Consider the following 71,885-nt stretch of genomic DNA (forward strand, 5'->3'; position numbering starts at 1 on the left):
AAATCAAAAAGACTCAGGAAAACAATCTATAAGCTTTTTGCAAAGCAAGCCCCCCAACAGGGCATCAAACACTAGGAATTCCACTGCACTTAGAAAACAGTCTGTAGGGACTAGGTGGCCTCTGTGATTTGGGTATTGCTTCCACTTACAGGTAGCTCAGAATCCTACAAGCAAATCCCTCTGCCTCAAACACATACCAGAAGAGCAAAGGAGTGATCCAAGCATGGATATTAGACACTTTCAGCTCCACTGGGAACGCTTTTGGTCTTAAAAATATTTCTCATTATATTTGTGTGAGCGTACACTAATGTGGAAATCAGAGGGAACTCTGCAGGACTTGGTTCTCTCTTCTACCATGTTGGTTCTGAGAACTGAACTTAGGTCACCAGGCTTTGTGGCAAGTGTTTTTCCCTACTTTTTGGCCATGTTTATTCTCGAGTCATTATTTTGTAGATGAATCCTCAGAGGTTTGCTGGATTGTGGGCTCTGGAATGGGCTCACTGCTCACTTACCTCCAAGAATGACCCCCTGCCTGCCTACACTCATAAAGAAATTCCCAACACTTGGCTTTGAGCTTCTCCACCTAACTGCCACAAAAAGCTTCTGAATTTTGTTTGATGGAAAATCCTGGAAATCCTATTAAGCATACAAGCTACCTGAGCTCCTCTCCTGAAGACTAATTTTAAAAGTCTAAATAAGGCCTCCCAGAATCTAGATTTGGAAAATGGGGTCAGGGCAAGTGTACTTATTGGACAAGCATGACTTGAGTTCAAAGCCTAGCACACATGTGGACAGGAATTTTAATTCAGCAGCATAGCAGCTCTGGCACGGGATCACATCCAAAGAGATGATAATGGCTTGGACCATGGTCATTGCAACCATAGCCCCAGTAGGTGAGAAAAGATGCTGAGGTTATACCTATGGCAACCCAGGAGTGGAGAGGCCTAGGCTGGCCATGAGAAAAGACACAGCATTCTGAACAGGTGGAGAGGGGAGGTTTTGCTGGACTATTCTGTGTGTTGGAGTTTATAGCCCATCCTTGGATAATACTTCTGAAATAACGTGGGGCTGATGTTGATGGAATGAATCCCGAAGTGAGCACCCACATGGCAGTTCACAACTCTATGTCACTCTAGATCAAGAAGATCAGACAGCCTAACACAGACATTCATGCAGGTGAAATACCATTGCACTAGAATGAAAACGAATATTTTCTTTAAAAAAAAAAAAGAAAACTATTGTGGAAAAATGAAGAAAAAAGATAGACATGAGCTCTGGACTGCTGGTCATGGTTTGGGTTTTTTCTCACCAATAGGAAGTAACTAATATGACTGCTGTCCTTATGAAAGGAGAAATGTGGAATGCTTGCCCAGTTCCAACTAGGCTGTCCTCTCATTCTGTGGTCTAACAATTCCCATGCTCCCTTACCAGACCTTCCCTTATATTTGTTTTATCTTCATCTACTTCTCCAGCTAATCTTATCTTCTAGTATCTGTCTCTATTAACTACAGATCTCCTGTATGACAATCAATCTCTGTGATATCTTCTTCTATGATCTAGACCTGTCATCTATTTCATTTGCATTTTGGTTTTCTTTTATTTTTAGTTTTTCAAGACAAGCTTTCTCTGAATAGCCCTACCTATCCTAGCACTCAGTATTTAGATCAGGCTGCTTTGAACTCACAAACATCGTATTGACTCTGCCCCCTGAGTACTGTGGTTAAAGAATCAGGCTATCATGCTGGGCTACTTTATTCATCTATTGTCTTTGTTATCTACCTAGCTCTGTCTTCTCTTTTCTTACCTCTTCATCTGCTGATCATGTACCTTATTATTCCCAATCATCTATAGATAGTATCATATCTGTCATCCATCTCTCTTCTATTGTCTTTTACCTATCACCTGAATCATTGTTTTCTATCATCTTCTCTATCTATCTATCTATCTGTCTGTCTGTCTGTCTGTCTATCTATCTATCTATCTATCTATAATTTATCTATCAATCTATCTGCTCATCTGTCTTCTATTAACCACCACTATCATCTATAATCTATATTTGTCAACCATTGTCTACTTTCCTATTTTGTGGTATTGGGGATGAAACCAGGGTTTCCTGGGTAAATTTATTTATTTATTCATCTATCTCTTTTCATATATGAACTTGACGCAAGCTGGAAGAGTGAACCATAATTTTTAAGAAATGCCTCCACAAAACTGACCTGTAGGCAAGACTGTAGGGCATTTTCTTAATTAGTCACTATTAGGGTTAGGTTCTACCCATTTGGGCACCTCTGGGCAGGTGGTCCTGGAATGTATAAGCAGGCCGAGCAAGTCATGAAGAAGAAGCCAGTAAGTAGCCCTTCTCACTGGCCTCTGCTTCAGTACCTGCCCTGAGTTCCTGCCCCTACTTCCTTTAACAAGGAACAGTGATGTGGAAGCAAAAGATGGAATTAACCCTTTCCTTTCCTTCCCTATTTGCTTTTGTTCTTTGGTTTGTTCAGGGTTGTTTTGTTTGGTTTTGGAGACAGAGACCAGTTTCTCCATGTAGGCCCAGCAGCCCCAGAACTCCCTCTTTAAACAAAGCTGACCTCAATCTCAGAAATCTGCCTGCCTCTGCCTCCCATGTGCTGGATGAAAGGTGTGTACCATCACCGGCTTTGGTCATGGTGTTTTGTCTCAGCAACAGGAACCCTAACTAAGACACAGGGTTTGTTGCATGCTAAATAGTCTACTGTTTCCACTGAGCTTTAATTTGAATTTTCAGTCATTCCTAAATTTTTTTAGGCTATACCCCAACCCATTTGATTTACGATTTTGATTGTGATAATATTTGTAGATGGGTATACACACATATTCATATCTGTGTATATGTATATCTCCAGATATGTATTCTCTAGCTATGCAAATCATATACTTTATATAACCTGTAGGCAAGTTTGTAGGACATTTTCTTAATTAGTAAGTAATTAATTAGTGATTAATTAATTAGTCAGTGATTAACATACTGTTGACTGTGCCAGCTACTTTTCCGCAAAGCTTTTAGGAAGTCCCAGATTGGTCTTGGAGGACACACATGATGAGAATTAAGAATCCAATGAAAAGATAGTGCTTGGTCAGGAGGGACTCTTCCAGAGCTCTCATAGGCTCCTAAAACCCATCATCCAACAAAAGCTTCTAATTCTTGCATTCTGGGGCCTGTAGCTCATCACAATGCCCAACTCCATAGTTGCTTGCTTGGCAGCAGGCAGCAAGGCCAGTACTGCCTGATGCCCCCTTTATCTGGAGCCCACTGTGGCTCCTACCTTTACTTCCTTAATGTGTGCTGCCAAAGCACACCCATGTATAATTTGATAATGAACCCTGTCATTTTGTACAAATAACATAAGCTAATTAATTTAAAAGGTGGATGTAATCCAACTTTCTATTACTAGTAACTGCTTTACCATCTGTTTTGACTCCACCCTTAACCCATGAAATCATTTTTCTATGAGCAGTAAAGGAATATTAGTGTGTGTGTGTGTGTGTGTGTGTGTGTGTGTGTGTGTGTGTGTAGTGTGTGGTGTATGTATGTGTGTGAGTATCTGGAGTACTGTTAACATTGGATTGTTGGATATCCCCTTTCATTGCTCCCCTGCCCTCTTGTCTTGTTAAGCTTAGACAGGGTCTCTTGCTCAACCTGACGCTAACCAATTGGCTACAGTGCTGGGCAGTGTGTCCCTGGGATTCTCCTGCCTCTGTCTATCAACACCAGGATGAAAAGCTGCCACACTCAGTTTGTACCCGAGTGTTAGGTGTCCCCATGCTGGAGCAGTGACCACTTTACCTGCTGAGCCATCTCCCTAGAGTCAAGTCTTCTTTATTTTTAAAGTAAAGGACAGTTGTATTAGTTGCAGACATGAAAACCCACACTCTAGAAGGTTCTATGGCCCTGTGCAATCAGTGCCTGCCCATGTCTGCAGCACCGGCTTTCTTTTCCTTTGTCCGCAGGACTCTAACCCATGTAAGGCCTTCTTTCTCACAGCTAACAAGTTCCCACCTCAGGGCCTTGGCTCTCTACATTCCTTTGAAGGACTCTCCCCAGCCCCTTAGGCTCAGCTGTTTCTTCTCTTCATCTCAGACTTAGCTCGAAAGTTGCTTCCTCTAGGAAGCCTTTTCTGACTGCCACTGCTGATGTCCTGCCCCTGCCCCAGTTACTATTACGTCACCTCATTTTGTTTCTCTCAATAGGACTCACAGGAGGACTGTAGATGTAGCTCAGTGATAGAGTCCTTCTCTAGCATGCACAAAACTCTGAGTTGTAACTCCTCGCCCCCGCTGCCCCTGCCCCGACCCCAGAACAAAATAAACTGTGTATAGACTGTATTGCCACATATGAGAGGTAGAGCAGGAGGCTCAGGAGTTCAAAGTTATCCTTAGCCATGTATCAATTTAGAGGATAACCTGGGGGACACATATGATAGAGACCCAAACCTTTGATTTTTCTTAGATTAAATCCCAATAGTACAATAGATTTTGCATGCTTTGAATAAGAGCCTTCTGACAAGATGAGAAAACAAAGTCCTTGTTTTCGGTGTTATCCCTGTGTAAGCTAGAAAAACATCTCTCAAAGTTGAAGTGCAAAGGAGTTAGCTCGAGGTCTCCCTAAGTCTTGGTAGGAGTGAGTTCTGCATTTCTACCAGGCTCCCAGATAGCTGCTGCTTTCCAGACCACAACTGGCACACCACAGATTGAGGCAGGAGTTCCTTTATTCATATGGAACTGTGTTCATGGCTGTCATCTTGAGCCTTAGGCTTCCAACACAGAGGAGGAGGAGGCTTGAAAGTTACTGTGTCTGATTGGGGACAGTGTGGGGAAACATAAGGCGGTCCAATCACCACCCTCCCAAACAGCATGTTTATTCCTCTGTAAATAAGTTTCCCAGACTACTTGAGCAGCTTGCTTAACCTATCATGGGTGAAGACCCCATTCAGTCTTGGCAGATGGCAGACTAATGGCTTTCTCAGTAAGGATTTCATGTCGCCTCTCATTCTGCCTTCCAAAAGCTAAGTGGTGCCATGCAATTAGTTTTTTAGTAATGGTTAGGGAATCCATAGAAAGACCCAGTCTCAAAAAGACAAATGAAATTTATGGTGGTCCTACTCTGTGTCTGTCCCATTTTAGAGCTTCCCAGAAGCTGAGTGAAAGAGGTGAGCATCAAGAAGCAGATGCTGGGGCTGGTGAGTGGTTAAGAGTGCTGACTGCTCTTCCAAAGTTCCTGAGTTCAAATCCAGGCAACCACAAGGTGGCTCACAACCACCCTTAACAAAATCTGAGCCCCTCTTCTGGAGTGTTTGAAGACAACTACAGTGTACTTACATATGATAAATAAATAAATAAATAAATAAATAAATAAATAAATAAATAAATAAATATTAAGAAGCAGATGCTTTAGCGATAAGTGCAAATCGTTCTGTAATGCAAGCTTCTAGAACAGATTGGGGTTGAGATGTATTGTAAGTTCAGTGAAATGAGTGCTCTCACCTTGTCTGACTCAATATTTGGCCAAAAACCAATCACTTCACATATCAGTTAGGATGGAGACAGGCAGAGAAAAGGGTGGCAGGCGTCTCACTGTGCACCAATATCTATTATTATTATGATTATTAATTATTTTTTCTACAGTCCAGTCATTACCCCCCTCCTGGTCTAACCTCGGACAGTTTCTCATCCCATTCCTCTTCCCAGTCTTCAAGACAATGTCCCTTCTCAATGCCCCCATGCACCAAGATCTTAGTGCTGTGCTCTGCTCTGTTTCTTTTTGCTGCCTTACAGATTCTCTGTCTAATGCTTCAAGGAAGGAGAGTAGCCAAGACCACGAATTTTGCCCAGACAGGCTGAGAAAGAATTGAAAAGAGCTGGACCCTCAGGCTCAGGTTTGGGGTTGACTCTGAAAGATGACCAAGACACTTCCCAAGCAGTCAAGAAAAAGAAAGTGTTCCAGGCCAAGGATTTTGTGTGAGGGTATGAAGGTGTGTGAAGATGAGGAAGCTCACAATGTTCCAGGGTCAAAAGCTAGCTAGCCTGTCCTACAGGAAGCCAATGAGGAGCAGAGCTGCTCTCAGTGGGGAAACACAGAGGGGCGCTGTGAGCTCTGGGGAAGGGCAGCTTGAAGTCTCAAGGATGTGGCTGACACTCTGCTGAGCAGGACTAGTGTACTGCAGATGCTTTAGTGTGGGGCTCTTGGGTGAGTGTTGCAACTTCTCAACTCTCTACAGGTGAATGAATGGTGTATTCAAGAAAGTTTCTCAGGGGAAGAGAGATAAAGCTGGGTCACCTCTGAGGAGCCAGTGATGGGTTGGAGTGTGAGTAATGGTGTGGAGTTGTGGTTCTACATTCTCCCTGGTCTCGCCATTATGGGAGTGTGCTTGATCATCCTTGGGGTGTCCACTGCATACATCCACAATTTCACCAACAGGGGCAAGGAAACAGCTGCTCATGTTCAGTCCCAAGGGCCTGGAGAACATTGACTAAGGAAGTGTTTTCCTGGCTGATGAGAAAAATCACTCAGCTGTGGTCATCTGTTCCTGTTAGAAGGTTATGCATCATATTATATACTATGTGCATGTTATGAAATGCATAATATAAAAAAAGTTTCCCAGTCATTCATGGCTGAGTCCCACAGAACCTGTCAAAGTTATTCTTAGTGGAAGGCCCCTACACAGGCAGGCAGGGTTTGGAGGTGCTTAGAGGTCAGAGGGTAGCTGGGAGAAGGATTGGGGGAAGGGCTAGAGTAGAATCAAGAGCTTCACTTTTATTTCATAGACAATAGGAAAACACAGGAGAAATGGCTGCCCCATCTAAAGGAGAGGGAGGGAAATCTATGAATTCATCCACACGCTGAAGGAAGAGGGATTTTTTGTTTGTTTGTTTTGTTGTCTAGAAACAGGATCTTACTATGTCTGGCTTCTAATCGGCTCTGCTGCCCAGAATTTGTAGCTTCAAATTCCTAAGCTTCCCACTCGGCCTCACCAGTGCTGGGATCACAGGCATGCACCACCACACCCAGCTATGAAGAGAGTGCTGTGATCTAAGAAAAAAATAAAGTATGCAAGCACTCTTTAAAAGCTTTAGCAAAAGCTATCTGCATATGGAGTGCTAATTAAACTCTTATTTTTTTGGTTTGTTTTGCTTTCCCATGAAAACAAACCCCGCCCTTCTCTGGCACTTGTTTGTATTATTCTTAGTGCTTGAAAACAACTAATGGCATTCCCTTAATTGCTGAAAGACAAATAATATTTTTTAACACTAGTTGCCTTTGCTTGCATTTCAGTGTATCAGGGCTTTAATCCTATATGTATTTAATTCCAGGACCATGAATCAGAGTTGGGAGGGCCACTGCTCTGCCTGTTGGCAGGAGAGATAGAATTGTATTCAAATTGGGCTGGTAAATACTGAAAGCCTAGTCTCTGAAAATAGATGTGTGTGTATATCCATAAATACACTTATTTTATGTTTGCTGACTTACAGACTGGACAGTACACAGCCTGCAAAGGATTCAGAGATATCCGCTACTCTATAGTGAAGCCCGTGTAGCTAATTGATTCTCATACATGCTTCCATTGATTTTTGCCAAGTGCTTGCATCAATACCAAATCTGCAGTTTAACCATGCCTGGACAAAATAAGACGTAGAAGAAATGCTTATTATCCAACTCAGTCAGCAAAGAAGTAGCTGCTGTCATTGACAGATGAGTCTCTTTCCAACATCAATGTCAGTTGGCATTTGTTTATATTAATGAGCAAGCAAGGCTGGTAAAGATGTCTGGTGTACCTTCATCTGCCCATAACACCTGTGGCTTCCTTGCTATAACATAGATGATTGGCAGCGTTTTTCCACAAACATCTTTGCTACTCACAATGCGGTGGCTCAGATGTGCCTGCCTGTGAATATAATCCTCAACAAAGTCATGACACTCAGCTGCCTTGTTTGGCTTAGACAATCAGTTAAGCATCTTCTTTTCTCGATGCATTAAAAATATGTAAATGAGGGCTGGGGTAGTAACTCTGTGTTCGAGCACTTGCCTGTAGGTTCAAGGCCTTGGATTCAATCCTCAGAACCACATACAAAGGAGTGGGTAGTGTTCTCTTGATTCCTGTTCAACATTTAAACCTTAAATTATGTTCATGTCTGTGTGAGTGTGTGTCTCTGTGTCTCTGTTTGTGTGTGTATCCCTTTGTGTTTGTCTCCATGTGTGTGTGTCTCTGTGTATGTGTGTGTCTGTGTCTATGTGTGTGTCTCTGTGTGTGTGTGTGTATTTGTGTGTCCCTGTGTTTGTATGTGTGTGTATATATCTATGTGTATGTCCGTGTGTGTGTATGTGTCTGTGTGTGTGTGTGTCTGTGTGTGTGTGTCTATGTGTGTGTCTCTGTGTGTGTCTCTGTATGTGTGTGTCTGTGTGTCTGTGTGTCTATGTGTTTGTGTGTGTGTTAGGCACATTCATTCGCTTGACTGGTACTATATTATGTCAAGGAAAAACACTACTTTCTTTTTACTTCCCAAGGTATCACAGAGACCATGTCTCCAAAACTAAAACCTTGAAAAGTCACAGGGAATATTCTTCAATTTCAGAGAAGAACAAAAGAACTTATAGGTGGGAAGAGAGGCAGAGGGAACAGAAAATTGCCTTGTGGAGGAGAGCCTGTACTATAACACAATACCCTCAAGTTATAAATGCTGAGATAGGTGTGACCCTGAGACACTAAATGGAAGGATGTTCACAGGCAGTGCTGGTAAAATACCAGAAGCCATACATAATGTCTGACCTCAGCTGCTACCTCATACAGCATATTTGTACATGGGAGCCTTAAAAAGATGGATTGGTCTACTGTCCTATGGCAGTAGGAGACCACTTTTATTTCCCATGTTGAGTTTACAATGTCCCTCACATTCCCTTCTTTTCAGACCCACAAAAGGTTTTTGTAAGTTTCTCTAGGCTGTATTGTTGGCAGCAGCAGTAACCATGCCTCTTGCCTCGGGGAGTTAGAGGGTGTGATTTTTGACTAGTGTCTTCAGAACCTCTGGGTTTTTAAAATACAGCTGAGAATTTCTGCATGAGATATAGATGAAAATGTCCTAATTCAGATGATTTATTGGCCCAGTTGTGTCTGTGATCAGTCAGCTGTGGGTTGGAGTACTCTCTGAGAATCATCTCTACCTCTGGTTCTCTTGGGTATCCCCCACTTCCCACAGCACATCAGTGCATTCTACGATTTTCTTAGGGTAAAGCCTGGACTAGCACCCTAAAACTGTCTTCAGGTAACTGGGAGTGTCCCTAATTGTACAAGCTTAGGGAACAGGATGCTTACTAGGGGTTGGAGTATTCTTCCAAGTCGAAGGTCATGGGTTTGAATTCCCATTCGGCTTGTACCATGGTCAACTCCCTATGCAAAACACCCGCCTTTACCCCTGGCTTCTTAAGGCTGTGAGAAGGAGCACAGACACAACATGGTCCCTATCATTGCATCCCCAACTAACTGTCTACATCTTGTCCTGCTAAAGTGCCCTGGAGGATTTCACTGTCTTGTAGGGGGCGAGCTACCCACACTGTCTCACTGGCACTTTCCTGAGGTTCTGGTGTGGAATTCAGGGGGTTCTGAGGCTAACGGTGGGATTGGGGAGTAAAAGGGTGGGCTCCCTTCCAGTCTGGAAGCCAGTATCCCTGGTTCCACTCCACGCCCTCTGGGCAATGTTGCTAGAGGTCATGGCGGGTGCAGGGTGGGAGCCGGGCACCGCAGCTCAAGAGAGGGCGCGCCCTCGAACCCCAGACGTCGGAAGGCAGACGCAACGCAGCAACCCACAGCTGCTGAAGGGCCCTGAGCCCACATAGCCCTCCTTGCTGAGGCCTCCGCTTCCTGGCGACACAGTAGCGGCGGGCGACCCGATTGGCGGCCAGGTCTGGGTCCCGCCCCTCCAGGCGGGCCTCCGCGCCCTCCCCAGCCGGGCCCTCCCCTTTTCGCGGGAGGCATCACGGACAGCGGCTTGGTGGCGCGCAGTTCCCGCTGACTGTGCGCGCCCGCGTCTGGGCTCCTTTGCAGAGGACTCGGAAGCTGCGTCTCCCGGAGCACAGCGAGCAGAGCTGAGGGCTGCGCGCGCCCCTGCTGCCACCGGGCCTCCCGCGGAGGCTCCCGCGCCCCGCGGCGACTTCCGCGCCCGCGCTCCCCTCTGTCCGAGTCCCCGAGCGGCGGCAGCGGCGGGGTCGGAGCCCGCGCCCTGGGCGACTGAGGCGGCCGCAGTCCACGCCCCTGTGCCCCGGCGATGCCGGGCCAGATCTCCGTGTCGGAATTCGTGGCCGAGACCCATGAGGACTACAAGGCGCCCACGGCCTCTAGCTTCACCACGCGCACGGCCCAGTGCCGGAACACCGTGGCGGCCATCGAGGAGGTGAGCGGTAGCTTTGCCCGCGCGGGGCGGGAGGCAAGGGTCGCGGGGATCCCGCTGCGCCCTGGGCACCCGGTAGGATTCCGCGCCTGGTGCCCGAAACCCAGTGCCCTCCGCCTGCGCCCACACCCGGGAAAAGTTTCTGGTCCCCCAAAGCCGGACGCAGCCGGACCAGCAGTGCCCGACACAGAAGCCCTTTGTTCCCTGCTCTAGGGAGAGGCCTCTTGGCCACCTTGGGCCTTTTTTTTTTGGGGGGGGGGGAACGCTCCTGTCTGTTCTCATTTCCCTCGCAGGGTTTCAGGTTCTTTGCTCCCATCCTCGGAGAGGTCAACTTCGGCTGCAGAGTCTGTGGCGGCTTCGAGCCGGGGACCCCTGCGAGCTCTGCGGCCCCGGAGTGATGGCTCTCCCTGCGTGGACCTCTCCAACTTGTTCTGGAAGTAGCCCGGCGGGAGCAGCTGTGGCTTCAGAGCCAACACCTAGAGCAGATCCAGGGACCCCAAGCTGCTTAGGCAAGGGTGCCCATCCCATCTTGGGAGGCCTGGCAGTGCCCACTACTTGCCACAGAGTAGCGCTGTAGAGGGATGTGGAGAATGGTCTCTTTGAGGTCCAAAAGGTCTTTGGTGGCCGCTTGTGGGATACCTGTGTGGTGCCTGTTGACAGTATGATCAGCTCCTGTGCCCTTAACCTGGAAAGGGCCTGCATAGTCATTGTATTGAGTGGCTAAGCAGCGAGCTCTCCAGATCCTGGGGAAGAGGGACTGCAAGAAGGAAGCAGTTTGGGTTGAAAATTGAAGCAGGCTTGGAAGAGGCTGTGTGAGTCCAGGGACCGCGGCTGTCCGCGGTTTGGGAAAGCCTCACTTACATCATTTTCTTTACCTCCCCAACAGAATTTAGAGTTTCGTGTTTTCGGCTCTGTAGGCTTTGTGCGTCCAGCTGGACTCACAATAGGTAGCTGGAGAATGAGACACACATGTGTAGCAGTAGTGAACCGATGACTACATTTCCTTTGCTCAGAATTTTAACATCAAGGTACATATTTTAAAATACTTGTGTCAGAGGCTGGTGTTCAGAGAGCTTTTAAATTAAGCTATGTCATTACATCCTTTCCCCTTGCTTGACCAAAGCATTCGGTATTAGGCTTTGCCTGGGCGGGGGATGGGGTGGGGGACTAGACTATTATTCCTTCGTGTAAAATATTTGTCTTTGTAGACCTACACAGTCAGGACTAGACTCAATGAAAAATACTAGGTTCAGCATCCTGCTCTTGGAAGTGAGCTAGGGTATCCATTCATCTCCTTCACCCTAGTCCCCTTTCTTTTCTCTCTCCTGTCTTCCCAAAGATCTGCTTGTAAATCTTTTGCAGCAAATTCAGTGAGAGCAGATTGCTTTAGTCCACTTTTGTCAGCCTGGCCTTTAGGTGCCACTGATGCCTTTAATGAGACAGGTGGGGGATGATGGGGATGAGAGCCCCTCCCCCATGAGGGCTCTTGAAAAGCACTAGGAAGATAGTCACAGTGTTTTGAAAATACATCATTAATGCTTATGAAAATAATTACATCCAAAAAGGTAGGATTCCCTCTGTGGAAAGGACACTTGTGTGTGATGTCCTTAAAAGACAGCTCATGTTTATAAAGTTAGGACGCGTCTCTCATTGTATTGAATCAGTTAGGTATCAGTAATACTGGCAGATGTTGGAAAGCCTGGCAAATAGGAGTTGCAATTAAAGTAGGCGTGGCCTCTCTCTGATTAATTTTAGTTTATAGTGGATGAACCCAAAGCTGCTTTTCCATGCAGTGCAGGAGATTACCCAAGAGCTCAGTTACTGGGTAGATTAAAGAGAGACTGGATTTGGTCATTCTGTTAAATTGCAGGCTGGCTTCACTCAGCCTCCTAAGCAGAAAATGGATTTGAGTTGGAAACAGGGAAAACCTGAACTCTTTGCAGGCTCATCTCATTTTAAGTAAAGCCAGCACCCGCTCTAAGATAATAGTGTGTATGAACTAATTTGAAGGGTGAAAGGACTCAGTGTGGATTACTTAAAATAATGCTTTCTTTCTCCTCCTACATTATTTAATGTTCACTTCCAAAACAAAAAGTTGTTCTCTGTCTAGTGTAATAACACACCATGTTTACAATACTTAGACTTTAAGCAAATGTCTTTTTATGGTCAGATGAGACATTAGGGTAGGTTTTGTGACATACAAACAGTTACGCATTTCATAGAAATACAACTAAAAAAATAAGTCCCTGGCCTTCTACTTAAATGAGTTATGGAATTAGTAAACTTATCTGATTAACTTTGGCAAACCTGATTGCTCCCAATGGAGAATATGTCTAGCTTTTGTCATTTTCTGACTGAAATGGGCTTTCTTTTTTTTTTTTTTAAAGATTTATTTATTTTTATTATATGTAAGTACACTGTAGTTGTCTTCAGACACTCCAAAAGAGGGAGTCAGATCTCATTACAGATGTTTGTGAGCCACCATGTGGTTGCTGGAATTTGAACTTCAGACCTTTAGAAGAGCAGTGGGGTGCTCTTACCCACTGAGCCATCTCACCAGCCCCTGAAATAGGCTTTCTTGGCTTGCACACCTGTAGCTAGAATGGCAGTAGTTCGCCAGTGCGTGGCCTGTATTACAGGTATCAAACTGTGAGTGTTCTCTAATTCGCCCGCGAATAAGGACACCACACACAATAGGGTTCTTCTGCAGCAAGCTTTATGCGTCTTGAGAGGGAGAGCATAAGCTTCACAACCGGAGACCCCAGGCAGTCCGAGCCCCTCCCTTTTATAAGAAATTCTCCCCGCCTCGGACGTGGCAAGCCATGATTGGCTCAACACTGATTGCCCCATCCCTGAGGCGGAGCTGCCCGGGGCGGGGATTTCCAGCACAGGATGTTTACGAGTTGTTATTGAGGAAATGACTCAGCACAGGATGTTTACGAGATAGTACTGAGGAAATGGCTCAGCACAGGATGTTTACGAGATAGCACTGAGGAAATGGCTCAGCACAGGATGTTTACGAGATAGCGGCGCTCCACATCTCCCCCTTTTTTGTCTAATAAAACCAACTGGACACCCAGTATGAGAGGACGGGAACATTGGCCGAATCCTCTTACTCAGAGATGTAAGAACTATGTCCGCAAGCAACAACTAGGCTTGAGTGGGACCCGAAGTTGCTCCGACCTGTCCCTCTGCCATTTTTTCGAGGAGGGGAAGACTAGGGCAGGAAACCCCCACTAGACGGCATATTCCCCAGGTGGGACGGGGGGACCACCTGTGCGATGCATTGCTCTACAATCCTCTAGGGCTGCTGAAGCTCACCCGCTAAAGCGCGGGCAGCCAGCGACCAGTGGTACAAATCAATTTTGTTTAAGCGCCGCCAACCATACCTGTGCAGATTGCCCCTGCTCCAGAGCAGCAAGCGCCTGGGATATCATGATTTTGTCTCTATTATTTTTCTTATATAATTTGCAAATTAACCATAAGCTAGATACCGATCCGAAGCAAAGGAGAATTCCAAACAAACCCACCCCCACCCATTCCTTAAAATAAGAAACAGCAGAAGAAATCCATGACGATAAGCCTTCGGTCAAGGAGAGGTCAAGTCTGGTGGAATTGATTTGGACGATGGCCAATCTAAGTTTCTGGAGGGTTTGATCAAAATCAGACGTCCAATTATATAGCAGCTGTTGGGACAAACTCTTAGAAAGATTAGCGGCATATGTGAAATTATAGCATCATGTTTTTTGCCTTGTTCAACCCTTCCTCCGACACGATTTTTTCATTGGACAGGGTTAGGCCCAAATGTTGCATAATGTCTCTCCCCCAAAGGTTTACTGGGAGCGGGAGCACATAAGGTTCGAATTTACCCTTTTGTCCCTCAGGAGCCTTCCAAGTCAAACTCATTGAGCTTATTGCAGGGCATGAATGATATCCCAGGCCTTGTAGAGAGTGGGACGATTTTGTAGTGGGCCAAGCTTTTGGCCACCAGTGCGTGGATATAATGCTTTTGTCTGCCCCGGTATCAAGAATACCTTCAAACCTTTTCCCATTTACTTCGAGGCAGAGTTTGGGCCTTTCATTCAGGGATACAACAAGGTAGGCTGAATCAGTTCCTGACGACCCCATCGTTTTGGGACTGGGGTCTGGGGAGCCCTCCCAGAGGGTGTCGGGGAGGAGCAGCAATTGAGCTATCCTATCTCCTGCACTGATGGAAAACACACCCCTGGGGCTGGAACATAAGACCTGTATTTCGGGGGAGTGTAGGTGGTCAACAACCCCAGGATGGACCACTAGGCCCCGTAAGGTGAGTGACCCTCGTCCGAGAATAAGGCCCATGGTCCCAGGGGGCAAAGGTAACATTGGCTCTATAGGTACTGGTTGGATACTCATTTGGGGCATTAGTAGGAGGTCGGAGGCGGTACGCAGGTCCACCCTTGTGGGTCTTCCTGGGTCGCTTCTTCCGCCATCCCGGATGTTCTGACAAACCGGTTCCCATATCTTTGAGGGCCCTGGGACCGTGGGCCCAATGACCCGTTTTTTGACACATTGGGAGCAGGAACATTTAATGGAGGCAAAAGCCTTCCCTGTATATCTCGCACTGAGCGACATTGATCTGCTCTGTGGTACCCTTTACCACACCTCGTGCAGAGGGTCAAGACCCCCCCTTTCTTGTCTGGGGCTTTGCAATCTCTTTTGAAATGTCCAGGCTTACCACATTTAAAACAAGTCCGTTCACCGGTCTTCTTTTGTGGAGGATGCTTTTGTGCTAACATGATGGCGGCCGCGAGGCCAGTATTGCTAAGTGGACCTCCAAGCTCTCTACACACTCTTAGCCATTCTTGCAGCCCTTTTGATTTTCTAGGAGCAATGGCATTCCTGCATTCCTGGGTGGCTTGTTCAAAGATCAGCTGTTCAATAAAGGGTCCTATCCCCTCTGGGTCCCCAAAGATTTTTCCTGCCGCCTCCATCATGCGTGCGACGAAGTCGGCAAAGGGCTCCTGGGGCCCTTGAACAATTTTTGTAAGCTGATTGGTGGTTTCTCCCTTGCGATTAAGTGACTTCCAGGCCCGTATGGCTGTGCTGGAAATCTGGGCGTACGCCCCCCAATGGTAATTAATTTGATCTGCGGCCCACGGGCCTTGGCCTGTTAAAAGGTCAAATGTCCAATCCCGCTGCTCTTGCGTAAGGGCTATTGCGTTGGCCCTGGCCTGGGACTGGGCTGCCTCATGCCACAAGGCTTTCCATTCTATGTATTGTCCCATGGTAGGCAAGGCGGCCTTAACCACCATTTGCCAATCACTAGGTGTCATGGCAGTTTGTGCCATTCTTTCAAGAATCATAATAGTAAAATTAGCATTGGGACCATATTTTCTTACTGATTCTGCAAGATCTTTTATCTGACTATAGTCTACAGGAGCGTAGATTCTCCCCCCTTCCTGTTCATAAACAGGAAACGCTAAGTGTAGCTTGCGGAGGATCCTTTGGGGAAAAAAGGAAGTTGTGGATGACCGGGCCTCATAAGGTGGGGGAGCGGAGGGAATGGCGGCAGCCAACAATCTCCTATCCTTAGAGAAGACACCGGACGCGGGCTTACTTGACTTAGGTCGCCCGCCTTCATCTGGGTGATACCTTTCTCCTTTATATCTAACTGCTTCTTCTTCTAATTCGCCCTCTTCCTCCGAGGTCAGCTTACTATCCTCGGTTTCAGAAGAATCCGAGGTATCTCTTAGGTGGAGGGCAGCCAGTTCTCGGGTCGGATATAACCCGGGCCTGCTGCTCCCCTTCTCTCCCTTTCTATTTCTCCCGGGAGGTCCTTTTTCACTTCCCTTTTTTGCCTTTTTTACGGTTTTTGTGCGCACACCCATCCTCTCACTACGCTCGGATTCTGACATACCTTCCTGCATAGCTTCTAAAACCTTTTGCCCTTTCTTTCGGGCTAGGAACCATACAACCAAAGCCACGAAGACGATAATTAAAGCCTCGGGCAATCCCTCCCACGGCCCAGTTAGTTGAAGGGAGTGCGAAAGGGTCAGGTAAAATTCAGGCATACCTTTCCGAGATGTAGTTCCTGCAGTTCTGGACCCTCCCCGTCGCCGAGGGATCTCCGACGGTGCTCACGATGTTCTTCGTTTTCCCGGGTTTCGGCACCAGATGTGAGTGTTCTCTAATTCGCCCGCGAATAAGGACACCACACACAATAGGGTTCTTCTGCAGCAAGCTTTATGCGTCTTGAGAGGGAGAGCATAAGCTTCACAACCGGAGACCCCAGGCAGTCCGAGCCCCTCCCTTTTATAAGAAATTCTCCCCGCCTCGGACGTGGCAAGCCATGATTGGCTCAACACTGATTGCCCCATCCCTGAGGCGGAGCTGCCCGGGGCGGGGATTTCCAGCACAGGATGTTTACGAGTTGTTATTGAGGAAATGACTCAGCACAGGATGTTTACGAGATAGTACTGAGGAAATGGCTCAGCACAGGATGTTTACGAGATAGCACTGAGGAAATGGCTCAGCACAGGATGTTTACGAGATAGCGGCGCTCCACATCAAACTGTTGTGTTTAATAACTATCCCTGCTGTGCAGATAAGGAATTTGAGGCTAGGAGATTAGTTCAGGTTATAGACACATCAAGTGGAGTTTGAACTTGGCTGGATGCTTCGTTCTCAAACTGCATGGCTTTTTCTTATGCTTAGTGATGGTGCATTCTAAAAAACTAACCATATCTAGATCAGCCACCTCCAAGTCAGGCTCCATCACTTTCCAGTTGTATGAATTGGGATGAGACCCTTCCTGCCCACACACTCTTTTACCGTTTTCAGTCCAGTTCACAGTCTAGATAATCATGTCTATTACTGAAGGTTCTGGTACAGTACACAGTAGACTTAGTAAATGGTAGCTGCTTTACCAGATTTCACTGTAGTTAATATATAGTCCCTGGAATTAGAATGGAGCAGGGGAGAAGAAAATGGATGAATGGATGAAGGTGTGCATATAAATGGAAATTGTTGTCCTTCCCCCTAGGTGTGCCTGTGTGTGGATGGGTGTGTGTGTGTGTGTGTGTGTGTGTGTGTGTGTGTGTGTGTTTGTGTGTTTGTGTTGGCTCCTGTGCTGAACGAGCACAGAGGCTGAACTTGCGAAGCTTTCCTGAATCAGTTCCCCACGGCCTGTCTCTGCTTCCCCTGAATCCTGGGGATCCCCATGCAGGTTCACAAGCTTGTGCAGCAAGCACCTGACTCCCTAAGCTGCCTTCCCAGCCCCCATGTATTCTCTCTAAGGAACTTATTGTCTTGGTAACAGGTGAGAGTGTAGGTGGTTTGAAACTTTTCACTTCCTGATGACTTTCTCTGGGTGATTTACTTTGCCCAGTTTGCAAAGTGCAGAAGCGCAACTGGTGTCAGCTTTGTGCTTTGGAAATAAGGGAGAAAATAAGTAGTTGTGGCATAAATCTGAAAACTGAGCTGGGCCACCCCCCACCCCCTTCCCAGCTTTGATTTTTGTATCTTAGTTTATTTAAGCCTCTGGTTACTTCAGAATAATCTGGAAATAGAGAAACATTGTGTGCATTCTTGGGACACTCCTGTTGTTTGTTAGGGCTTCTTCATAGCTCCATTCATTCCTACCCTGCTTATTTGGCATTGATGTAGTTTTTTTGTTTTTTGTTTTTTTTTTTGGTTTTTCGGGACAGGGTTTCTCTGTGTAGCCCTGGCTGTCCTGGCACTCACTTTGTAGACCAGCCTGGCCTCGAACTCAGAAATCCGCCTGCCTCTGCCTCCTGAGTGCTGGGATTAAAGGAGTGCGCCACCACGCCCGGCTGATGTAGTTTTAAAAATAAATTTGATATTGACTCTTAAGTATTAAAATTTAACTTTTTCCTTCCATGGCCATGAGTCTCTTGTTCTGTTGTCCTTGGTTACCTTAGAAATCGCTTTGCTTTTCTAACTGCAAAAGGAGAATGAACATCTAGACTGTCCAGACTCCTAGGGGGATGCTGTTCATGGTGCCAGGCTCCGCCCAGCAGTTCCAGTGGGAACTGGCCTTGCATTTGATTCTGAGTTGTAGTCCTTTGTGACTTGTTTGTAAACCAGCTCCTTCAGAATCCCAGGTAACAGATTTTGAATCTATGGTCAGAAGGATGCCCCCTTTTTCTCAGTGTATCCTTGGAAGGGAGTAGGTTAACAGATGATCATTTTATGCTGCCCTGAAATCTGAATTGGTGTCTCTGGAACGTGTTGAATCACTTAGGGTGGAATTGGTTTCCCTCCAGGTGAATTCAATTTCTCTTTTATGATTAGTAGTGCAGTTACTATGATACCACTCCTTGTGCATCCCAGCTCTTGCTGTGGTGCATTTGGGACCTGCTGCTGTGTGTTAGGTGAAGGGATTAGACATCTCTTCTCTTTGAAAGAATCTGTGGTTCCGTGGGGAGAAACCGATTCTCCAGGCAGATCAGTGATGTGAGGTCATGTCTGCCAGAGCATCCCTGGCGATGATGTAGAGAACAGGAAGACTGGGACCACTTACATGTGATCAGAGCATCTATGGTGATGATATAGAGAACAGGAAGACTGGGACTGCTTACATGTGATCAGAGCATCTATGGCGATGATATAGAGAACAGGAAGACTGGGACTACTTACATGTGATCAGGGATGTGAATGAAAGCCTTGAATGGAAGCCTGGTGTAAGAGGCTCCAAGGTGGTTTCATCCAGTCTTCCATATCTGTGTCCCTACCTTAGGGAAATATTTATCCACTCTTGGGTTGGTGATCAACTAGGCCTTTTGTGGAATTTTCCTATCCATCCAGGATGTAGAAGGCTGCTTAGGCCAAGAATTTACAGAGGCCTTTCATGGTGGGGGACTGTGCTTTTGGCTTTTGGTCAGCATTGTAGCCCAAGAATGAAGTCAGCTCTTTGCTAACATTACTCTGTCTCAGATGCTTGGTGGCCATATGGGTTGGTGACCACTCTGTTGTGTGATGTAGATTCAGGACTTTGTTCTACATACTTGCAGGAAGTCCTGTTGATGAGCATAGGCCCTTGCAACTGCAAAATGCTTCACCTGACAGCACCAGTCAGTGTGGTGTGCAACTTGCAGAGCCTCAGGTTCCATGGCAGAGCTGTGGAAATAGTGTGTGCATTTTAACAGCACTCTCGGGAGCAGTGTGTGCACTAGGGTTTGAAAGTACTGTTGTAGACTGCCCTGAGTCCTGGCTGTGTTCAGAGTTGCAGGGTCGGGGAGGGGGTGTTTGTGGCCTGGAAGAACCTGGTTCTGTCTCCTGAATTCTGATTTCATATGATTTGGGTGAGGCCTGGAGCTTTTATATTTGTAAAAGGCTCCTCCCTAGTTGATAATCACTGATAGACAGTTGATTATGTCATGTTGTGTGCCAGGTAGTGATGAATCAAGGTTATGCATAACTTGGGGATAGGATGTGGTTTTGGAGGGGAGGAAACTGAAGTCAAGGCAGGCATCTCTGCAGAGGTGACCTTTGAGCAGTCTGGAATGTAGAGGCTGCCTGCTTGCAAAGACCTAGGCATAGATGAATCCTGGAAAAGGGCTGAGATGTATCAGGGCAGACAGAAGGCCTGTGATCAGAGGTGAGGGAGAGCAATGGGGCCTGTGTGGAGGGGTGGCTTAGGTCCAGATAGCACTGGGCTTTACCTTGGGGAGAGAATTTGCAAGTTGGCTGTGGAATAGCATGAAGCTGTTAGAGGGTTTGGGGCTCAGACTCCCATGGTCTGATTTCCTCTTTAGGATTTACTTTTTATTGATTTGTATCTGTGTGTGACACTCGGAGTGCCGATGCCCTTAGAGCTTATGTAGCCAGAGTTGTACGCAGCTGTGAATTGCTTGGTTGTGGGTGCTGGGAATGAAACTTGGAACCTCCAGAAGAGCAGGAAGTTCTCTTACAATAAACCATTTCTCCAGTCACTGCTTCACAGTTTAAAGACATTTCAGTGCTTGTTCCTAGGCCTAGGAGAAAAGTGGGGAGACCAGCAAAGGAGTAGGGGTTCATTTCTGTCTGCAGTAGTGGCACTGTAGAAATGTCCTTTGAAGTGGGCGTCTTTCCCTGATTCTTGAGGCATGGGTCTCCTATCATCTCCAAGGTAAAAGTGGCAATGTCCAGCATGCCTTAGTGGTCTACACCAGCTCTACTGTGAAGATTGGCTGGCTGGAGGACTTGTATTGAAAACAGTCCTTTTTTGCTTGTTTGTTTTTGGTTTTGGTTTTTTATTTTTGTTTTTTGTTTTTTTTTTTTTTTTTTTTTTTTTGAGACAGGGTTTCTCTGTATAGCCCTGTGTGTCCTGGAACTCACTCAGACCAGGCTGGCCTCGTACCCAGAAAATCTGCCTGCCTCTGCCTCCCGAGTGCTGGGACTGAAGACATGTACCACCACGCCTGGCTATGACCAGTATTTTTATGTGCTTTAATCCTATGTTAAGAAAATGTGCTTTTGCCAGTTGGTTGCCAGCCAGACATATAAATAATATTATACAGAGTGTGCAGGCTGTGTTTATATATTTAGGGAATATACATGTATGTATAAAATAACAAATGAAAAGAGAGGTAATGAGTTTGAAAGAGAGCAAGCAGGGATATATGGGTTGGTTTAGAGAATAGAAACGATGAGATTATATTACACTTTCAAAAAATAAAGAAAAGTAATTGTAAAGTAAGAAAGCATTAAATGGGCTCATTTAAGATTATTTCTTTTTGAGGTAGGTCATATAGGCAAAATGGAGTCATGTGACTCTGGGTTTCAGCAGTTGACAAAACAGGAGTTCTGACCACTCTGGTTGGTTCTTCAATGTCCTTTCACTGTGCAGAGGTGGGTTTCCTTAGTGCAAGTCCTAAGTCCTTATTTCTTCAGAATTCTGGTACATAGTGAATATCAGCTGTAATATCCTGCAACATGAGATAACCCGTCCTTGATTTTTCTAGTTCCCTTGGCTGAGAGCCTTTCTATATTAGACATTAGAGAGACAATCTATTAAATTTCCTTTCTGTATCCATAGAGAAATTCATTCTGATTTGAGATATGTTTACCTAGAGAACCTGTCCTAATACAACTGTGGCTTTTCTCTACTTTGCCACTGATGGCGATGTGCTGGCTACCAAGAGGGCTCAACAGTGTTTCCGTTACATTTCTGGCTTTCCTCCCAGGGTTGTTTGGTATCATCTGGTGAAAGGGAGCTGCAGTCTCCCTGAGCCCAGCACTGAGCCCCAAACAAAACTCTTGTTTCCGAAAATCCCTCTTTAATGTTCATTGCCTGGGCTCCCTCCCACTCACATTGATAACCCCACTGCACCTTGGGTAATGGGCTATGCAAGCTCTTCCTCTGGATTTCAGGAAGAAGAAGGCAAGTGCTGTGAGGCAAGCTCAGGCAAGGTCTGAAGTCAGGTCCTGGTAATGCAGGATCATTGCTCACAGAGGGCAGGAGCAGGCAGCTGACTAGCCTGAGCTGGAATGTGTTGGGAACTAAAACGGGGCCCTGGGGAAGAAAGGAAAGGGGGGAAGAGCCCACACCCTGCCAGAGTTCCACCTATGCTCTGGACAGAGATGTGGGAGAGCTGCCATAAACTCCCCTCTCAGCCCCAGGTGTGCATCTAAGCCTTTGACCCACTAGTTGGGTCTGAACAAGGGGCAGGGTAACCCTGTGCTCACCATGCCTCGAAATCAGAGCTTCCCTGAGGTCCTCTCACAGCACCCAACAGCAGAGCTCAGAGCAGGACACAGAGAACCATTCAAGCCTGCACAGCCACAGTGAACTTGGGGAAATGCACCCGGAAGATCCCGCCTCCTTGATTGGCCAGTGGGTCTCACCCTTCCTCAAGGTTAAAGTGTGCTTCAAGTCCAGGGCCAGAGCATTTCCAGATCTTAGGTGTGGTTTGCACTACATTAGCATTTGAGCCTGTACTCCAAGAGCACTCTCACTCCTCCCAGCCCTGGGGGAGAACTCAACATTCATGTGGGGCATTGGGCTATGCACAGACAGGGTGGTCTCCAGTTGAGCTGAGGTCTGAACCCCAGAAGGGTGATAATTCACTTACTTGACAAGGAAGGCATTAATGCCCTCATGCTTCTGGAACTCAGGCTCCTGCCTAAATGACTGTCCCCCACCCCCACCCCAGCCACCACAAGAGAAGCCTGGCTAAAAGTCAGGTAGGCAATGTCCCAAGCTTCTGACCTTCAGGCTAAACTCCTCCCCAGTTACCTAGCAACAGTAAAGCTCATAAAAAGGACTGTTCAGCCCCTCCTATCTCTCATGCTCTCTTGCTCCTTTGTTCTTTTACCTCTCACTTCTCTCCTCTCTCTTCTTTCCTTTTTCTTGACTTCTCCTCTCCTCTTTCCCTCTTATTCTCTTTCTATCTAGCCTTCCCCCTTCTAGCCTTCTAGGGGGGCCTCTCTCTCTCTCTCTTCTACTTTCTCTCTTTCTCCGTGCCTTTCTATAATAAAGCTCTAAAACCATAGAATGTCTCTGTTCATCAAGGCCCACTGCTCTTGGAGGAAGGGATAGGCTTTCTCCTAATGAGTTACTGTATAGGTTTTGTTAAATTTTGTTCTGTTGCAGCTTTTTCATTTTTTACTTCATATTTTTAGTGATTTGATTATTATTTGGCAAAGGGGCTTTAATAATTTCAGAATTTTTATGGTTTTATTGAAAAATTATAGACTTCGGACAGGATATTCTTCTATTTCAATCGTTTGTAATTTTCGCCTTCACGTATTTTGCAGAAGTCCCAGTTGTTTATTGCCATGAAACTTTTAGAATCCACATTTTTTTGACTGAGATATCAATTTTTTCTCTTCATCTTGAATCCCTGAGATTTTGTCTTCCTTACCTGTTCTGCGGGTGAACCTTGCTTCTGTAGTTGTCAGTGTACAGGTCCTGCTCTTAGGGACTTAGCAACTGCTTATGTCATTTCCTGCCTCCATCCCCTGTGTTTGTTATCAAGCATGCTTTATATACATCAGCCACCAGCTATAGCAGCTTTCTATTTTTGTTCCCTGTCTCTGTTCTCTGCACATTCACACTCTCTGTCATCTCTCCCCTCATGGCTCTCTTTCTTCTCCCTGTCTGTGTGCCTGTCTGCAGGTCCTCTTGTGTACTTCTATCCCTTCCCCAGGTTCTCAGTCCTCTCCCTTCCCCCAAACAACCTCTTTTGCACTTTATCTGTTGCATGCTCTAATTTCTCAGACGTGCTGTGATGGGATAGCTTGGATTTCTTGGTTGCAATTGTTTCTGGCTGTTACTCTCTATGTTGCTTTGCTGGTGTGTAGCCATCTCTGTTGGGGTGATTATTGACCTAGGTACTGGTCTCTGGGTTTGTCTTTTTGGGTGGGAGTTTTGTTTCTGGGTTACTGTTTGATGCATGTATTTGAAGAGAGTGTTCACTGACAGTTTCGTATTTTACTGACCTGTTTGGTGGGTATGGTCAACAGTGGATGCTTTGTGATATTAAAAGCTGGGAGAAGAGACAGGCAGGAACAGAAGATCTTAGTAATCCACAAGGAGACATAGACAGGAGAGAGGTCAAGTACCCCATGGTGTTTAATACAATGTTGGAACAACTGGGAAAATTGAATCTGGGGTAAATCAATCAATCATGAAGTTGACCTATGGAAGCTTACCTTGTGCCCTTTCAGGCATGGAATGTGGTTGAACAGGGAGTATCTGCCCAAGTGGGGGCTGAGACAGAGGGATGAGGCAGGAATGGATGGGCATGTGGAGATTGTCTATGGTGTTTATAGGAGGCTTGCACAGGAGGAGAGGAAATTTCCAGTGGTATTCTGTTCCAGTGGTAAGGGCAGCTGGTATTAGTGTCTACAGTAACAGATAGTCAGGTAGTCTTTGGACAAAGTCTAGTCTACAGACAGGCATGGTTGTGGTTTACCACGAGTTTCTGTCTATAATCAGCGGGTTAGCAACAGAGAGGAGTTTGTAAATCCCAAACAGTTTGCGTTTTGAGAATGTACATTTGTACATTCCAGCAAAAATCCCATGACAAAATCCCCTTATCAACAGCCAGTTAAGGTACATCAGCAGGATCAAGCTACATAGAGATACCTAAGACCTCCTATAGTAAACAAAACCAAAAACAGCTTACCCATCATGGTTGTCATTTTTTTTTCTTTGCCCCCCTTGCTTGGTTCCTGCACATTATGCCAGACATACACTTTTTAAAATATTAACAATGCTGATTTGTATGCAAACTCCCCACTCTTGTTGTAACTACAATAAATACTCAAAACCTCTAGACTTGGTCTCTCAGTTTGTATCTAATGGTAGTTTGACTGCTGAGAGTCCTTGTTACTAAGCTCATAAAAAAGACCTCTGTGTGTTTGCATTGCAATTGGCTCTGTGCTGGTCATTGCAGTTTCTGTGAGTTGGGCATAAAACCTTGATGCTTTGACTGGAACCCCAAGACCCTCAGGACTCCCATCTGAAGGGTTGAAAGACCACTGTTAGGATGTGTCATTGCTGTTCTTTGTATCAGTGACGTGTCTGTCAGAAATGTGTCTGTGTACCTTGGTTTTTGATTTTTCTTGAGTACCCATGGAGGGAGATGAACAAAGCAAATGTGGAACTCCAATGAAGTGGAAATGCTGGAGTATCATGGCAAGAAAGGGCTAGGAAGATGTTCCAGGTCATGGAACAGGGGTCGTGTGCCCCTGGTCTTAATTTCTTAGAAGTTACAGCAGTCTTGGAACTCTGCTCCATGGCTCACAGCTGCCATTTTCTCCTCTGTACAAGTGGTGGAATATGCTACGTAGCCTGCACCGCCCCCTTGTGGCCCTCTATTATGTGTGTGCCACTTTAGTGTTCTCTTACTGAGAGAGGAAGTGAGACTGTTTCCATCCCAATTGATATAATTACTCACCCTCCACCTTGGGTTAAGTCCTTCTTATCAAGAGGACCTGTACCCATTAAATTGACCACATTCAGGGCAAAATCAGACTCTGCAAAAAGGTGGAAAGGACAAAGACCTTCTAAACAACCCTGTTCTCAGTCTATATGTGACTCTGTAGTTTTGAACTTGGAGCTGTCAGTATACGGGAGGATGTTTTTCATCCCTTACAGCAAAATTAACATATCTTCCTTAGACCAGCAGTCTTATTTCCAGGTCTGTGGGGCAATCTGCTCCTTTATTCACCTTCTAGCTGTTTGGCCACCTCTTTGGTCTCACTGACCTGGGAATCCAGGGTTAAGGACACGTCACCACAGGGCAGTGCAGCCTCTCTTTTCCCCATTCCACTGTATCTTCCCATGCTCTGAGCAAGGAGCCCTTCCCATTTTATCCTGGCTCAGACACTACTCCAACTCCCTGATGTGGTGGCAGGGGTCCTGTAATGAGATGGTTAGATCGTTGGTTTTGGAATTTTACAACTTTCTCATTTATTATTGTCTCTGTGTCATAGTTGTTTTAACTCAACATTTCAGACTACAGTCATCTGAAGGAGCCTCAGTTGCAGGTGTGCCCTTATCAGAATGGCTGGTTTCTATGTCTCTGAGAGATAATGTTGATAATTGATATAGGAAGACTCTTCCATGAAGGGTGGCAATATTGGGAAGCAAGTGGTCGTGGGTTGGATGAGAGAGCTAGGTGAGAATTGTAGCTCCCTGTGGCCATGTGAACTGGGTTCCCCAGAAAGGCAGCCCCGGGCTGAAAGAGATCAGAGGGCAACAAAAGAATGAGGCCAAGACAATCCTTTCTGTTCAAAGCCTCTGAAGTTTACTGAGAGTCCCTGCTTATAAAGAGGGTAGGCCCATCCTCTGACAGCCCATTCTTTGTGCCTGGAGCCAGCCCATAGGTGATCTACAGGGCTTGTCTCCAGATAGTCTCTAGGACCTTTCAGCAGGAAGCAGAGTATTGGAGAAGAGCAAATAGAGCCATCAAGGTCAGAAGGCTCTACCCTAGGTGTACTGGCTGGTTTTATGTGTCTACTTGACACAGCCGGATTTATCACAGAGAAAGGAGCTTCAGTTGAGGAAATGCCTCCATGTTATCCAACTGTAAGGCATTTTTCCATTAGTGATCAAGGGGGAAAGCCCCTTGTGGGTGGGACCATCTCTGGGCTGGTAGTCTTGGTTCTATAAGAGAGCAGGCTGATCAAGCCAGGGGAGGCAAGCCAGTAAGTAACATCCCTCCATGGCCTCTGCATCTGCTCCTGCTTTTTGACCTGCTTGAGTTCTAGTCCTGACTTCCTTGGTGAAGAACAGCTTTATGGAAATGTAAGTCGAATAAACCCTTTCCTCCCTTACTTGCTTCTTGGTCATGATGTTTGTTTAGGAATAGAAACCCTGACTAGGACACTAGGTAATCTCCTTCTTAGTGGCAGCAAGGTCAAAGTCTGGATCATCCTGCTTCAAGGCTGAGGGAGGCTACAGAGCATGAGAGAGTGACCAAGCAAGAAAGCAAAGCAGGAAGTAGTGTTTGTCAAATGTTTTTGCCTTCATTTTCTAGCTTCAGTTTCTAGTCTGAGCTCCCAGTATGGTGGGCTGTGATCCGACAGAACCATGTAAAACAAACATTTATTACCTTCGATGCTTCTGCTCAGAGGAAACAATCACAGCAGCAGAGTTGCAAGGTAGAACAAAAAAAATAACAATAACAGCAATTGTTTCAAAAGCCGATTTTGCTGCTGGACAGAATCTATAGTCTCTTTTGAAGGAATATGTAAAATATCAGAAATTGAGATGGCAAAAGTCATAGAAAGCTGTACATGGAGCTTAATCGGTTGTTCCCATAGGGTCTGGAAGATTGGAGTGTTGACAGTAATGCAGCCACACGAAGTTGAGGTCATAATATTTCAGTGGAAAATGGACTGAAAACTTTAGGAAGAGGTCATTTGTGTGATATATTGGTCAAAAAAAATCTTTTGTACTTGGCTTATGCCCTAAGATATTGAGTATTGAGTAAAAATTATTGCCTGATTTGTATATTTTTATTCTATTGATAAGTATTTGTCCAATCTTCCTACTTCTTTATTCATGTTACATTCATATCGGTACACCCATCACATTTCACCTACCACAGTCCCTCATCACTGACTCCCTTTTATCTCCCCAGAGAGGGTGGGAACCACTTGAGTATCCCCCATATGGCATGTCAAGTCTCTGCAGGGTTAAGTCTCTGCAGGGTTAGACACATCCTTTCCCACTGAGGTCAGACAAGGCAGCTCAGTTAGGGAAAGAGTTTGCACAGACAGGAACACCTTAAGGGATATGTCCTGCTCTGGATGGTGGGGGCCTCCGTCCCAGCCTGTGTGTGCTTTTTGGTTGGTGGCTCCATCTCTGAGAGTCTCCTAGGTTCTGGGTTATTTGACTCTGAGGGTCTTCTCATGGACTTCCTATTCTTTCAGAGGCCGTCAATTCTTTCCCCAACTCTTTTAAAATACTCCCTGAGCCCTGTCCAGTGTTAGACTGTGGGTCTTTGCACATGTTTCAGTCAGATGCTGGATGGAGATTCTCAAAGGACAGTGATGCTAAGCTACTATCTGCAAGTATAACAAATTATCCTCAGTAATGCCAGCCTTGGTGCGTCCCCTGGGATGGGTTACCAGTTGGGCAGGGTATTGTTTGGCCATTCCCTCAGTCTCTGTTTCAACTTTGTGTCCCGTGCTATTGTTCTCGCTGGCAAGAACACACTCAGATGACCGGATTCTTCTGCAGCAAAAGCTTTATTGCTTCTTCAGGAGGGAAGACCTAGATCCTGGAAAATGGTCCTGCTTATATAGCCCTCAGCGTGGCGTGTCACCACCTGATTTGTTGCTCGCCCATCACCTCATTACTGTGCACCGAGATGGACAGTGACTTGGTATGAATTCACTCTTGAACCTGTGCACAAGGCTTGCTTATTAGTTAGGCACAGCGGAAGCCAGTGCCATCTCCTAATGGCGATTGCTCACGGCTCTACACATCTCCCCCTTTTTGTTTTATTAAAATGAGGCTGGACTAGGTCCGCCTCATTCTCTACTGCTTGAGGAAATCCTGGCTGCAGGGGCCTGCTTCGAATGTCCTTGACTGAGTGACAATCTCTGGCCCAATAATATCCTTTCCCACACTTAGTACACAGTCCTGGCGCTCTCCTTTTGACAAGGGCTCTGCGGTCCTTTTTTAAGTGTCCTGGTTTGCCACAATTATAGCAGAGTTTGAGCTCAGCCGTGTCAGGGCGCTTCTGCCCTTGTAGAATGGCAGCTGCCAAACCGGCATTAGTGAGTGGCCCTCCAAGCTCACGGCAAACCTTCAACCAGTCCTGCAATTCCTTGCTCTTTCTGGGTGTAATAGCTGCTGTGCATTCCTGCGTAGCCTGTTCATAGACCAACTGTTCAATTAAAGGCATAGCTGCCTCTGGGTCTCCAAAAATTCTCCCTGCCGCTTCTGTTATTCTAGCCACAAAGTCTGAGAACGACTCCTGGGCGCCCTGAGTAATCTTTGTCAAATGTCCACTTGCCTCTCCCTTCCTAGAGAGTGCCTTCCTGCCTTAATGGCGGCAGCTGAGATCTGGGCGTACGCTCCCCAATGGTAATTTGTCTGGTTAGTAGCGTGTTGTCCCTGACCTGTAAGCAACTCAAAAGTCCCTGTTCTTTGGTCCCCTTCAACGGCGGCATTGGCCCTTGCCTGTGCTTGGCAGGAGTCTTGCCACAAAGCTTTCCATTCTAGATACCGCGAAAGGAGGGTGTCCCTTGCACCAGTGATGGTATGAAGTTCCCGGGTTCTTGGTGCCACTTGTCCGGAGCTATTGTTCTCGCAGCTCTCCACAACTTTGTGCCTACCTTACTTGCAGACAGAACAAATTTTGGGAGGAAAGATATTTGGTTTTCTTGGTGTACTGAACACTTCACTGCTGGTTCTGCCTGACTGCAAGATGTCACCTCTTCATGGTCCATAACTCAATGCTATATATCTAAACTAAGTCACCTCCCTAGCCGCATTTGTGCCCTCCCATTCATATTCTCAGGCACATTCGACAGATGCCTCCACCCTAACCCTCCCAGCATCTGCTGATTTCATTTCATTTTCCTGGCTTTCTGTCATTCTCTTGTCTCTTACCACACCTGTTTAACACTCCCCTTCTTTCTTGACTACCGTCCCATCCAGTTTTCTCCCTTCTACCTGCCTCTTCTGTCTCTTTCATACCCCCTTCAGAGTGAGATTCAACCATGCTCATTTGTGCCTTGTGTGGTTTACTGTCTTCAGGTCTATGAAGTGCAGTGTGGGTATCCTGTACTTATGGTTATTATTCACTTGTAAGTGAGTACATACATGCATGTCCTTTTGGGCCTGAGTTACCTCATTCCAGATATTAGTTTCTAATTGTACCCATTTCTCTGCAAAATTCATGATGTCCTTGTTTTTTATATCTGAATAGCATCCCATTTTGTAAATGAAACATGTTTTTTTTGTGTCCACATTTCAGTTGAGGAACATCTGCATTCTTTCCTGTTTCTAACTGTTATAAATAAAGTGGCTATGAACTTAATGGAGAAAATGCCCTTGTGGGTATATGCCTATGAAGGTACCCTAACTGTAGCACTTCCTCCTGCTTGCTGTGTTTTAAATTAATGGAAGGAGTATTCAAAGTGTTTCCTCATCCCAGGATGGAACCTTAAACAAAAACTGCTGCAAATGTGGTCCAAGGAAGACAGGGTCTATTAATTTAGAAGCCAAACGTCACAGCATCATCCACATTGTGCCGCTTCTGTAAAATGAAAGATGAAAATAGCGTGGTCAAAGATTCTTTCTCTATGGTTTCAGTTTAGCACCATTCCAGCCATCTTTTGACAAAGTCAGGATCCCAGGGAAGACTCTGAGTTCCTTGCATTTAGGTGGTGCGGTTGATGCTTGAGTTGCATTTTGTGACCACAGGTTGTAGAGAAAACTAACACATTGAGAAATCTGCCATGGAGAGATGCTTACAGGGAGATGAAGTACCCAAACTGAGAGATGTATGAGAAGTTACAGGAAGAGCACCATCTATGCCTTTAGCAATTGAAGTCCAATGTGTTTGAGACAAAGCTATAGGATTTGGTGTTTGCCCTGCTGTTTTTCTTGCCTTGGTCCAATCTTCTCTCCCTATGTGCACATTCCTATCGATTGGAATGGGAAGGGGTATTCAGTGCCATTTTGTGTTAGAAAGATATAACTTGCTTTCTGATTTTGTAAGATGTGGCTGTCAAGATATTATCTTGAGTGTCAGCAGAGACTTTAGACATTAAACAGTGCAGGAGCCTTTCTAGATTCATCTTGGGGAAGATGAAAGTGTATATACATTCAAAATTTTCCTATTTCTTTCTTTCCTTTTTTTTTGTTTATCCTATAATTTAGATATTCATTATCACCCTGATCACTGTCCGTATTCTAGGTCCCTGCCCTCACAGACTCCCTCCTGCCAATCTTCTCTGTTTCTCCGTTAAGTGGGGTTGGGGCCCCGTATGTACCCCGTGGGCACATAGATTATAGTCTAGTTTTTAGGATGGCATATGCTCATGACATCAATACTGCCTGAGGGTTCAGGGTCATTGTATTCTGGGTGTTGATGTTTCCCCAAACTCTTGTGATTGTTTTGAAATTTTTAAATAAATATTAGTGTTTTGCCTGTGTGCGTGAATATGAATATCATGTGTGCCTCATCCTTAGTGTTGTTGGAAGGTGGATTCAGAACTCCTATTCATAAAGCCATGGGTCACGTGAATGCTAGTAATTGACCACTGTTATCTGGAAGACCAGCAACGCTTTCCTCGGCTGAGTTATCGCTCTCTCCTGCCTTATGCTGCTTTTTATGTTCAACACTTATATTAATAATATTTTCATCTGTCCATTGGTCCATTAAATGTGCCTTGATTGCTAGTAAAGTTTTACTAATGTTGCAGTTTAAAGCGGTACACTTCCTGTTTCTGCTAGATGAGTACAGAAGTGCAGGGAATGTATACTTCTTTCTAGGAACTATAGTAAACAACTGAGATCTTTCTATCATTTTTGTCTCCGTGGTTGATTTTTGCAGTGGAGTAAGGGTCTTAATATGTAACCTTTGCTGCCCTGGAATGTGTTACATAGAACAGACTGGGATCCACCTCAATGACGTATACCTACCTGTGACTCTGGGATTAAAGACATGAACAAATACACCCTGGTTGTCCAGGATTTTTCTCGTTTGTGATTCTTCTTACAATTTCTGGGATGTGTCCTCAGTACTGTTGATCTGTTTCACCCTACATCTCCCTCTCAATTGGAATTCCTCTTGAAAGACTTTTTCCTATTTATTTAAAATGTTCATAAGCAACACAGGTGAACCTTCAACTCAATTTCCTTTAAAATGTTATGGTACTTAGATTATAACTTCTGTGTCAGGAAGTCAGTGGAGGAAGCACCAGAATTACATGAATATATGGTGAAGGAAGCATACATTTACTTTACAGTGATACTGATCAGCTATACTGATCAGTACCATGCTTTGTGATGTATACACGTATGGGATATTTTAGGATGCAGTGACTTATGATCATGTGTACGTGAACTTCACTGGGGAAGAGTGGAATTTGCTGGATCCTTCCCAGAAGAGTCTCTACAAAGATGTGATGCTGGAGACCTACTGGAACCTCACTGTTATAGGTATGACTGTGAATTTTCTTTGGCTTTTCAAAATAGTGGGAAGACATGTCTTGGTGAGTGATGATGCTCTGTTATTACAATTGAGAACAAGGAAGACTGAGCTGAGTAAATAGTGTTCAGTGATAGGAAAATTCACAGTACCTTGAATTTTGCCTTATTTCCAATACTGTATCATTCATTTCTCTGGTACTGTCTTTTAGGCTACACTTGGGAAAACCATCATATTGAAAGACATTGTCAAAGTTCAAGAAGAAATGAAAGGTAATTTTCATGTGCAAGCTGATGCAATTATGCCTCTGAAGAAATTTTACTATGTTATGGAAGCTGTAAAGAAAATCAGGAGTGTAAAATATCAATACTTGAAGTGTAAATATAATTACAATATTATTTTTTTAAGATTTATTTATTTATTTATTATATGTAAGTACTCTGTAGCTGTCCTCAGATACTCCAGAAGAGGGCATCAGATTTCGTTACTGATGGTTGTGAGCCACCATGTGGTTGCCGGGATTTGAACTCAGGACCTTTGGAAGAGCAGTCTGTGCTCTTAACTACTGAGCCATCTCGCCAGCCCTAATTATAATATTCTTAAAAAAATGTTCTGCTTCGATGTAGTTATCTGATTTATCTATCGAAGCATTCCTCAAGATGAGAAAACATTGCCTTAAGAGATACCTTTATTCAATTTGTACCTCTATTAGAGCTATACTGATCTGACAATATGTATAGACTTATAAGACTTAGATATTGCACATCGAATAGTGATAAATATATATGCAAAACCTTCCAATAAGCAAATAATCCATGGGAAAGTTGGTGATACTCATATTCTTATAGTGAAATTGATCATTTGTTTAGGGTACAGTTTATGAAAGTCAAGAGTGTTGTCATAGGAGAAACCTTAATTCATATATTACACGTCTATGATTAAGAAAAAGTCAAATAGTGTGAATGCAGTGTGGAAACCTCCTGTTACTCTTCTATTAATATATATATATATATATATTAATCATGTGTCCCAATGGATAAAAGCCATGTGAGCATAGGGATATTGAAAGAAGCAATGTACCACTTTCTATCCCAGAACTGTGAGAAAATTGTCAGATTCTATCTTTGGTAGACATTCTGAATATGATAAAAGTTTGCAATGAATTCGTTTTCTAATTTTACTGGGAACTTCCCAAAGCTCACACTGTAGAAAATCTTTATGGGTACTAGGAATTTGTAAATTCTTTTGTTTGTCCTGGTTCACATTCAAATGTGCTACAATTCACGCTACAGGAAAAATTATGAAAGCAATTACTGTTATAAAGCTATGAGTTGTTCTATTTTCCTCATATAGATGAAATACATCATATAAATATCCCATATAAAAAGGATATTATAAATGTTAGCCATGTAATAACCATCACAGATATCTCGAAAGATGCAAAACAACCCATAATGAGGGAGAACACCATGAACATATAAAGTGATAAAACCAGATGATCTGGTACATCTTTATCATTAGACCAATTTGTAAACTTTATTCATCTTGATGAAATGACTGAACAGGGAAATTAATGTAGTAAACATATCACATGTACCAATTTTCATTGCAGGTATGTAAGTAATCATGGTGGAGAGAAACTCTATGAATGTAATGAACGTTCTAAAGCCTTTTCATGTCCCAGTCATCTCCAGTGTCATAAAGAAAGACAAATTGGAGAGAAAACACATGAACATAACCAATGTGGTAAAGCCTTACCAACACCCAGTCATCTTAAATATCACAAAAGAACCTATACTGGAGAGAAACCTTATGAATGTCATCAATGTGGTAAAGCTTTTACAAGTCACAGTGGTCTCCAATATCATAAAAGAACACATACTGGAGAGAAACCCTATGAATGTAATCAATGTGGGAAAGCATTTGCACGTCACAGTCATCTCCAATATCATAAAAGAACACATACTGGAGAGAAACCCTACAAATGTAATCAATGTGGTAAATCCTTTGCACAACTCAGTAGTCTCCACCGTCATAAAAGAACACATACTGGAGAGAAACCCTATGAATGTAATCAATGTGGTAAAACCTTTGCACGTCACAGTGATCTCCAATGTCATAAAAGAACACATACTGGAGAGAAACCCTATGAATGTAATCAATGTGGTAAAGCTTTTACAAGTCAAAGTGGTCTCCAATATCATAAAAGAACACATACTGAAGAGAAACCCTATGAATGTAATCAATGTGGTAAAGCTTTTACAAGTCAAAGTGGTCTCCAATATCATAAAAGAACACATACTGAAGAGAAACCCTATGAATGTAATCAATGTGGTAAAGCTTTTACAAGTAACAGTGGTCTCCAATATCATAAAAGAACACATACTGAAGAGAAACCCTATAAATGTAATCAATGTGGTAAAGCCTTTGCACAACTCAGTAATCTCCAATCTCATAAAAGAACACATACTGGAGAGAAACCCTATGAATGTATTCAATGTGGTAAAGCCTTTGCACTACGCAGTAGTTTCCAATGTCATAAAAGAACACATACTGGAGAGACACCCTATGAATGTAATCAATGTGGTAAAGCCTTTGGACTATGCAGTAGTTTCCAAAGACATAAAAGAACACATACTGGAGAGAAACCCTATGAATGTAATCAGTGTGGTAAAGCCTTTGCACAACTCTGTAGTTTAAAATGTCATAACAGAACACATACTGGAGAGAAACCCTATGAATGTAATCAATGTGGTAAAGCCTTTGCACAACTCCGTAGTTTAAAATGTCATAACAGAACACATACTGGAGAGAAACCCTATGAATGTAATCAATGTGGTAAAGCCTTTGCAAGTCACAGTCATCTCCACGGTCATAAAAGAACACATACTGGAGAGAAACCCTATGAATGTAATCAATGTGGTAAAGCCTTTGCACAACTCAGTAATCTCCAACGTCATAAAAGAACACATACTGGAGAGAAACCCTATGAATGTAATCAATGTGGTAAAACCTTTGCAAGACCCAGTCATCTCCACCGTCATAAAAGAACACATACTGGAGAGAAACCCTATGAATATAATCAATGTGGTAAAGGCTTTGCATGACCCAGTTATCCCCAATGTCATTAAAGAACACATACTGGAGAGAAACCCTAAGAATGTAATTGGTAAAGCCTTTGCATGTCACAGTCATCTCCAAAGTCAGAAAACTAAACGTACTGGCGAGAAGTTCTATGAATGTTTTCAATGTGGTAAAGCCTTTACAGGTCACAGTCATCTCCAATATCATAAAAGAACACATACTTTCCTGATATAGCTGTCCCTTGTGAGGCTATTCCAATACCTGGCAAACACAGAAGTGGATGCTCACAGTCATCTATTGGATGGAACACAGGGCCGTCATTGGAGGAGCTAGAGAAAGTCCCCAAGGAGCTGAAGGGGTCTACATCCCTGTAGGCAGAACAATAGAAACTAACCAATACCCCCCAGAGCTCATGTCTCTAGCTGCATATGTAGCAGAAGATGGCCTAGTCTGCCATCATTGGGAAGAGAGGCCCCTTGGTCTTGCAAACGTTTTAAGCCCCAGTACAGGGGAATGCCAGGGCCCAGAAGTGGGATTGGGTGGGTAGGGGAGCAGTGTTGGGGGAGTGTATAGGTGGACTTTCAGGATAGCTTTTTAAATGTAAATGAAGAAAATATCTAATAAAAGATTGAAATGTAAAAAAAAAACATACTGGAGAGAAACTCTATTAATGTAATCAATGTGGTAAAGCTTTTGTAGGTCACAGTTGTCTCCAGTATCATAAAAGAACCCATAATGGAGAGAAACCTTCGAAATGTAATCAATGTGTAAAGCCTTTTCTCAAAGTTATTGTCTCTATAATCAATGTGGTAAAGACTTTTTACAACTCTATAGTCTCCATTATTTTTAAAGAACACATAGAAGACAGAAACCTTAGGAAGGTAATCGGTGTAGTAAAGCATTTGATGTCACGGTCATCTACGATGACATAATAGATCACATACAAGTGAGAACCCATGTCAATGTTATGAACGTTGTAAAGCCTTTGCATGTCATAATTCTTTAGGCACACACAAGACAAACTGCATGGCAGAGAAACCCCAATTTAAATGTTTGCTTTTCTGAGAGTTGATTTGGTCATGAGATCTGTTCCTAGCCATTGAAAGGCTGAGGGAGAAACCCTCTGAGTAAATTTAATGTGGCAAAGCCTTTGCACAATTTTTTAGTCATCTTCATCGTGGAAGAATTTGAACTGGGTAGAAACATTGTGAATCTATTTAGTATGGTGAAGCTTTTTCATTGAGCTTCTTTTTATGTATATTCTTCTTTTTATGAGACTTTTCGTACTGGTGACCGATGCTATGAATGTCAGCAATGTGGTAAAGCCTTTACATTGTTGGGTCCTGTCAGGTTCAACACAACTCACACGCCAGGAAAATGGAAAGGATAAGAATTTATTGGGCTGTGTGGTGGTGGTACACTCCTTTAATCCTAGCACTAGGGAGGCAGATGCAGGCAGATTGCTGAGTTCGAAGCCAGACTAGTCTAGAGTGCATTCCAGGACAGCCAGGGCTACACAGTGAAACCCTGTTTGGGAAAACAAAAAAAGGAAAAAAACAAAAAGAATTTATTGGAATTAAGTCACTACTGATCAGTGAGAGACACAAAAGTATACTCAGAAGTGTATCTTCGAAACCTCACCTCCCACACCCAACCTAAAAGATAAAGTTGTATAGCTTTCAAACACAAGAACGGCAAAGTCCTGGGCCAACTTACAGCTACATTTTCTCCCAAATCAAAACTTGTTTTTATTGAATGAGTCAATAAATGGTAATTGCTAACTCCTTGTATTTTGTTGTTGTTGTTGCAGCTGCGGGTGGTGTTGGTGTTGGGCTGTGTGTGCTTTCCCTTCTTTTGTAGACAGTAAGAGATTATTTACTACCCGTGTTTTCATGTGTATCCTTAACTTCCTCGGGTTAGATTCTACCTCTATATCTTTGTGTTGGTCAGTATATTTAGAGAGAGGTTGTTTAAATTTGAGTTTATCGTGAAGTATCTTAATTTTTTTCCATTTATGGTGTAGTCATTTTATTACATATTAAAATCCAGGCATCTGTTGTTTCTGCAGCACATGTGTACAAACCCTTCTGGCGTCTGTAGACTCCAAGGAGACAACTGTGATCTTAGTAGATCTTCCTTTATGTTTTTCCTGGCTTTTTACCTTTGCAGCTTTTAGTATTCTTTTCTTGAACTGTGTGTTTTTATTATTACACAGGGAAGAGACTTTATTTTTTGTCCTTTCTGTTTGGCGTTTTGATGATTCGTGTGTTTTCTTTTTGTTAGGAAGTTTTTCTTCTAGGATTTGGTTGTCAATACTTTTCTGAAACTTTGAGGGAGGATTCTCCTCCCTCTCTTCTTCTTTTCCACGGGCATCGTCTAGCAGCTTGTCGAGCCTGTGCATCATCCCCCAGTGGTTCTGATCCCTGCTTTGCCTGGGCCTCCACTTGGTCCTAGATAAGTCACTCCAAGGCCAATAGGCCTGCAGAGCATTAGAGCTGTGGATGAAAGGGGTGCCATTTGCAGAGACTGTGGGGACAGTCTCTTCAGGGATCTCAGAGGACAGGTCATGAAATGGAGGCTGAGAGGTAAGAAGAACCCTGTAAGTACCAGGATGAGCCAGGCCTACTTAACCATGAGGCCAGCATCACCACCATTGATTCAGAGTTTGTGCATGTTTCATGGTTCTTTCTAATCCCAATGGATGCTACCTCAAGAGGTCTGCAAGATGCAGAGGCAAATGTCAAGTGATACTTTTGTCCCTGGATCTAGTAAAGTCAGTTAGTTCCCTAGAGACTTAGACCAGGTGTTCCTAGAAGACCTGGGAGTGGCTGGGTCTCCGTCACCCCTACCCCCAGCCCCAGACACCCAAGTTCCTATAGCATTCATAGAGGGAATTTCATGGCACAGGGTGTCCTCAGGACTTCCTGTGGGTGGAGTTCCTTTCTGGCCTTCATCTCCTGGAGGGAGAGGATATCTCCTGCTGCCTTTTTCTTCACTCCCCCACACTCCATAGACACTCTGTCCAGGTTGTCAGTGAGTCTGAAGGAGATACCCAGAAAGAAGCCCTGTGTTCAGAAAGAGGGTCTTTGGGTCCCCTCAATCGAAAGTAAACACAATGAAATATGGTGTGCACTGCTGGGGCTAAAGAAAGCAGTTTCTGAGTCTATATGACTGAATGTCACCTTCATACATGCCTCTAGGCCCCATGGTCCTTGACTCCAGATGCCATCCATGCACAAGTGTATGGTAGGGTCCAGTCAAGCCTGGAAACTGATGTCTGGAAGCTGGAGCAGACAAAGAGGTCAGAGGAGTACAAGTTCTAGGCTATAGTGTCTCTTCTCATCCTGAGGCCCTTGGATGCTTTGGTGTACACCCAGTGCCTCCTCTGTAGTCAAACACACCTCGGCACTGAATGAAGAGAGTCTGGGTCAGATAGTTCTTAATCTTATGTCAGAACTTTGCTATGCGGTCAGAAGTCAGAGGATGATCAGTAGAAAGATCCCTCTGATGATTGGCACCTCCTTCATTCCCACCCACCTGCCTGTGGATGAAAGTATGTACAAGTCTGGGGCACAGCCTTGCTGCTAGCTGTCTACCTTGGCAGGCAGTATGGTTGTGCTCAGCATGTATTAAGAATATACTCTGTCCCCAGTGATCTTGAGGACTCTGGCTCCTAATGGCAAAGAAAAGCAAAGTAAAGCCTGGGCCTTGAACTCATTATATAATATTGGAAAAAGTAAAGCTGGAAAGAGGTTAGGCTTAGAAGGTTGTATGTAGAGGGTTTACTTTTCGACAATGTATTCCAGGAAGGCTAAGATGTGAGCTCGGAGAGAGCCTGAAGAAGGTGTGGGAGCACAGGCCCAGTGGCAGCCATCGGGATGGATACAGAAGGAGTGGAGATATTTGTGGCCAGAGAGAATGGGAAGATGGTTCAGTCTGATGGGGTGCAGTAAATCTCTGCAGCTCAGAACTCAGGTGGTGGTAGTGAGTCGGGCCATTCAGGGGGCCACTCTATTTCTGGGTAGATTTTAGAAATGGCTTCTGGCTGTGGCAGAATAGATTTTTCGCTGGCTTCTCCAGGTAGTAGTTTCGATTTCCCCTTCTCAGCATTCTCTCAGACCATCAAAACCTTGGTACCTGGACGTAGGGGTGGGAGAAATGGACGAACCCACACAGGCGGAAATCGTGCTAAATCTTCCAACACTGTGATGTACAGTTGCTGGTCTGGGTGCGATCATGATCCTTCCTGAAAAACAACGGCCTTTACAGACCTAATGGTAGGGAGATCAAACGTTTCTTCGGGAGGCCAACCCACCCCAAAAAGTGGGCCATTCTGAGGTACAGTAAGTCTGCCAAGGTTTCTTCTTAACTATTACTGATAGATTTCGTCCTTTTGCCCTAACGTCCGTCCAATGGTCCTCAGTCAAAGATAACGGGGTTGAGACAGTCTGTCCCATGACAAAAATCAAAAACAGAGACAAAATGAAGACAGAGACAAGGGACACCAGAACGTCCAAGCACACTCATCTCTGCCTGGACCTATACAACCAGCCAAACGCTACCTCTGATGGTGTGGGATTCCGCGTCCACTCCCCCTGTGGCAGAAAGAGCACCTGATCTCCCTCACTCTGCCAGAGGACAGCCGGGTCATCCCGGCTGTCCCATACCCTGAGCACTTCCTTCAGGGTCACCCTTGGAACGTCTTCCCAGGGTTGCAGCTTGTGGACTCAGGACATCTTCCACAGCCACTGGACCCACACAGACCTCAGTGACAGCTGCCAGAATACTAAAACTGAAAAACCGAGACACAGATTCAGCGGCACCGCACTCAGACACACCAAACTCACACAGATATACCTCCAAGGGGTATTCTTGGGGTTCTGGGTGCTCCCAAATCCCAGACGAGCCCCCAATGTAGGACTCCCCCCACTATATGGTGACCCCTACTCTAATCCAGGGATAGGTAGCATCCATGAACACGCAAGAATCCTTCTTGTTGCAATACACACGAGGCTTTATTGGCAGATCTCTGGACTGACATGTACCTCACACAGAAGGCAGGGGAGTCGACTCCGAGTCTCCAGAGCTAGGGGTTTTTATGAAAGAAAAAGGGATAGGGGTGCGATGAATTTCAACAAAGGTATGGGATTGGCTCATTCAAACATTAACAGTAAGATTACATGTCAGCCAAAGGGCATCATGACCTTGTTCCTGTGGGCTGGGTGCTTATCTTTGTTCACATAGCAACCAGTTGATGTATGACTTTATCCCGGCGCCAAGGGGCAGTAGACAGAGGGGAGGTTCTGGCCAGATGGTGTCAACTCAGACAAGATAGCCTTGCCTGCATCCTTGCATTCTTTTTCATCTTTACAGTCAAGAGCCCTGCCCTGGCATCTGGGCTCCTAGACAACTCTTTTACATGAATCACAAGTTACACAATCTCATTTTCCTTCACTAGATGAGGCATGTGAGACAGCTTACCACTCACTGGAGGCTCTGTCATCTTCCAAAATCCCCTGTTGGCCTTCAGTTTTTACACTAAATTCCATCTTCTTGGTCAGAGAACCTAGTTGTCCTGCCTAGGAATGTGCATTTGTAGTGCAGGGCACTCAAGAGTAGGGACCACAATCCAGCATGACTCAAGCATCTATACTACAAGAACCCAAGACACTGGAAAACACTGGAGCAGGTCCTGACTGTCTGCTCAAGTATGGGCTTCTCTGGTGATGCACTCACCCAGGTGAAGGGGTGTATCTGTCAAAAAAGAGGCTAAGGTGGGGGTGGGGGGCTTTCTGCTTCTGGGAGCCTGCTTTCTTGTCCTTCTTGGAGGATTATTTGGCTAGCTTGCAATATGACTGTTGGTCTTCTGTCCCAAGTGTCTGTACTGAATCCTTGTCCCCTTTGAAGGGGAATAGTGGTCACTGTCACTGACTGCAGTGGCTGAAAGTTCCTGTGGCTCAGGACTAGCTGTTGGATATTGAAGAGTCTCAGCAGCACTTAGCATTGTAAAGGTATGTTTTCCCATCTGGGTGTAGTGGAACATGGCAGGGTGGGAGGACTATGCTCCATGGAGTCCCTCCAGGACGAAGGCTTCTTTACATAGAGCCCTTCTTTACTGGAGTTTCCGAAAAGGGTCAATCCTACCCTCTCTTCCTCCTTATCTCATATTGCTTATGCCATTGTTCCCAGGTGCTTAAGATGGCCAGACACATTACTATTGTCACCACCCTACATGCAGGAGCAGATCTTCAGCCATTGCTCCTCAGAATCAGGTCCTGAGGATCAGACCCTTCCTTTTCCCTTTTCTACATCCCATGAACCTCTAGCACCTCAGGGGTAGCCCTGAAACATGGATTGAAGGTTCCCGGGTGGTCTCCATCCTCCTGATGCTTACGCCTTGTTCTTTGCATACACAGAGGGTCACTCAGGATCTGCTTGGAGGTTAGCTATGTCAAAGTTCTTCCTGCCTCCAAATTAATATTAGTACATCCTGGGAACAAGGCCATCTCTCTCTCTCTCTCTCTCTCTCTCTCTCTCTCTCTCTCTCTCTCTCTCTCTCTCTCTCTCTCTGTGTGTGTGTCTGTGTGTGTGTGTGTGTGTGTGTGTGCTATAACCACAACAGCAAGAATGTCCAAAACCAATGCAAAGCATGAATTCTAATTAGCAGCCTGATACCAGGGAGGAGGCAAAGGCTGGGCAGAGGCACAGCCCTGTGTTCTGGAGCTCCCACCTCTGAAATATTTGGTAAGGAGCAGATCTTCAAGCCATTGGGGAGGGAATGAGAAATAAGGGAAATGAAGCCTCTCCTCCAACACCTCCAAGGCTGTCTGCACTGCAGCCTCCTCCCGGCAGATATCTGCAGAGCAGGTACAAGGAGTTTGGCATTTTAGTAGCATCTGTTAAATGATAAATCACAGACAGAGCAGTGATGTGTGTTCAATGAGGTGAGTGGATGCTGCATGAATGAGCTGGAAACCAAGGGTCTGTGGCAAGGCTGTGGGGTGCAGGGCTGTTGATCATGAAGAGGAGCCACAAGCATAGTGCTAGCTATGGTGTCAACGCAGCTGTTTCCAAATTGAAATCTCTGGGACTGTCATACCAGCACAGTCCCATACCCGGGTATCCTGGAGTCAGGTACTGGCTCACTTAGGAGAGGTTCTGCAGCTCTCTGATGGTCAGTTCTCTGGTTAGCAAGATGTATGTGATTGGTGACATTTCTAAGTGAACTCCAGGCCAGAGACACATTGTAAGATTCCCTGTGTGAATGGTTCAGTGGTGAGGGCCTTGGAGCTACATGGCTTCACCAGTCTAGCTCTTCTCTCTCCAATACTAGTATTTGAGCAGGGGACCCCACACCTCCCATCTTGGTCCAACCTGACTTCTCTACCTTTTACCTGCTACCACCCCAAACTCTGCCCTCTTTTCTGGGGTCTCCTGTTCACATTGTTTCACAGTTTTGTCTCCTGCCTGAGGGCCACCCGAGGGCCTGCCTCTGACAGTATCATCCTAGTAGTCACCTCCTGGGTTCAGCTCATTTTCCCTTCCTCTAGGTACTCCAGTTCCCTTCTCTCTCCCATGCCCTTTTCCCTCTCCCTCATTTCTTCCTTCCTTCCCTCCTTCTTTCCTTCTTTCCTCCTCCCCTCCTTCCTCCCTTCCTTCTCATTAGTTTTCCTGGATTGTCCCTAGACATCTCATTTCGCACCTCTTGTCCTCCTCCACTAAGGCATTCTTTGGACCAACCATCACCAGGGGTATCACCCTCCCACTGTTGGCTGCCCTATTCTTTCCACACCTCCGTGTTCCCAGGGTGGCTTCAACTTTACATGTGTTTTCTTAATTGAGTTTCCAAAATGAATTACCTACAATAAAACCAGGGCATTTCTATCCCTTCGCAAGAGTCATGATATGGTCTTACTCTATGTTGGGGTGTGGATTAGAGCCCTGGATAGTGGGCTCCATGAAGAGCAGCTCATCTGTATGCTTATCCTCGGCCTGTGGTGACCCCTCAGCCACCAGCGGTCGCATTTGTCCTCTTAGGGCAGACTCTCTGTGGCTGGAGAAGTTGGTATTGTGTGCTCATGTTCGGAGATGGATGTAGCTAGCTTCTGGGGGTACTTCCTGCCAGCACTGGCCACCCTGTCAAGCTCAATGTCCAGTGTGCAAGGGAGAGGTTGGCTGACTCGTGGTTGAAGCCCAGGCTGTAGGTGATAAGGAAAGAGGACACTAAACCGTGGTAGAAGCAAGGTTGTGAGATAGGAAGTGCATGTAGCAAGAAAAGGGAGGATTTGGCAGTAAGCCTTCACCAGGGGACTCAAGAGAGCCTGCACCCCTCTACGCAGGTCCTCCAGGACCCTAGTTCTGCATTTCGGTTGTTTTTTGTTTTCGAGACAGGGTCCTCTCTCTGTAATCCAGGCTGGCATGGAGCTCAAAGTTATCTGGCTGCCTCTGCTTTCTGACTGCTGGGATTAGAGCTGTGTGCCAGCACCAAGGCTCTGTCTGTATTTCTTGTTCCTGAAACCACTCCCAGACAGGCCTTAGCTTGTAGTGTTCTATCAGCTCAGAGGTTCTTAGACATGCCACCAGTCAAGAGATAGAGGCTGGGCGACTATGATTTGGGGATTCTTCTTCTTTGAGTAGAAAATGAAATCTAAGGGGAATGGGATCCTGGAGAGAGGGCTCTTGCTGTTCTTGCAGAGGACCCCAGTTCAGTCCTGTTCCCTACACCCACATGGTGGCTCAAAACTTCTGTAACTCCAGTTCCAGGGATCCGACATACTACTCAGGCCTTTGTAGGTACCAGGCAACCTCAGAATGTATTATATAACAAGAAAATCATTTGTTACATACTATATAGATAAATATTCTTAAAGATTTGAAAGAGAAAAAAGGAAAAGAACACATGTAGACATTTTGACATCTTAAAACTGCAAATGACGTTTTATCACAGCACTAGGTGGCAGAGTCAGGGTCATTTCTGTGTTCAAGACCAGCCTGGTTTACAAAGTGAGTTTCAGGACAGCCAGGACTATACAGAGAAACCCTGTCTCAAAAAACAAAACAACAAAAAAACCAAAGAAACAAAACAACAATAACAACAAAAAACCTGCAAAAGAGCCAGGCTTTCTGGCTCACAACTGTGACTGCTAGACAGGGGAGGCAGGAAGGTAAGGGTGCAGGTTGTCCTCAGCTATGTAGTAAGTTTGAAGTCAGGGTGAGCTACTGTGGGGAGCAGATGTGGCAGCTGCCCAAGTTGGCGCCCAGGACTGCAGCCAAGTCTTATGACTTGCCCCTGACTTCCTCATACACCTGAAAATAAGCCACGACCATTGTGAGAACTGCGCAGGCACACCATGATGCAAGATGGGACCATATGACAAGTGATGATTCTGGCCAATGGACTGCTGTTATGTGGACTGGGCTGATGGGGTGTGGATCAGGGGTTATATAAGGGATTGCGATTGGGGGCAGAGAGATACACAAGAGAGTATTCCTGGAGAGAGATTCATGCATGCATGTTGAAAGGTTCCTGAATAAACTGCTTTGAGAAGAACGTAGTGTCATTGCTTCTTTCTGCTGGTCGGAATCGGAGGTGACAATTGGTGGCCCGTACGGGGATGTTCAGAACTCATCACAGTCAGGGCAGCTAGCTGGTAAGGTTCCCGGGTAAGTGGGACAATTTAAGTTCTTGGATTGAGACTATAAGCTTCTCGGTTTTGGTACAAGTTAAAGTTCCCATTTTTGGGACAAGTTAAGGTTCCTGGTTTTGGGACAAGTTGCACCAAGCACCATGGGGAATTCAACCTCAGGTCAAACAGTTAGCCAAGCCCTTAAGGACTTGCTGAAAGTGAAAGGAATCCGGCTGAAAAAAGAGACCCTGGAGAACGTTTTTTAAAGTAGTGGATCAGGTCGCTCCTTGGTTCTCTGTATCAAGACTTCTTACAGGGCTCAGGTGGGAGAAGTTAGGGAAGGACTTGAAGTTTGAAGAAGAACAGGGAGTTCTTGCTAAAGGGGTGCTGCCAGTGTGGAAGCTAATACGGGATTGTATCAAGGATAAGGGAAGATATGGAGCAGAACTCCAAAAGGGCAATGAGGCCTGAATCAGGTGAGAGAGGCGCGATCCCAAAAGTCAGAGGCAGAAGGAAATTCTAGTTATGGGGATATGTCTGAGGACAATCTGGGGAGTATAGCCAACAGTCTAGAGAAAGTAAAAATGAAGGTAAAACCTTCAGGGCCAGGGCCACCGTGGCCGCCTCCGTAAGCCCCTTAAAGAGGATCCAGGCATAGTCTGCATTCAGAAATCTGGAGGGAACTGGGAGCCCAGTGCTTTACTGTATTTCAGGATGCACAGGGAAGTCATTATCATGAGCTGCTTGATTGGAAGATTGTTCAAAGTATAGAGGAAGGGGTTCATACTTACAGTGTCAGTGCTGCTTTTGTAAAAGCGCAATTAGAGAACCTGCACCACTACTGTATGTCTCCAAGCAATTGGCAGAATCTGGCTCTCGCCTGCTTGTCACCACTAACATCCCCCTACGCAGGCATGATTTATTTACTATGCAGCATCAGCAAATGTATCTGTGACAGGGAAAGAAACAAACACACCGGGTCCCCCACGAGAAAAAGAACAAGCTTTTCAAAGTGAAGAGTCAGGATTCGGTCCATGAGACCCCTTTGCCCCAAGCTGATGAGCTGAGGAGTTTGTCTCGATCCTGCCTCTTGTGTAACCCTTACAGGACATTTGACAAAGTTTCATTCCACTGATTTAGGCTTGCCTCTCCCTGTCCCCTTATACCACGATTCTGCATGTATGCTCCAAGTAGACTGTATTTAGCCATAAAAAGATATTCTTTCTGTCTTTCCCTAGAGTGTTCTGAGTTTTGCCATGTTATATAAAACCATTTTGTACCTCCTGAGGAGAGTCATCCTGGAAATACTAAAAGCCAGAGCTTGCACTATCATGGTCTTGAGTTCTTCTGGCCCAGAAGATCTCAACCTGTGTTATCATAACCCCTTTGACGATGGAATGACCCTTTCACAGGGAGTCACCTAAGATGCTCCTGCATATCAGATAGTTACATTATGATTCATAACCATAGCAAAATTACAGTTATGAAGTAGCAATGAAAATGACTTTATAGCTGGGGGTTCACCACAACATGAGGAACTGTATTAAGGGGTTGCAGCTTTAGGTAGGCTGAGAACCACTGCTGTAATGGATGGCACTGGACATACAGAGGGTATTGCTTAGCCAGCATGGTGTTAGGGTGTGATAGGAAGCTAGACTTGGGGTTTCAGGTATCCACAGCTTACCTTGTGTCTTGGCCTTGCAGGTTTAGTCTCCACTGCCAGCTGCCATGGGCAAGCAGAACAGCAAGCTGGGTCCTGAGGTGCTACAGGACCTGCGGAAACACAGGGAGTTCACTGACCATGAGCTTCAGGAGTGGTAGAAGGGCTTCCTCAATGAGTGTCACACTGGCCACCTGACTGTGGTCAATTTTAAGATCTAGGCCAACTCTTTCCCCTACAGAGACACCTCCAAGTTCACTGAACATGTCTGCCACACATTTGACACCAACAGCGACAGTGCTATCAACTTCCGAGTGTTCATCATTGCTCTGAATCTGACCTCTCGGGGCAAGCTGGAACAGAAGCTGAAGTGGGCCTTCAGCATGTCTGACCTAGACAGCAATGGCTACATCAGCTGCAGTGAAATGCTGGAGATAGTGCAGGTACCTGCACTTGACAGGGCCTGGCGCATGGGGAGTGCAGGCATCCAGGACCCCCATCCCAGGCCCCATACACCAGGTCATTGCTCTGCCCACTTGCTACCTGGTGTACTAAAGGACTGCATGTCTTTGCACAGAATGACGATAAAAGCCAAGCATCTATCGATTGCTTGCTGGACATCAAGCCCCAGCTGAGGTCATCCATCAGGTTTATTCACAGAATTCTATAAAACGGGTCTTTTTTTAACCTCTAATGAGATCTGAGGCTCAGATAGGTGATTAGGAATTGTCAAAGCAAGAACCAGGAAAATGGCTGAGTGTTGAAGAACACTTGATACCCAGCATGAGGACCTGAGTTCTAATCCCAACACCCACGAAAAAGTAAGGAGTGGCTGAGCATGCCTGAAACCCTAGAACTAGGGGACGAGTGAGTCCCAGAAGCTTGCTGAGCAGGCAGCCTAGCTAAAATGGTAAGCCCAGGCCGGGTTTAGTGATAGAGAAAAGGGAATCTTGTGAACACCGGGATTCGTGTTTGGCCTTTGCACGGGTGGGTGTTCATCTGCACACACATGTATAACATACACACACAGTAACTGTCTATAGGGCTTCCTATAGAAATCAGAACGACATAGTAAAGGTTGAGTCAGCAGTCAGTTCTTCACAGGAGCGATGCTTATGTGCACCCTGCATCCTTCCTGCTCCATGCTCTAAACCATCTCTGTATTTGGTCCAGTGGGCTGACTCTGTGGGTTAAGGTATTGCTACCAAGCCTGGCAGCCTGGTTTCGATCCCTAAGACCCACATGGTAGGAAAAGAGAACCAGCTTCTAAGAGTTGTCTACTGAATTCCACATGAGATCATCTCCCCCAAATAAATAATTACATGCATCCATAAAATAAGTAAAGTAGTTATATACAGTGCCTAGTACAATGGCTATAGATCTTAATAATAATTTGTATTATTTGGGAAATAACAAGAAACTGTGTACCTCCAGTTTCATTTTCTAGACTATTTCCCACCTGTAGTTTGTTGAATCTGCAGATTCAGGACCCATGGGTGGGCAGGGATCAATGTATTTCGCCTTTGACCTTCTCTCCAGAATTTCCCAGCTCCCCACCAAAGATCTTCCTTTCAGACAGATGCTTTACCACACAACCTCCCCTCTACTCCAAACCAAGGAGCCCTCCATTCTTCCTCGCCCCAGCTGTATCCTGTGCTCTTGAAAGTCACTTAAACTTTCCTGGCTCCCTTTGCCCAGAACCTTGTCTGTGAGACTTGTTCTGATGAGAGAAGGGTCCTGACTCTGACCTGTCGTTGCTCCTTGGTTAGCTGAGTGAGGACCATAACTCACCCTCCGTCCTCCAGAGCACAGTAACAGATGCCCCTTTGCAGGCCATCTACAAGACGGTATCCTCCGTGATGAAAATGCCCAAGGCCGAGTCCACGCCCTAGAAGCGAACAGACAAGATCTTCAGGCAGATGGACACAAACAATGAAGGTAGGAAACATGGAAGGAGTGAGCAGGTGGAGTGGGAAGAGGGGATTGAAAGAGGGGGTGGGGGTGGGGAGAGGGGAGTAGGTGAGCCTGTGAAACTGTTGATGGCACAGAGGTGTTTGGTATACACTCTCTGCCCTATGCAGGCCTGCCCTTTTCCGGCCCACTTGATTTAGCTCTGATAGAGGGAGGGAGACTAGAATTCAGGTTCAGGTACACCTAGCCTGCACCCTGCACCCTTCCTAGGGCTCTATAACCTTGGGCATGTCAGTAGACCCTCTGAGCTGTAGGCTTGATCCGTGTCGTCTGAGTTAGGGTTTCCATTGCTGTGATGAGACACTATGGCCACAAGTAACTTGGGGAGGAAAGGGTTTATTCACTCACAGTTTCCATATAACTGTTCATCATCAAAAGCAGTGAGGGCAGGACTCAAACAGGGCAGCAACCTGAAGGCAAGAGCTGATACAGAGACCCTGAAAGTGTTGCTACTTACTGGCTTTCTACCCATGGCTTGCTCAGCCTGCTTTCTTATAGAACTCAGGTTCACTAGCCCAGGGTTGTACCACCTACAGGGTTGGCCCTCCTCCATCAATTACTAATTAAGAAAATACCCTCTGGTCAGAATTCTAAAGTGTTCTTTACTCTCTTGTGTACTCTGACATGGAGGCTTGTGTTCCAATCGACCATAGTGAGGCTTGCCCACTTCCCAGGTTTGGCTTTCTTCTCCGTGAAATGTGGATAAGCCCACTGGTGTGGGTGTGAGGCTGAAGTAGCACTATGTTGGTGGCACACGTAACATGGAGGGCCATTGTTCCTGAATGTCAAAGCCAGGAGCTTTAGCAGTTTCAGAGTGGATACCGTGTCCCCACTGTGCACTTGTCCAATTGTTTGTGTCTCACAATGGAGGCCACTGAGTGCATACTCTGCCCTGTAAACCAGGGGCCACTTGCTAGCACTGAAGAGATGAGAAGTCTGGGCTGTCAGAGAAACTGGTACAGAATAGGACAAGAATAGGACAGCAAAGGTGGATAGCTCTCAACACCCGAAGCTGACATGATTCTACACTAGGGGGCGCTGTGATAGTTTTAACTGTCAACATGACTCAGTTTAGAATCACCTCAGAATTCTTTTTTTATTATTATTTTAATTTTTATTTTATTTTAGATTTAGTATTTATTTTCTACATGAGCATTTACCTGAATGTATGTTTGTGTAATGTGTTAGAGGCCAGAAAAGGGTACTGGGTCGCCCTGGAACTGGAGTTACAAATGATTGGGAAGCGCCCTATGGATGCTGGGAACTTTATCCATGACCTTCTGCAAAAGCAGCAACTGCTCTTAACTGCTGAGCCATCTCATTAGCCATAAAGGACAGTCCTTCTTTGCTTGTTGGTTTGTTTTTTAGAGACAAGGATTCTCTGTGTAGCCCTGGCTATCCTAGAACTTGCTGTTTAGACCATGTTGGCTTCAAACTCAGAGATCCACCAGTCTGCCTCCTGAGTACTGGAATTAAAGATGTGTGCCACCACTGCTCAGCTCAGAAGAATCTTAATGAAGGATTATCAAAATCAGTGGTTCTCAACCTATGGGTTCCAACCCGTTTGGGGGATCAAATGAACTTTTCCCAGAGGTAGCATAAGACCAACAGAAAACACAAATATTCATATTCAGATTTATAACAATAGTGTAATCACAGTTATGAAGTAACAGTGAAAATAATCTTATGGTTGAGGGTCACTACAACACAAGGAACTGCATTAAAGGGTCACAGCATTAGGAAGGCTGAGAACCATCCATTTAGATCATGGCAGTCTATGAGCATGCCTGTTGCAGGTTGTGTTGGTGGTTAATTGATGCGGGAAACCCCACTACTATTGTCTAGACAGGGGGCCTGAACAGTGTAATAAAGGGAAAAGAAGAGTATCAGAATAAAAGTGCAGAGTCTCATTATGAGCCAGGTGCTCATACCTCTATTCTCTCTGCCCTGTGAGGTTTTAAAGCCTTGACTTCCTGAAGTGATGAATTGTAACCTAGAAGTAAACCAAAGAAAACTTCCTCCCTTAAGTTGCTTTTAGTCAGGGGATTTTTATCACAGTAACAGAAATGTAATTTGACCTGCAGCCATAATTTGTCCTGTCTCCCCAGCTGACCCAGATCATGGTGGCTCTCCAGACCTCTAGGTGGGGCTATCAGCTTACATCAAGCCACAGAGTTCATTACCAAACATAACCTCATGACTAGTGCTCAATCCACACTACGTATACCTTGAAAGGAGACCCAGCTCTTACAAGTTGTCTTCTGACCACTTGTGTGCTTCAAAATGGCATATGTCCCCATATGTGTGTGTGTGTGTGTGTGTGTGTGTGTGTGTGTGTGTGTGTGTGTGAGAGAGAGAGAGAGAGAGAGAGAGAGATGGAGAGAGAGAGATGGAGAGAGAGAGAGAGAGAGAGAGAGAGAGAGAGAGAGAGATGGAGAGAGAGAGATGGAGAGAGAGAGAGAGAGAGAGAGAGATGGAGAGAGAGAGAGAGAGAGAGAGAGAGATGGAGAGAGAGAGATGGAGAGAGAGAGAGAGAGATGGAGAGAGAGAGAGAGAGAGAGAGAGAGAGAGAGAGCGAGGAAGAAGACTGGGCATTGTCCATTTTCCAGAAGTTTCCAGACTTTAACCACAGCACTGGCTAATCCTAAGTCTCCCTCTTCCATTCCTCAGGCAAAGTGTCCCTGGAAGAATTCAACAAAGGTGCCAAGAGGGACCATTCATTGTCCGGTTGCTGCAGTGTGATCCCAGCACTGCTAGCTAGTTCTCAGGGGAATGGGCTTTTACACAGTTGTAAGAAACACAGGCTTGACCTGCCATGTTCAGCTTTGCTTGCAAAAGTGGATTTTTCCATGATTTCTCCTGCTCTCTAGGGACCTGGGTCCAGACAGCATATCACACTCACCTGGTCTGGCTGGATGCAGCTCCCTCCTCTATCTGATCCAATAGATGTCCCTCCCCATCCAGTCCAGGCTGGTTCCTTCCAAGGTTTCAAGTGTTCTCAGCTGTAGGGCTCCTTCCCTGCCCACAGAGGGCCTGGAGGCCCTTAAGGACACCAGACAGGACATTTCAGTTTCTTACTGAGACCAGCTGAATTATTCTATGATCCCAGCTGAATTTGTGAGGATGAAGAAGATGGAAAGCAGACAGGCAAGCCCTTCCTGTGCATGGCTCCACCTCCTTTGTTCATTTTCTCCGACCAAAGCTGCTTGCATGTATATACTGTGGTATCCTTACTTTTAATATATGTTTTGTATAAAGTGAGAAGTTTCAGCCCCTGTATTTAAAGCCTCTGACTGACCTTAAAGCATGGTCCCCTGTGGATTGTGATTCTCCCCACCCCCAAGTCTGGCTGTGCTGTGGTATGTATGTATTCATTTGCCTAATTACACAGGAGATACATGCGTGCCCATGGCTGTGGACATCTGCCATCCATCCTGCAAACTCATGTGTTCCTGTGTGTTCTGTCCTTGCTTTCCATTGGCCTGGCATATTAAAATAATCTAATAAACCAAGGTCTGTGAGTTTCCTGTGTTGCCCCAAGCACCCTGTTCATGGTTCACTCTGCAGTGAGTGTGGGGATGAAGGAGATAAGTGGTAGACATGGGGAAAGTCCTTGGATGTCTGGAACAGCTGAGAATTTAGTCAGAGAGGAGGGATACTAGAAGACAGGACCATTGTTCTGAGAAAAGGGAGTCCACAGCAATCACCCTAGATTGCACCTCACTAGAAAAGCACAGAGTTCATTGTGTAGATAGGGCAGGTTGGAGATGCATCTATGGGTGTTATCAGATTGGAAAGCAGGAAGAAACTGTGACTGTTGTGGCAAGACCAAGGTTGTTCTAAAGACACACTTGTGCCCTCCCTTCAGCTTTCTGAGGACTGTGACAATGGACCCCAGGGAACTGGGATTTTCACCAGGAATTTCAAGCTGACATTGGGAAATTGCCTGGACCCTGACACAAGCCAGAACAGGAGTCTGTCTCTAGTGCTGCCAGCCTGCAGGACAGATATGGGGAAGGGTTGTGTGCTGAGGAGAGACAAGGTTGGGATGACCAAGGGCTGAATCATGACCAAGACTGCCAAACCTAAACACATCTGTAGTCAGGAGCAGAGAGAGATGGATCCTGGTGCTCAGCCTGCTTTCTCAATTTTATTCAACCCAGGATCCCAACCTAAAGAAGGGTGCTACCAACACTTAGTGTGAGTCTTTCCTTTTATATGGTGCTACCTAGAAATTCACCTGCAGATGTGTCCACAGGTTTATCGTCTAGGTAATTCTAGATTCCATCAAGTTGACAATCATTATCCACGTCACAGAGCCATCAGTGAGTAGTTGGTGATCCTCCTTAGTGGTAGCACTGGATGTGGAGTCAAGGGACCTTGTTCTTGCAATGGCCTTGCTGGTAGTCACACTTGTGGGAAATGCCAGATTCTGCTGTCCTTCTTGCTTAGCCCTGGGTTCCAGCACCATATAAAATGGGTTTGGGTGAACATGCCTGTGATGCTAGTTCTTGCAAACAGTTTGTTATTGTTGGTTTTTCAACAAGGTTTCTCTGTGTAGCACTGGCTATCCTGGAACTCACTCTGTAGACCAGACTGTCCTCCAAATCAGAGATTCAGCTGCCTCTACCTCCTGAGTGTTGGGATTAAAGTCCTGCACCATCATGCCCGGCTCAAGATTATCTTTATACCAGGCCAGCCTGGGATGCATCTGACTCTGTCTCAAAAGACAACAAACAAACAAAAAACCCCAGTGTCTCCCATGACAGTAGTTAGTTTAAGATGACTGTACTATTAATCAGTGTCTTCTTCACTTCCTGGGGTATTGTTAAAAAAAAAAAAAAGGTTAACAGTTAGGGTGGCTCACATGGTAATGTATCATCTTAGCATTCTAGACGCTAAGGGCCGAGATCTTTGTGCTGAAGGGGTTGATTCCATGTGAGGCCATGTACTGGCTGGTTTTGTGTTGTCAACTTGGCTAGGGTAATCACAGAGAAAGGAGCTTCAGTTGGGAAAGTGCCTCCATTAATCCTGCTGTAGGGCATTTTCTGAGTTGGTGATCAAGTGGGGAGGGCCTATTGTAGGTGGTGCCATCTCTGGTCTGGTGGTCTTGGGTTCTATAAGAAAGGAAGCTGAGCAAGCCATAGAAGCAAGCCAGTAAGTACCACCCCTCCATGGCCTCTGCATCAACTCCTGCTTCCTGAACTGCTTGAGTTCCAGTCCTGACTTCCTTGGTGATGAACAGCAATGTGGAAGTATAAGCTGTATAAACCCTTTCCTCCCCAGCTTGCTTCTTGGTCATGATGTTTTGTGCAGGAATAGAAACCCTAAGACAAGCCTGGAGGCCGAAATTTGCCCACCCCTCTCTTTGACTTGTGTTTAGCCATCTTCCTGTGTCTTCCTTCTTCTATCCGTATTTGCTTCTGTGTCCAAATTGCCTTAACTATGAAACAAATGGAGCAAAAGTCCTTGTAGGTTGAAGTGATGACAAGGTGGACAGAGTGCTTGTTGTGTGAGCTTGAGGTCTGGGATCCTTTTCCCAGGACCAGCATAAGAAGCCAGGAGTGGCCCTGTAAGCCCAGCACTGTGGTGGGTGGAGACAGGAGTATCACTGGGTGCACTGGCCACCTGCCTAGCACCAACTTCAGTGAGATAACCCCTGCCTCATACATTAAAAATGTAATTTTTAGAAGTCCTTGATAGTAATGGCTTTTAAACCAAAATGAAAAAGAAGAAAGGCAATTTTTTCTTCTCAGAAAGACACGGATGCTATTAGGACAGACACACTGTGGTCACTTCAGCCAAGATCTTATTTCTAAATAAGACCATACACTGAGGTACTAGGGCCAACTTCTTTATAGCTCTTCTCTGGGGAATACGGGATGTTAAATGATTTCTGGGTGTAAGCACAGTGCATGCGGGGAGCCCGGGATTACAGTGACAAGGCTAGATTCTAAGTTTCAGCTCTGTACTGAGTGAACAAGCTGCTGACAAGGGGAATGGGGACCTGCACTCACTGGTTGTTGGTCACTGTCTTCTGAGTTGAAGGTTTCCTAGAGTTTGGGCAGGAGGCACAGGTGGCAGGCATAAGATGGCAAAGGTTTGCCATCCCTGATTTGTGTGATTTCTCTTCACTGGGCCAAGGATGTATAAGAAGTACTTGGTAAGTTCTTCATTTCTTCCTTCCTTCTTTCCTTCCTTCCTTCCTTCCTTCCTTCCTTCCTTCCTTCCTTCCTTCCTTTCTTTCTTTCACTCTTTGTTTCTCTCTTTGTTTCTTTCTATCTCTCTTTCTTTCTCTTTTCCTTTCTTTCTTTCTTTCTTTCTTTCTTTCTTTCTTTCTTTCTTTCTTTCTTTCTCTCTCTCTCTCTCTCTCTCTCTTTCTTTCTTTCTTTCTTCCTTCCTTTCTCTCTGTCTCACTGTCTGTCTATCTGTCTGTCTGTCTGTCTGTCTGTCTATCTATCTATCTATCTATCTATCTATCTATCTATCTATCTATCTATCTATCTATCTATCTATCTATCATGTCTATCTATCCAACTATCTGTCTATCTATCTATCTATCTATCTATCTATCTATCTATCTATCTATCTATGTAACTATCGTGAGTCAGGGTCTATGTACCTCAGTCTGGACACTATACTCTGTAGATGCAGTGCTGAGGGTAGAAGTCAGGGCCTCAGGTATGCTTAGCATTCACTCCATTGAGCTACATCCTGACTCCCTTTCAATAATTGATTTTATTTCTTTCTGAGACAGGTTCTCTCTCTATAACCTTGACTAGCCTGGAACTTACTATGTAGGCCAGGCTGGCCTGAAACTCACAGAGATATGCCTGTCTCTGCTTCTCAAGTGCTGGGATTAAAAGCATGTGCCACAATACATGGCCCAAGAATTGAATTTAAAACATGTGAATGTTTATATTATTATCAAATGAGCCAGGAACTGGTGGCACATGCCTTTAATAACAGCATTTGGGAGGCAGGGGCAGACAGATTTGTGAGTTCGAAGCCAGCCTGGACTTCACAGTGAGCTCCAGGACAGCCAAGGTTACACAGAGAAGCCTGTCTTGGGAAGAGAAACCTGTCTCGAATAAAAAAAAAAAGTATCAAATTAGCATCCTTCCCCTACCTCTGAGTTTTCAAGGCCATTTAAAAATTTGTTTTATTACTATTTGTGTGTTTGTTTTCTTTGTGCATGCAAGTGCACATGTGTGTATGCATGTACTATGGTACATTGAAGTAAGAGGACAACTTTCAGGAGTAGGTTCCCTCCTTTTACCATGTTAGTTCTGAGATGGAACTCAGGGTGTCAGGTTTGTGCAGCAAGTATCTTTATCTCTGGGCAGTCTCACAGGCTCTACAGGGCCATTTATTTTTTTAAGGCAAAACATAGAAACATTAAGCAGGTAGAGGAGACCCAACCTCAGAGTTCTGGTGTGACAGCCATGAGAAACAGCAGTACATGTTATCCAAGCTCAATCAGTGAATGGTCCCAGCCCAGGACCATTATCTACCTCACATAACAGGTCCCACATAACAAAGCAGATAGTCCCATTATGTACCCAGTAACTTTTCCATTCCAGTGTTTCAAACTCCTTCCACAATCCTTCCCAAAACACGGGGCCAGCTCTTAACAATACCCTACTCTGGTACCAATTTCAGTTTCTGTCTTAGTTATTTTTCTGTTAGTGTGATAAAACACTGACCAAAAACAATGTGAGGACAGAGTGTTTATTTCAGCTTACAGTTTATGGGCTATCTGGAAGGGAAGTCAGGCCACCACCCCAAGGCAGGAACCTGGGTGTGTATGGACTGCTTCCTGGCTTGCTCCCCCTGGGTTGCCCAGTTTGCTTTTTTTTATATCCCACAGCATCACATCTGTAGTCTCCCCTCCTCCAGCCTGAAACCTCCTTGCTCAGAGGTGGAGCTTCCTGCTCATTCGTTCTGCCACGCCCACTGCTGGACCATGCCGCTTTGCTGTTTGGAGCCACACACATGCTCACCCTGCTACTGGACCCCGAGATTATTTGGTGGGAATCGGGGGTGTCAGAACAGTAAAATTGAGCTTTGATCAGAGTGACCTTGACTTGGCTCCGTTCTTTCTTCCGCCCCATCTAGTTCCTCTCTTTCAGCCCGAGTTGCCATCTCAGTTGAACCATTTGTTGTGAGCTACTGGTCGTCCGCAACAGTTTGGCGCCAGAACTGGGACCTGAAGAATGGCAGAAGGATGCTAAGGGAACGCTTTTGGTGTGGAGCTCCACAGGAAAGGCAAAGGATCTTCGTATTGGGCACCGGAGCAACGAACAGGTACACATGCTAGCGCTGGAGCAACAAACAGGTACACATGCTAGCGCTAGCTTAAAATTTCACTTTTGTAAGGTATTGCTGAGGGTGCAGTAGGATACAAACTAAGCCTGAATTGGTGCTAACCCAACGCTGGTTCTACTTAGGTAGGCAGCTTATTAATCAGAACTAGAAATGGAATCAGGCAGTCAGCTGCAGCCCTTTAGGAAGCTGCTTCAGGCGGAAGAAGGAAGGGTTTAAAGTTATGGATCAGGCGGTTGCCCTTAGTTTTCAGGAGTTGTTTCAGGCCAGAGGAGTAAGGCTTGAAGTATAATTAGTAAGAAATTTTTTAGGTAAGATAAATAGCTGTTGCCGAAGGTTCAAGGAAGAAGAAACAGTAGATTGTGGAACCTGGGAGAAAGTTGGTGAGGCCTTAAAAATCGTTCAGGCAGATAATTTTACCTTAGGCGTCTGGGCGCTCATAAATGATGCTATAAAAGATGCCACTTCTCCAGGGCTAAATTGTCCCCAGGCGGAGCTTGTGGTATCTCAGGAGGAGGAGTGCCTATCAGAGAAGGCCTCCTCAGAAAAAGATCTTCTTAACTCAAAAATTGATAAATGTGGAAACTCGGATGATGAACTGATTTTTAACAAAAATCACTCAGATAGAGGAGCTGCCCATTATTTTAATGAGAATTGGTTCTCTTGTGTATCTCCCCCTCCACCTATAGTCCCCACTTTGGGAGGTGCTACTCAGAGGGACACACTACTAAGCAAGTTAGAGTTTGAAATTAAGCTTCAGAGGCTGACTAATGAGCTTTGGGAACTAAAAAAGATGTCAGAAGCAGAGAAGAGTAACTTTTCTGTAGTTAATCAGGTGCCGCTAGAAAGAGTTGTGAGTCAGGCTCGTGGGAAAGGACAAAATATGTCTAATACGCTAGCCTTTCCTGTGGTCGAGGTAGTTGATCAGCAAGATGCTAGGGCCAGACATTACCAGACCTTGGATTTCAAGTTGATAAAAGAGTTAAAGGCGGCTGTTGTGCAATATGGCCCTTCAGCCCCATTCACTCAAGCATTACAGGACATATGGTGGAGTCTCATTCTCCCTGGAATACACCCATTTTCATTATCAGGAAGAAATCAGGAAAATGGAGACTGTTACAAGATTTAAGAAAGGTTAATGAAACCATGGTACTTATGGGAACTTTAAAACCGGGGCTCCCCTCCCCATTAGCCATTCCTAAGGGATATTATAAGATTGTTATAGATTTGAAAGATTGTTTCTTTTTCTTTTCTTTCTTTCTTTTTTTTTTTTTTTTTTTTTTTTTGGTTTTTTGAGACAGGGTTTTTCTGTGTATCCCTAGCTGTCCTGGCACTCACTTTGTAGACCAGGCTGGCCTCGAACTCAGAAATCTGCCTGCTTCTGCCTCCCGAGTGCTGGGATTAAAGGCGTGCGCCACCACGCTCGGCGTGAAAGATTGTTTCTTTACCATCCCTTTGCATCCAAAGGATTGTGAAAGATTTGCTTTTAGTGTTCCTTCTGTAAATTTCAAGGAACCCATGAAAAGATATCAATGGACAGTTCTCCCACAGGGGATGGCTAATAGTCCCACCTTATGTCAAAGGTTTGTGGCGAAAGCAATTCAGCCTATTAGACAACAATGGCCAAATATTTACATCATTCATTTCACAGATGATGTCTTGATGGTGGGAAAGGACCCCCAAGATTTGCTTTTGTGTTATAAAGGCTTACAAAAAGCCCTAGCTGATAAGGGATTGCAAATTGCTTCTGAAAAGATACAAACTCAGGATCCTTATAATTACTTGGGTTTTAGACTCACTGATCAAGTTGTTTTTCCCAGAAGATTGTTATTTGTAGAGATAACTTAAGGACGTTAAATGAATTTCAAAAATTGTTAGGTGATATTAATTGGCTTCTCCCCTATTTAAAGCTTACTACAGGGGAGTTGAAACCCTTATTTGATATTCTTAAAGGGAGTTCTAATCCCACTTCCCCTAGATCCCTAACCTCAGAAGGATCGCTGGCCTTACAGCTAGTGGAAAAAGCTACTGAAGAGCAGTTTGTCACTTATATAGATTACTCCTTGCCGCTGCACCTGTTAATTTTTAATACGACTCGTGTGTCTACGGGACTGCTATGGAAAAAATTTCCTATAATGTGGATATATTTGAGGATTTCTCCCAAACATAATACATTGCCATATCACGAAGCAGTGGCCCAGATGATTATCACTGGAAGAAGGCAGGCATTGACTTATTTCAGAAAAGAGCTGGATATCATTGTTCAGCCTTACAGTGTAAGTCAGGACACTTGGCTGAAACAGCATAGTACAGATTGGTTGCTTGCACAAATAGGGTTTAACGGAACTATAGACAGCCACTACCCCCAAGATAGATTGATAAAATTTTTAAATGTACATGATATGATATTTCCTAAGATGACTTCTTTACAGCCTTTAAATAATGCTCTATTGATTTTTACTGATGGCTCCTCTAAAGGGCGAGCTGGATATCTTATTAATAATCAACAAGTTATCATAGAGACTCCTGGTCTCTCGGCTCAGCTAGCCGAATTAACAACAGTACTAAAGGTCTTTCAGTCTGTACATGAGGCTTTTAATATCTTCACTGACAGTTTATATGTTGCTCAGTCAGTACCCTTATTGAAAACCTGTGGTACATTTAACTTCAATATGCCGTCAGGATCTTTATTTTCAGAATTGCAAAACATCATTCTTGCCCGGAAAAATCCGTTTTATATTGGCCATATACGGTCTCACTCTGGTCTTCCTGGGCCTCTGGCCGAGGGTAATGATCGCATTGACAGAGCTCTAATAGGAGAAGCCTTAATATCAGATCCTGTTGCTTTGGCCCAACGTGATCATAAAAGGTTTCATCTCTCTAGCCATACCCTAAGGCTTCAACATAAGATCACTAAGGAGCATGCGAGAATGATTGTAAAACAATGTCCTAAATGTATTACATTATCTCCAGTGACACATCTAGGAGTCAATCCTAGAGGCCTTATGCCTAATCATATTTGGCAAATGGATATAACCCATTATACAGAATTTGAAAAACTAAAATATATACATGTTTGCATCGATACCTGTTCAGGATTTCTTTTTGCTTCTCTGCATAGAGAAGAGGCTTCAAAAAAGGTAATTGATCATTGCCTACAAGCCTTTAATGCCATGGGATTGCCTAAACTTATTAAGACAGATAACGGGCCATCTTATTCTAGTTAAAACTTTATTTCATTCTGTTTAGAATTCGATATCAAATATAAAACTGGAATTCCTTACAACCCCATGGGACAAGGAATAGTTGAATGTGCTCATCGCACCTTAAAGAATTGGCTTTTTAAAACAAAAGAGGGGCATCTATATCCCCCAAGGTCACCAAAGGCCCACCTTGCCTTTACCATAATTGTTCTAAATTTTTTGCAAAGTGATATTAAAGGTCAGTCTACAGCAGATCGCCATTAGCATCCAGTTACTTCTAATTCTTATGCATTGGTAAAATGGAAGGACCCCCCTGACTAACGAATGGAAGGGTCCAGATCTGGTTCTAATCTAGGGAAGGGGCTCGGTTTGTGTTTTTTCACGAGATGAAGATGGAGCACGGTGGCTGCCAGAGAGATTAATTCGTCAGATGAACACAGATTCTGACTCTTCTCATAAGTATCATTCTGAAGACTAAAATTCCTCTTGTGCTTAGAATTCAGCTGGGAACAGAAGCTCCCAGAAAAGCTGTTTTCCTGCTACTCTCTGAGCCTGCTACCTGACAGGAGGCTGGAGATTAACCTCAGCTTCACAATTTGCAAGTGAATAAAGTACCTGACTTCCCCCCCAAAATATCTTCTTTCCTACTTTCTCATTGTCTAGATTTTGTTTTTCAAGCAGGTTAATCAACATTCTCCAGCCGGACCAGTGGATGTGCATCCCTGCCCCCTAGAGCGCACAGGTGGCAACTGCTATTTTAATTCCCAGGACATTCCAGCACATGGCCTTCGGCCTGATTTGAAATTTAGGTTTACCTAGAGGGCTAGAAGAGCAGATATTTCAAATATTAAAAGAGATTGGATTTTATTTTGATAGATGGGCTTAGTCCCTAAGCTGGCCTCTGGCTTTTCACCCTTGCTGTTACTGCAAGGTGTCCTTAGTTCCTCAGGCTATGGGAATAACAGGGATGAGGAGGAAGACTTCCAGCTCCTATTTTAGCCAAAAATCATGGTGTTACTAATGACATAATTCTTGCCTAGGCATTGCTAAATCTGAGGTTGACAATTCTACTTTAGGAGCTGCACAGTACTCAGAATTGTGAATACTGGTTCGTGATCATACAAATACAGTATGGGTATTGCTTGGTGCAGAGAACTACTGCAGGGGAAGGTCCATCTTGACCATTTCTGAGTTCCCTGTGTGTTATACCTGGTTTAAAATGGAGGTTGGTATCTAATTCCAGCTAAAAAACAAAAAAATATCTACGGCTCTGCCTCCCCTCCCCAAAAGATACCAAGAGCCACAGGTGTGGGTCGTGATTGCACCCTCGGGAGGAATCGGGTCAATGTCCACCCAAGCCAAGGTTAAAAGCCCACTCATCTACGGATGAGAAAATCATTTGATCACCTCAGTTAAGCATTGCCTTATCAAACTTAATTAATAGGGGGAGAGAGGTTGGAGACCATACTGTTGGAAGGGCAAGCCCTTCACTACCTCCCACCCTAAAAAAGCCAATTGGCCTTGTACTACGGAGCCAGTCGTTACCCCCTTCTCCCTGTTTCCCGCCAGTCATCCAAAATGCGGAGGAATATCAACTCAGTGTTATTCTTAATAGAGTGCATTTCAAATTTGTTCAGTCAGGGTTCCAACGCCCTACTTAAAATTCAACTAGGAAGTTACCTATTCAGCACTAATTAGCATTATAAAGTCAGAGCCTACAGCTCAGGTCTTTTCTGTTAGTTGTTTACTGGGATAGAAAGGACAGTCTAAGCCAGATACAGTTTACCATAAGAAAAGTTAGGGAATCCCACGGAAACAGGTTTTTCTTTAGCCCTAAGAATTCAGGCAGAATTATTGAGCATAGATAAATTTTTTGCCTCAGGCCAGCCTTTTCTTTCTTTTTTTTTTTTTATTTTTGTTAACAACAGGGAGGAGATGTAGTCTTCCCTCCCCCAGCCTGAAACCTGCTTGCTCAGGGGTGGAGCTTCCTGCTCATTCATTCTGCCATGCCCACTGCTGGACTGTGCAGCTTTGCTGTTTGGAGCCACACACATGCTCACCCTGCTACTGGACCCTGAGATTATTTGTCGGGAATCGGGTCCCCTCCCCCTTCCTTCATAACTGAGTGTCGGAACAGTAAAATTGAGCTTTGATTAGAGTGACCTTGACTTGGCTCCATTCTTTATTCTGCCCCGTCTAGTTCCTCTCTTTCAGCTTGAATTGCCATCTCAATTGAACCGTTCGTTGCGAGCTGCTGGTCGGCCCCAACACACATCAATTGAAATCAAGAATATGCTGGACATTCTTACTTATAGGCAGTCTGATAGAGGCATTATTTCAGTTGAAGTTCCCTCTTCTCAGATGGCTCTAGCTTGTGTCAAATAGACAAAAAACAAACAGCAGACAGGGATTCTGTCACACATCTTGCAATAATAATAAATGTATAAAAATGTATTTTTATAGAGCCATCGAGTAATGGGGACTTAGTGAGCTGTCCTGTGGGAGCTTGGAAGGGAATATTGAGAGCAATGCAGACAATGGAGGCCTGGCTTGTGGGCTTTCAGAGGGATATTTGATAATCCCTTGAAGATTCTATCAGGATAGTTTATATGATATACTTGATTCATGAATTTGTGTGTCTTGTCAATTGGAATTGAAAAATCTGGTGTGATTAATAAGAAACCAGTACCACAAAACTGAAACCTTTGCTTTCCTGGGAAAATAGAGAACTGATCAAAAGTAGCTGGAACTGAGAAATTAGTGGTGATTAAGAAGAGACAATCATCATTAGGTGAGGTTTGGGAGTGTTTCCTTAGAGTAAGCACACTAAAGCTGTTGTTCAGATGGAGCCAAGCCCATAGGCCATGCTGATAGCCAAACTCAGTAATGATTCAGAGTCTCTCACATCTAACTGGTTTTGAAGACACAGTGGGGTCATGGAGAACAGCTGAAGCTTGGCACTCTGAGAGGCCAGCAGAGATCATCAGTGAAAGTGCAGTCTCAGCTGTGGTGGGAACCCAAAGACTGAAGGAGCCATGGAGGGAGTCTGAGGATTTACACCATATGTCAGGGTCAGGGTCCCTGAAGAGAGACCAGGAGGCTATGTGAAGGTGCAGCTTTTGGAGCCCCCAGCAGATGGAGATGTCAGGATGGTGAGGCCACTGCCCGTGAGAGCAGAAGCTGTAGAGTGGAGCTGGCCTGAGTCTGTGAGTTGAGTTGAATTTGTGTGTTTTAAATGTCAGAACCTGTGAAGCAGTGTTGCATAGGATTTCTGGAGCCCAGAAGATCATGAGTGTCAGGCCCTGGGGACTGAGTTATTTACATGGTTGGAGTTTAGGTTTGCTTTGTTCCGACTGTGGCTACACCCTGGGTCTTCCCTCATGAAATGAGAAAATATTATTATTTTTCATTTTCACAGGAGTCTACAGATTAAAGGCATTGACCTTTTAAAAATTTTTGTATTTTTAAAAAGACTTTGGACTAAAAGTCTTGGAAAAGTTAAAGATGGTGGGACTTTAAAAGTTATTCATGCTGTAATATTGATATTAATGTATAAAATATTGAGGATAAACAAGTAAGGAAGAGTTCTGGCTTAGTAGTAGTGTGTTGGTGTAACAAGTTGACAGCGGCCAAATGTTCCGATTGACATAAGCTAGAGTGATCTGGGAAGCAGCACCTCAGTTGAGATGATGCCCCCATCAGATTAACTGTGGCAAGTCTGTAGGGCATTTTCTTGATTGGTGACTGATTGGAAGGCCCCACAGTCCCATCCCTAGACAGAGGGTCCTGGGGTGTATAAGCAGGCAAACTACCACCAAAGGGAGAATGTCAGTAAGCATCATTTCTCCATGGTTTCCACTTCAGTTCTTCCCTCAAGTTCCTGTCTTGAGTTCTTGCCCTGACTGCCCTTCAAGATGGAGAATAAACTGTAGACTGGATGAACCCTTTCCTCCCTAAGTTATTTTTGGTCCATGTTTTATCACAGCGATGGAAACATAACTAAGACATTTTCTTCTTAGGTCATGACACCTTTCCGACATTTGATACTCCAGTTGAAGACCACTTCCTTTTCATCCCCTCAAAGGACTCTCCTATGCTGACAACATCCAGAACCATCTTTATAGATACTTTCCTTTGATGAGTCTTCCTTTTAGAAAGGAAGTGCTCTCAAAAATCATGTCATGAGAATGAACCAAGCTGCTATGTACTTCTTTTAAAAAATGGAAACTATTTAAAAACCTGCCATGGATAAATAGGACCTAGATCCATCTTGGAGATCTTAATTCAGCATTGGGGAGGATGGGCTTCCAAGCTGCAGCCATGCAGATGCCCCAAGAGACATATGACTCATCAGTATCCAAGTGCATCCACTGCATTAGGCCAGCCATGACAGCTAGTTAGCATCTAGTTAGCATCTGGATACTGGTGGAGCCACGCTTTGTTCCCTAGTCTGTTTCCTCATTGGAAAACAGAGGCAAAAATGTGAGACTGAAGCTGCTAATTTTCTTTTCTTCTCTCTCTTTTAAAGGGAAAAAATCCTTTATGTGTCTATGTGCTTTGCCTGCATGTATGTATGTGCACCATGTGTGTGCTTGGTGCCTGTGGAGGCCAGAAGAGCACATCTGCTCATTGAAGCTGGAATGGCAAACAGTTGTGAGCTGCCATATGGATGTGGGAACTGAACCTGGTTCCTCTACATGAGCAGAAAAAAATTTCTCCTCACAGCTAAGCCATAGCTCCAGTCCTCTATACCTGTTCTTCAACATTAACTTTCACTTCAAAAGTACTCTCATCTGAGTCATCTGAATGTTGTCAGCATAGGGGAATCCATTGTAGGGACAAAAAGGAAGTGTTCCTCGCTGTGAGCACTCTGGAGTGTCAAATGGGGAACCAGGGCCATGGCCGCTTTTGGGAAGAAGACAGTGCAGTAGTTACTTTGCTATTGCCATGGTAATACACTGACCAGATGAGTAAATGTATATTTACAGTTAAAATAAATGTCTAAGAATAGGTGGAGATGGCTGAAGAGATGGATGGAGAGATGGCTGGAGAGGTGGCTGGGGAGATGAATGGAGAGATGGCTGAAGAGTTGAATGGAGAGAAGGCTGGAGAGATGAATGAAGAGATGGCTGGAGAGGTGGCTGGGGAGATGAATGGAGAGATGGCTGAAGAGTTGAATGGAGAGACGAATGAAGAGATGGCTGGAGAGATGAATGGAGAGGTGGCTGGGATGATCAGTGCTCAAAGACAGCTGTCCATGTTCTTTCATCTAAGGCGGTGGTTCTCAAACTGTGGGTCATAACCCCTGTAGTGGCTATTCCTGGTTGTCAACTTGACTATATTTAGAATGAACTACATTCCAGAATGCCTGTGGGAATCTCTGGGGCATGTTTTCAGATCTTAAAAGATTCTATGCACACACACTGTTGAAGGTGAATCGCCTGGAAAGTTGCAGACTGAGATGTCTTTGTTCCTGTTAAATGACTCATGGGTGCCCTTTAAAAGAGAATGAAACAGACATGTTTTAATGGGGAAAACACATGAAGAATGCAGCTGTTTTTTTCTCAAACTGCCATCAATCAGCTCATCTAATTTAGGCAATGAGAGGAAACACACCCAAAGCTCCCAGTTGACCTTCCCATTAGGATCTTGTGTCCTGGTCCTGGGCCCAGAGTTGGGGTGGGGGGTAAAGAGCCTGGCCCTGGTGGCAAAGGGAAACAGCTTTCCCAGGGCTATTTATAAAAGATGCTGTGTCTACAGTCTGCTGTGCTTCCAAGCGAATTACTTTCTGTAGCAGTATAATAGATAATTCTGAGTCCCCATATGGAACATTTACTATATGTACAACACAGTTTTTTGTGTTGTACAACCAAGTTTCCTAGCCTCCCAAAGGAAGAACCAGGGCTCAGAAAGATTTAGAGACTTGCCAGGGTCACATAGAGGATGTGTCTGTGGGGACAACCAGGCAGCTAGATGCAGTGTCTATTTAGAGAAGTAGTTCTCAACCTGTGGGTCAATACTCATTTGGCAAACCTCTATCTATAAAATATTTACACTACAATTTGCAACAGTAGAAAAAATTAGTTATGAAATAGCAACAAATATAGTTGGGGGTCACCATCATATAAGGAACTGTATATAAGTGGTGAACTATATTTAACGATAGCAGCATTAGGAAGGTTGAGAGCCACTGCTCTAGTTTGTACCTGATGGATAAAAATTTACTTAGATTTTATATATTTTTTGTGGATGGGTGCCTTGCTTGTATGTATGGCTTTGCTCCACTGAAGTGTCTGCTGACCACTGGGGTCAGAAGAAGGCATAGGATCCCCTGGACCTGGAGTTACAGATGGTTGTGAGGGGCCATGCAGGTGCTAGGAATTGAACCCAGGTCCTCTGAAAGAACAGCTAGTGTTCTTGACTGTTGTGCCTTCTTTCCAGCCCTTCACTTAACCTTTCTAATGTAGGAGGTAGATGATACTGTTATTGGAGGAGACAATTAGTAAACATGAGCTGATCTGGATAGTGGTATGTCCTAAACATCTGCCTCCAGGTCTTATCTGATTCACTCAGGCTTTGAGCCCTCTGTGTGCAATGGTTGGATGGAGAAGCAGAGGAAGCAGCCAAGGTTTCTATGGGCCTCCAGCACATCCTGTTCTGTTGTTATGAGAACTGCCTGAATGTACAGTGATGGTAAATGTGTCCCTCCTATACACACAGCCAACAGGAACCCATCAGCTGTGACCCACAGTAGTCCAGGCCAAGCATAGACTAATGCTGGCAGTAGTTCCTGGAGCTGTCAACCTTGGTTTCATCAACTTGTCCTGGGTTTCCAGGGGGTTTCCAGGAAATGTGGCTGGTTTGTATCAACCTCTTTGAATGGGGGAAATCACATGTTGACAAAGGGGAAGCCACAACAAATCACAGTGCAGGAGCAGGAAGCAGTTCTCTGATTTCTGGCCCCAAATGTAAGTTATCCAGGGAAGCCCTGGTCCTGAAGCTCTCTCCTTGATTCCTTAACAGGAAGGAAATGATATCCACATGGAGGAGGGGTTTCTTGTAAATGACTTGCTCTGGGTGGGCATTCTTGACTGGTTTATCTCCTCTCCTTGTTGGGAGTGTTTCCCTCTCTCCTTACCCTAACTAGGGAAGTCCTATAGAAAGTCCTTAAAACCCACTAGGGGGCCACCCAATGAGACAGCAGTAGGCTGCCCTGCATGCCCATGTGTGGTGATGGCATCAAAGCCAGAGCTGAGAACAATCAGTGCCACACCTCATATTATTCTGCCTCTTCATGTCCCCATGACTGTTGCAAATCCTACATCTTGCCTCAGGAAGCCAGGCATGTAGTAGCCTCTCTGTGACTCACCTGTCTGCTCTCCTTATTGGGCAGGTAGGCATGAAGGCCAATCAACATATGTTTCTGTAATTAAGTCCATTAGAATAGAACTTTGATCTCTCAGAACAGAAAGAGCCCTGACTAATACAGAGGTATTTTAGACAGTATGTGGAATGTTGAGCAGTGTGAACTGGTAGGAAGAGGAGACTCCTGGGAGGTGTTGGAGCCTAAAGGGACATCCTCATATGTGTTCTGTCACCCAGCACTTCTCCTAGGTGCTCCTATGACTGTGTCCCTATGTTGTGTCCCTGTTCCAAGTGTGGTCCTTTCTAGGAACACCCTGTAATCCTCAGTTGTTAACTGCTGATTATGTATAAGACACTGTGTGAAGTCCTTATCTAAATAAGGTGCTTACAGCAACACAGAGGCCAAACCTCTATTGTTAGAAAAATCGGATTGGTTGAAACACGCTTCAGGAGTTCCAGAAGTTTGAACAGAGATATAAATGTCCCTTTGGGGGACTCTATGAGCCCAGCTGTGAGGCTGGAAGGTTACAGGAAGGACAGGCAGGGTGGTCTGGTGCCTCACCAAGCTTGGGAAAAGACAAGAGAGACCCACTAAGGAAGCCAGGTGTGTGCGTGAGTCTGCTTGGGGAAAACTTGATTGGAGACTCTGTGAGCAGCAGTGTCATTACAGGAGAGACTCATGACAAACATTGAGGATAATGGGCAGGTAGCTTTGTCACATAATCCTTGAGCATCAGTTATGGAGGCATTTCTTACCTGTGGGCTGAATTGAGGCACAGTGTCTAGGCAGAGCTTTAGAACTGAAGGATGAGGTCATGCCCAGCTTTGCTCTGTGTTAATGTGTGTGACACTTTGCCTTTCTGAACTTCAGAGGGCATATTAGTGCCTGCCCCCATTTTGTCTACCTATAGGTAAACCAGATAAAATCTTGTCACTCCTTCCATACCATTTGCATATCTGTTACCAGGGTAGCAATAAAAAAGTACAAAATGTGTAAGCATATTTTTACAAAAACCTGAAAATATAAGTGATAGCAATTTGTGTACTGGAATGTAGGGACCATTCCGTTTTCTGGGATGACTACAAAGACAGATGGAGTTTGAGGTCTAAGTCATGGAAACAATCTAGCAGGTCTAAGTTAGACCCCGGCCCTAGGATAGGATGAGAGTTTGAACATGCTTTCCCTCCTGCGTGCCGCTGCTGTCCCAAGGCAAAGCTGTCACTCAAGAAGCATGGCATGTAAAACTTCATCTGTTACAATTATTAAAGTCAATTATCTCTTCCCAGACATTGCCTTCCCTGGGTGGTAGATGGGAGCTATAAGCGTGTTCATGGCAAAGACCTTGCCATGTTTTAATTCTGTCTTTCTGGCTGGACTGTCCCTGACTCAGACCCTTCTGGGAACTCAAGTCTGGGATCTGCTGACTCTCTGGAAACTTCCCAAACTCACTTAGACACCCAAAGTCTCTCCTGTGGGCTGTGGAGGGACCTCAGTGCCCTTGGCTCTTGTTACTCTCCTATGTGGCTTTTGTTAAATCATCTGTGATCAGAGCAGTTTATACAAAGAACTTTAACAGCAGGAGATGAAACAAATACCTCCCTGATGTGGGCAGAGCCCTGTGCTCGTTCCTCTTTTGCAGCCTTTTACGTCTTTACCTTGTGACCATGACAATGGAGCAAGCTCATTGCTGAGACCTATTTGAGATCACATTCTATTTGAGTCAGCTCAGGCATGCAGCTGTGAATAATCTCAGTGGGACTGACTGACCATCCAGCTTCCACAGAGAAAACTTTAATGCTCAAGCTAGGAAGAGGGGGGCTGGTGGGGGTGGCCAGGCTGCAAGGCCAGGCCTACTATTGGATTTTCTCTGGGAGGTGTAACATTTTGGTATCACTATCCTTCTTCTTGGTAAGTTATCAAGATCGTAAGGAGGACTCTGAAGTGCTATCTCCAAGAGCAGGTAGGCTTCTGGCATGTTCCTCCCATGGACAAACCAAATACGGCTGTCTCTTCTCCCATCTGATTTAGGCAGCTTGTTTTATTCCCTTGCCAAGGAAGGTGCACTGTGCACTGTGCAGCCAGAATAGTTTGAAACCTAAAAAGGCTTATTCCTTTAGCTTAGGTTATACCACCTCCATATGGAACCTTATCCTTAGAGTCTGGCTTATATAGAACATTCACAGAAGGACAACCAGACAGCAGGGAAGCTGCTGTGCTTACAGATGGGCGAGCACCACTTTGAAGTGATGTTAGCTCACAGAGCCAACTGAGTCATGTTTGTAAGGTGTGCATGGAACACCTACCTCACAGATAGTTAACATGGTGAAGTATGACAGAACACAGGCCACACCTCCTTTCTGCAGTGGTTTGAAATAAAAATATCCCCTAGAGCAGTGCTTTTCAACCATCCTGATGCTGTGACCCTTTAATACAGTTTCTCATGTTGTAGGGACCCCCAACCATAAAAGTATTTCACTGCTAATTCATAACTGTAATTTTGCTACTGTAGTGAATCATAATGTAAATATCTTATATGTGACACCTATTAAAAGGTCATTTGACTCCCCCCAAGGGGTCGCCACCCACAGCTTGAGAACCACTGCCCTATAGGTTCAGGGATTTAAACAGTAAATCTCCAGTTGGTGGTGCTGTCAGAGGATGTTCAGGAGGTATAGCTTTGCTGGAGCAAGCATAGCATAAGGGCGGGCTTTCTGAGTTTATTAATGCTCCCCACTTCCACTTTTGCTCTTGTCCTCTTTCTGAATGGAGTTGAAGATGTGATCTTTCAACCTCCTCTTCCTCCGTCTGTGCCTGTCTCTTGCTGCTGGGCCTTCCTGCCATGAGAGACTCATATCCCACTGTAGCTATGAGCTAAAACGAACCCTGTCTTCCATGAGTTGTTTTTCATGAGGGGTTTTGTTATAGCAACAGAAAAGCAAAGAACCCACTTTCCCTTTCTATCATCCCACGGGATCTTCTTTCTAAGGAATTGATGGGGAAAAACACAGAACATAGATTTTTGCTTCTATGAGGCTTAGTGTGCCAGCCTAATCTTATTATCTTGGAAATTCCTCCTTCTTACTGCATGGCTAGATATGCAAATATAGGCCTTGGTTTCTCTCTGGAGAAACATAACCAGCATCTATTCCCTCCTCCTAAGGCACCAGTGACAAACCAACATATGTTTCTACTCAGGATCATCCAGCAGAACCAATGAATTTACTGAGGTTATGTCCTAGTTAGTTTTTTCTCAACTTGACACAAGCTAGAGTCAAACAGAAAGAACCACAATTGAGAAAATGCCTCCATCAGTTTTGCTATACGCAAATATGCAGGGTTTTCTTGACTAATAATTGAGAGAGGACGACCCAGTCCACCATGGATTGTGTTCCCCTAAGCACATGTTCTTGAACAGCATCAGAAAAGAGGTTGAGCAATCCATGGGAGCAAGCCAATAAGCGGCATACTTCCAGGGCTTTTTTTTTTTAGTTCCTGCTTCCAGGTCCCTGCTTTTAGCTCCCGCCCTGACTTCCTGTCATGATGGACTACAAACTGTAAGATGAAATAAACCCTTTCCACCCCAAGTCACTTCTGTTAACGGCAGTCTATCCCACCAATAGAAAACAAACTAAGCAAACTATTTCCTTACACTGTGGGGGTGAAGAGTTACAAGCAGGTACATGGGTGACCCCTAAGAAGGCGCACTAGAAACTCTTCACACAGCACATCTGATACATCCCATCTAACTACATCCCCTCCACAGCCATTGTGCTTTAGCAATCCCTAAGCCCCAGACTAAGTCCAATTAGGGCAGAATTGAATTAAATGCCTGCAAGGAGAAGCTGAAGTGGTATCAAAGGATCCAGGGACTCCTTTTCTGAGGGAAGGTCAGCATTCCACAGGTTGCTTCTGATGGTCTCTTGAGAGACTGCATGTTTAATCTGATAAAGATGGTGTCTGTTATTGGTCAGAGGGCTGTGTTTTACAACAATGTTCACCTGCTAAAGGCCCTCTGGCCAGCATTCCAGTACCACTTTTCCTGCTATTCAGCTTAGTCCTTGGGATCCAGCCCTCTGGGTTGGGGTCAGAGATCAGCTCCATTCACAGTAGCAGCAACAGGTGTGGGACTGAAGGACCCAGGTCTATCTTCTGAAGGCTCCTTTCTACTTCTTCATACCCACTGTTCTTCATTTTGAGTCCAGCACTTTGGTAAGCCTGAAGACAGAGGTTTGGACACCAGTGTTTTAGCACCAAAAAATTTTCTCACCCAGTAATCCCGACTAATTTTTCTTTCTGAGAAAAGGAAATGATCCCATGACTTTTGCATGCATAGTGTGGTATGTGTGTGATATAAACAGATTAATAATGATAAAAGTGAGAAAATAATAATTTTTAAAGTGTTAAATGAAATAAAAATATTAGAAAAGCGGTCCTTCATGAACATGTTGAGTGGATGAATGAAGAAATGAATGAAAGAATGAGCGAATCTCAGTTTTCAAGGATTCGTATATAGAAATGAGCTTACTATTTCAGCAAAGGTGTTAGGTGCATTCCGAGTTCGAGTCCCAACCTGCTTCTTCCTGAACTGATTAATCTCAACTAAAGACTGACACGATTTATTCACAAATT

General features: G+C 44.8%; 1 protein-coding gene across 1 annotated transcript; it reads left to right on the top strand.

Moving 5' to 3' along the window:
* Positions 1-10,136: 10,136 nt before the first annotated feature.
* On the top strand, positions 10,137-46,589 carry LOC147001108 (arf-GAP with SH3 domain, ANK repeat and PH domain-containing protein 2-like). The gene is made up of 4 exons (XM_085830216.1): positions 10,137-10,419; positions 31,906-32,032; positions 32,233-32,293; positions 46,436-46,589. Exons 1-4 carry the CDS (start codon positions 10,294-10,296, stop codon positions 46,587-46,589), a joined length of 468 nt encoding a protein of 155 aa, XP_085686342.1. The 5' UTR covers positions 10,137-10,293.
* Positions 46,590-71,885: the final 25,296 nt, after the last annotated feature.

Source organism: Mus caroli, unplaced genomic scaffold (assembly GCF_978045245.1).
Source record: "Mus caroli unplaced genomic scaffold, Mus_caroli_1 scaffold_14, whole genome shotgun sequence".
Taxonomy (NCBI): Eukaryota; Metazoa; Chordata; class Mammalia; order Rodentia; family Muridae; genus Mus; species Mus caroli.

Bases quoted from the DNA above. Each gene is read 5' to 3' on its own strand.
- LOC147001108 (XM_085830216.1), top strand. From the start codon at position 10,294: ATGCCGGGCCAGATCTCCGTGTCGGAATTCGTGGCCGAGACCCATGAG. The intron at 10,420-31,905 runs GTGAGCGGTAGC...GGGATATTTTAG, and splicing joins CCGTGGCGGCCATCGAGGAG to GATGCAGTGACTTATGATCA. The intron at 32,294-46,435 runs GTAATTTTCATG...TTGGCCTTGCAG, and splicing joins AGTTCAAGAAGAAATGAAAG to GTTTAGTCTCCACTGCCAGC.